We start from the raw sequence: 72,089 nt of genomic DNA on the forward strand, positions 1-72,089 counted from the left end.
ACGACTGAGCGAATTCACTTTCACTTTTCACTTTCATGCATTGGAGAAGGAAATGGCAACCTACTCCAGTGTTCTTGCCTGGAGAATCCCAGGGATGGGGAAGCCTGGTGGGCTGCCGTCTCTGGGGTCATACAGAGTCGGACACGACTGAAGCGACTTAGCAGTAGCAGTGATCTATCAATTTAAACATTTAAATAAATAGTATTTGGCTTCCATGTGTCCCTCTGCCCGGGCCTTGCAAATGTAAGGAGTAGTTCTTTAGAGAAGTGACATGATCTGATTCATGTTTTTAAAGGATGAGAAAAAAGCAGCAAAACTGTACTCATTTCTAAAGCTGTTATTGTTGATTTATGTTTTTAAAAGATTAAAAGATCAATGAAACTATATTCCTTTCTAGAACACAAAAACTAAAAAAGATCTTTTACTCATTGATTTTTTTTCTTGAATATTTAGCTTAGAGAAAATGTAGACATTTTTTTATAGTATGGGAAAGAAGACACAGGTATCTTGGATTAATCTTTGTCCCACAGCATGTCAAATATGAATTATTGGATGCTGAAAAGCCTATAACAACCCTCTTATGTTTCCTAGAGCAGTAGTTTTCTGTGCCGCATATTAGAAATACTGTACTTGGGATCTGTACTTGTAGAGTTTTTAAAGCATCCATTTACCTGGGCCCCCACTGTAGCAATAGGCATTAATTTGTGTGGCTCTTGAATTTATAAAAGCTTTAGGTGACTCTACTGAGAGATCAGGGTTGAGAATTATTTTTTCAAAGACTTCCTGCTGTCTTCTACTTTATTTGGTAAGTTCAGTGATTTCCTCCACCTTTTCTTTTATCAATTTTCTGGTAGGTACTATCTCTTTATTTCCCTGGCAATTTTCTTCCTTTTATTGGATACAGAGAAAATTAGTATCATTTTATTGGGCTGTGATTGCTTGGAAAAATAAAGTCACATGTGGGTTAAAATTACAATTGACTTAATTGGGAGGCAATGTCAGTGGGGTCTGAGCCCATAACCTTATGTACCAGCTTCAGGTAGATGGCATATGATATGATTAAAAATATTATTGGACAATATAAATATAGTGTGTGTATGTGTATATATATATCTCCACAAATCTGATTTCACTACTCAAGAAAGGCTGTTCACAGAATCCCAGGACTAAAATGTGGCCATCTGTGCCAAGGTTTCTCTGCATACCCTTCATACTGGACTCAGGGCTAAGTTCATTCCCAAGCCTTATAGCAGACTGCATAACGATGCTATGATGAAGGGCAGAGCATCTGAGTTCATAAACAAGGTGCAACATAGGGGATATGTGACTAGCTGGGAAGGACTTTCATGAGAGAGAATCATAAAACTGCTTGCAAGAGGCCTCTGCTAAAAAATATGGCTGTTACTAGCATGGTTTTTGAACAGATTTCAGGTGGAGCAGCAGCCTTTATGAGCTGAGGCAGTAAATTCCCTTTATTAACATAAACAAGTCTCCTGAAAGGACAGAGTCAAGGAAGCTTCAGAATACAAGAGGTCTCTAGGTTAAGGGTTCTCCCCTGGACCCCAGATCATTATTTCTGGGGTTGTGCTGACTTTTTGTTTATAGATCCTTCCTAGCAATTTACATTCTGCTTTATAATATAATTTTTTTCCATTTCACTGAACCCTTTCACCGTGTGTTGGCTCTTCAGGTATGTTATTTTGTTTTCTTTCTTTCCATCGCTAAGTCATGTCTGACTCTTGCGACCCCATGGATTGTAGCCTGCCAGGTTCCTCTGTCCATGGGATTCTTCAGGCAAGAACACTAGAGTGGGTTGCCATTTCCTTTTCCAGGGATCTTCCAGACCCAGGAATCAAACCCAGGTCTCCTGCATTGCAGGCAGATTCTTTACTGATTGAGCTATGAGGGAAGCCCTTTCCGTTCCTGCCACCACTATTGCAGTCCAAGCTACCAGCCCTGCCTGAATTACTATAAAAGCCTCCAACTGCTCTCCCTGCCTCTTGTCTTTGAACCCACTAGTTCATTCTCTACATTCCACATTCCAGATCTTTCTAAAGCTTAAATTGATTAGATTACTTCTCTGCTTAAAAGCTCAATTATTCCTCACTACTCTTAGGATAAAATTTAAATCCCCAAGGGGTCTTAGGAAGCATGTCCTCCCCATCCTCACCTGCCTCTGCCACTTCCTCTTCTCTCTCCTGATCCCTACCCTCTACCCTCTACCTACCAGTTGAGGGTGATCCACTAGCATCCTGCATCAGAACTACCTTAAGAGACTTGTTAAGAAATCCAGATCTCTGCATTCTAACTAGTACTGGTTGGACCAGAACTCCAGGGGACTCCCAAGGGGAGTCTTTTAAGTGCCATCTGGAGAAACATCAGCCAGGCCATTGAAATTCCTGAGAGAGATGAAATGCAAGGCACCTGGATTGCAGTGAGTGCACCTGTTCATTACCCAGCCATCAGAGGATGATTTCAGAGGTCAGAGGGGTCTGGTTGGACAGAGATATTGCTGACTGTCTGTGGCGATTGTGTCTAATATCACCACACTTAGAAATCTGAGAATCCTTTGAATACCCTTGAAAAGTCTCCTTTTAAAATGCAAGCCATCTTAGATATGTAACTTGCAAAAAGATCTTAAGTTAGACCTTCAGAGATCTAGGTACAGTACAATGCAGAGAATGTAACTTAGAGTCGGATAACCCAAGTAAGGCTTGAAGCTGTCTTCACTTTTATTTTGAACTTGGGCAAGTTGTTTTAATCTCCTGGTTAAGTTATAGTTTCCTCATCTGTGAAATGGCACTAATGGTTTTGAGAGGTTTAAATGAAGCGAAGAAATGTTTTATAAACTGCTGATTGCCATCACTCAAGTTTATAGTTATTCTTCCTCTGGTTTTGGGTTAAGAAGAAGGTGAGTAATAGACCCCAAAATGGGATACTTGGGATTCAGAAAGTATTCTGAAGTGGCTTTCAATGACATCACAGTATGTCAAAATTTGTGGAATACAGCTTTGAGAGAGATTTAAAAAACTAATATTGAAAATGTTTGTTCTTCAAAAGTAAACTCTTATGAAAATGAAAACACAAGGCACAGAATGGGAGATAATATCAGTTAAACATTTATCTGACAAAAACTTATATCTAGAATATATTAATAACTAAATAATAGGATGACAAATGACCTAGTTAAAATGGGGGAGAATATTTGAACATTTAACCAAGAAAATATATGGATGACTAGTAATCACATGAAAAGATGCTCAGCATAGGGTTATTATGGGAATGCCCCTGAAACCACAATGTGATACCACTACATGTACATGCAGAATCACTCGATTGTGACCCACTCTTTGTGACCGCATGGACTGTAGCCCACCAGGGATGTCCATGGGATTATCTCAGCAGATTACTGGGGTACGTTGCCATCTCCTTCTTTAGATACTACTGCATACTTAACCACTAGAATGGCAAAGTTTGATCATATCAAGTGTTGGCAAAGATATGGACTAACCAGAACTCTTATCCACTGCTGGTGGGAATGCAAAATATTAGTACAAACACTTAGAAAAAGAGCTTGGCGGTATGGGAACCCACTTGGAACCCCAGAGTTGGTATACAGATTATTTTAAACTGAAAACATTTGGGATTCAACAGATGCAGAAAGAAGCCTGCTTGGAACTTTCTTTATCTGACTAAAATGGACACTTCTGAGAAATGAAGATTGCCATAAATTTCCTCTTCAGGGCAGCTTCTATTTCCAGGAGGGAGCCCAAGAATAAACCTTTCACAAATCCTTCCCTGGAGGACAATTATGATAGCAACTGGGGACAAGTAATGTGGGCATGATTTAATCACTGAATAAAATAGGAATCCATAAAGCCACACTGATATAAATAAGTAAATAAAGAGATATAAATGGAAAGTTTGATTAAAATAGGATAGTTACATAGTTTCAAAGTACCTCCCCACAAAATGAATTACAGAGGGAAAGAGGATAACCTCAGGGTGGAAAAGTCTGGCACACAACCCTCATCAGACAATCTAAGTGAACATCACCAACATGAGGACAAATCAAAAGTATGGGACACTTGGTGTGATGGAAAGTATTTCTGTGATTTTCCTGCCAATGGTGAGTAATCTGAATCTAATCATGTGGAAACATTAGACAAAGCAAATAAAGGGATTTTCTTTAAAAAAGCAAAAAAATTTGTTGATAATATTTGAAAGTATCAAGGTCATGAAGTTAAAGAAAGACTGAAAAATCATGCCAGATTGCTAGAAACTAAAGGGACGTGAAAAATAAATGCAACACGTAACTCTGCATGGAATCTTTTCCTATAAATGACTTACTGGGAAAATGGTGGAACTTGAATGGGATGTATAGCTTTTGAACTGTGATGCTGGAGAAGACTCTTGAGAGTCCCTTGGACTGCAAGGAGATTCAACCAGTCCATTCTGAAGGAGATCAGCCCTGGGATTTCTTTGGAAGGAATGATGCTAAAGCTGAAACTTCAGTACTTTGGCCACCTCATGCGAAGAGTTGACTTATTGGACAAGACTCTGATGCTGGGAGGGATTGGAGGCAGGAGGAGAAGGGGATGACAGAGGATGAGATGGCTGGATGGCATCACTGACTCGATGGACGTGAGTCTGAATGAGCTCCGGGAGTTTGTGATGGACAGGGAGGCCTGGCGTGCTGTGATTCATGGGGTCGCAAAGAGTCAGACACGACTGAGCTACTGAACTGAACTGAACTGAATAGATTAGGAGGTAGCAATGTATCAATGTTAGTTTCCTGATTTTTTTTGCTGTCTATTCTTTTTATTTTATTTTTAATTAAGTATAGTTGATTTACTAGGTTGTTTTAGTTTCAGGTGTCCAACAAAATGACTCAGTAATACACAAATATACACATACTCTTTTTCAGATTCTTTTCCCTTATAGGTTATTACAAAATACTGAATATAGTTTCCTGTGCTGTACAGTAAATTTCCTTGTTGTTTATCTATTACATATATGGTAGTGTGTGTATATTAATCCCCAACTCCTAATTTCCTGGTTTTGATAGGTGTATTTTGGTTATATAGGCTAATTCTCTTGTTTGTAGGAAATGCGGTATTCAAGGATGATAAGCATCATATTGACAATTTACTTTAAAATGGTTCAGAAAAGTAAACTTCTTTGTACTACACTTACAACTTTTAAAAAAATAAATTTGGGGTTGTTCAAAACAAAAATTTGAAAAATTTTATACCAAAGAATCAAATTAAAAAAAAAAGAAAAATTTTATATGAAAGAAATCATCTTGTAGAGTGGATTAGTATAGGGCAAGAGAAGTCAGGACACCAGGTATGATGTTTTGCAGTAAACAATATACAAAGGAAAGTTGTTTCAAACAGGATAGTAGCAATAGAAATGGAAAAATGTGGGGACAGTTTTAATATGCTTAGGAGGAGCAACTGATGGCAGGTGGAACTTGAAAGAAAGAGATAATTCAAGTATGATTTCTAGGTTTGGGGACTAGACACCAGAGTGGTTAGTGATGCCATTTTCTGAGATGGGGAAGACTGGTTTGGGATTGAGTTTGGGAATGAAGCTAAGTTCTGATCTAGCTATGTTAAATTGGAGAGTTTCATAAGATATCCAAGCGAAGATGCTGAGTAAGCAGTTGGAAATACATGTATGGCACTTAGGGGAGAGGTGTAAACTTTGGAGTCACCAACACACACAGCTTCAGCCATAGAACTGAATGTAATCACTGTTTAAAATAAGGTTCTTGGCTGAAAACATCCTCCAGTATTGTGTTGGCATTTCTGGGTACTCCTTCTCATTTTATTCCTCCCCCTCCCTCTCTCCCCCTCCCCTCCTCTTCCCCTCTCTCCCTTCTTTTTCTTTCTGTCTTTAGAGCAGTAGTTTTTCCCTCAATGATACTCTTAACCTCAACATTTGAGATTTACTTTTTCAAACACATCTTTGCATTTTGACAGAAGGAAATGGGAGGCTATTTGTTCCTTACTTTTATGTTATTATTAAATCCACAAATACGAATTTCCTGTGACTTGTGATCCTGAGAACTTAGGACTCTTGAAAGGGGACCATGAAAAATCTGTTCTGTTGGTGACATTTCCACCCTTCTCTTGTTACTTAGAGGCTTCAGCATGAGAAGTATATTTTAGAAATTCATCTGGAAAGTAGTTTTTTTATTCTGCAATTTTGCCTTCAAATGAAGCTACAGTTCTCCTGGGCTGACATCATAACCATTTCCTCACCCTTGGTTGTAAAGGCCTCTAGGAGAAAATTATGTGATTGTATGTGTAAATCAGGCCAAGGGAAAAGATTTGCTATTTAGATTAAAAAACAATGTTTGCCCAGTGACTGTATTGCTTGTCCGTCATTCTAAAGTGCTTTTAAGAAAAGTGACTGTTAGATTTTTCTCATGTTGTATTTGCCTTTACTTATAGTATCTTGGTTTGACTTTTTGAATAAGAACTTCACCAATCTATCTATACCTAAAAGACTGCCAGTTCACCCTTGCAGTAAGGAAATGGTGAGAAACCCATTCTTACCCTCTTTTCCAGAAGAATCAGCATCTCAAATCTCAAGTATAAGTTTTGACTTTGGAGTCAGAGTGTTAAGGTTTAGACCTTGTGTGAACCCAGTTAAAAACCTGTGTGATCTTGGGTAATTCACCTGAGTCCAAGTTTCCTCACTTGTTAAAGGGTATATTGTGAGGATCAAATAAAGTAACTCTTGGAAAATTCTTACATAGAGCTGACTCATGGTAGGTACTGACTCGGAACTCTGTTATTATTATCCACCTTACTGTTCTAAAACCACCCTCTTTGAAGGGCCAGATTCTGACCATGTCATAGTTAGAACTTTTTCTAAGCTCCTGTAGCATCTTTTTAAAAAAAATTTAAATTGCTTATTTGGCCACACCAGGTCTTACTTGCAGCACAGGCAATCTTAGGTATGACATGCGGACTTTGTGGCCTGTGGGATCTAGTCCCCTGATCAGGGATCAAACTTGGACCCCCTGCAATGGGAGACCAGAGACTTAACCACTGAACCACCAGGGAAGTCCCTCCCATAGCATCTTCTCGAGACTTCTGCTATCATTCTTACCATGTGGTATTAGAGGCAGGGCTGGCCTGCAGCCAGGATGCCTGTGTATACTGGCCAACATCTCTCTGACTGGTTAGTGTCCATAGTATGAAGTCAGTTATGTATTTTGAATATTTCCCTGATTATAGATGTTACATTTCTGCCTTCCCTGTTGACTGAGAGCTCCCAAGGGCAAGGTTTGGGCCTTATTGACTCCCAGTGCCTAAGAACATGCTTGGATTCTATATAACTCTTTGTTAAATCAAAAGAACTTGTGGGACCTTGAGTTACCATAGTGGACTTGAGGTGTTATAGGAAAGCTAGGTACTCTTTGGGTGGGACCATCAAAACAAATAATGTGGAGGAGCCACATGTAGGGAAGAATATGGCCATGAGCCCCATTTCAAGTAGATCTGTTTGGAGTGCCCCCAACCATGTCGTGCTCCGGCCTGTGGCATGTTCCCATCAGCTTTAGCCACAATCAGGACATTCACTCTCAGACGATTGGAGGTTCATTTGGGAGGCATTTACTGCTTGTCTCCACTGAGGGGTTTAGCAGTGCCAACTGGCCTCCAGCTGCTGCTGAGCAACCTGTGCCCTGTTGTCACATGTTCTTTTCTTGCCTCTATTCCCACCTCCCTGCCTCTATCCACCTTCCACACGTCATGGCTAATTTAAGGGCTACAGACAGCATGCAGGCTCCTCTTCTAACGTGCCAGCATAGCTGGAGGAGAGTAGAGATTCTGAGATGGTTTTCAAAACATAAACGAGGGAGACTTCTCTGGTGGCCCAGTGGCAAAGCAACTGCCTCGCAATGTAGGGGACTTGGGTTCGATCCCTGGTCAGGGAACTAATATCCCATAAGCTGCAGGGCAACGAAGCCCACGTGCCTGAACTACTGAGCTCTTCTGCTCTGAAGCCCATGCACCACAACTGGAGCCTGTGTGCCACATGGAAAGATCTGGCATGATGCAACTAAGACCTGATGCAGCCAAAATCAATTAATGAATCAATCATAATTGAGGAAGGAATAAAAAATTTCCAACTTATTCAACCAGTTGAAAAAATGTTCCATACAGTCTTTAATACAGAGAGGCTCACACATATAATAAAATAATCTTTTCAATTCCATGGTCCTGTTGTTGTGGTTGTGTTGCATAGTTTCTAGGCCAGAAACATCTCAGCAGTGCTTTTCATTTTGGGGGTGGAGGTGGTGTCTAAGCCCAAATCCAGTCATAAGTTTGATGGGGGTAGCTGTAATTAGTAACCCCAAGAAGACACAGCAAAAACTGATTCATGTCTGAAATGAAAGTGAAGGCTCCACTGATCATATAAACTAATAACAGGAGCCTGAAGGTGGGCACAGTGCCAGGAGGAGCTTGGTGAGACTCCTCTGAACTATGGGACTCACTTCAGAAAACATCAACATTATCACTATGATAATGAAAACACCTAAGGCCACATAAATAAGGTGCAAAGCAAGACAAAATTTGTGTGTGTGTGTGTGTGTGTAAAATAAACAGAGAAATGGAGAGAGGAAGAGACAAAGAGAAAAACTGAAATACAAATCCTTAAAGTAATTTTTTCTTCCTGGGAAAGGAGACTGAATGAATGGAAGGAAGTTTGGACCAGAAATTAGGAGACTTGGGTCTGGGCCTGAGCCCACACTTATCTGCCTGAACCCTGGCCCCATCAGCTGGGAAGACTCCACGGGGTGACTGTGAGGTGATAACTAACAAAGGGTGATGTTGTAGACCTTGACACACTGTCTTAGGCTGGCTGTCTACTCAAAGCTATTTCTATCATGACTAAAGCACATGCCAAGTCTCCTGGCTGCTGGATCATAACAAAAAGGTATAATCATGTTGCTAAGATTATACACCAGTAATTATCTCTTAAAAGGAGATTGATAAGAGAATTAATTCAGCACTCTAAAAACAACCTGGGAACATATTAGAAAATAAACACTGTAAGATGCCCTGTGGCAAAAATTTAATTGCAGACGTTAAATTTTACCTTTCCACCCTCTCTCCCTTTTCCCCTTTCTTTCTTTCTCTTTCTTCCTTCCTCCCTCTAGTCCTTCCTCCGTCTAGTCCTTCCATCTCAGGTCACACTCTCTAACTCACCTCTTTAAAAAACAATCAAGTACCATCCCCATAAGATACATGCCAGGCTCTGGGAAGACTACCAAATAAATAGGGAATGATCCCTGTCCTCAAGGAGCTTACTGTCTACTCCAGGAATCACTGAAACTGTCCCATGGCAGTGTATTGGTAAGATCACATCAGAGCCAGGGCACAACATAATCAGGCTTAGTCTATACTGCTCTTTCCCTGATAAATGCCATGCCCTTTCCTTATTAGACTGTGGATTCCTTACAGGTCAGCTTAAGCAGTCAGTCAGTTCAGTCACTCAGTCATGTCCGACTCTTTGCGACCCCATGAATTGCAGCACGCCAGGTCTCCCTGTCCATCACCAACTCCCAGAGTTTACCCAAACTCATGTCCATCAAGTTGGTGATGCCATCCAGCCATCTTATCCTCTGTCATCCCCTTCTCCTCCTGTCCCCAATCCCTCCCAGCATCAGAGTCTTTTCCAATAAGTCAACTCTTCGCATGAGGTGGCCAAAGTATTGGAGTTTCAGCTTTAGCATCATTCCTTCCAAAGAAATCCCAGGGCTGATCTCCTTCAGAATGGACTGGTTGGATTTCCTTGCAATCCAAGGGACTCTCTAGAGTCTTCTCCAACACCATAGTTCAAAAGCATCAATTCTTCAGCACTCAGCTTTCTTCACAGTTCAACTCTCACATCCATACATGACCACTGGAAAAACCATAGCCTTGACTAGATGGACATTTGTTGGCAAAGTAACGTCTCTGCTTTTGAATATGCTATCTAGGTTGGTCATAACTTTCCTTCCAAGAAGTAAGTGTCTTTTAATTTCATGGCTGCAGTCACCATCTGCAGTGATTTTGGAGCCCGAAAAGTAAAGTCTGACACTATTTCCACTGTTTCCCCATCTATTTCCCATGAAGTGATGGGAACACATGCCATGATCTTTGTTTTCTGAATGTTGAGCTTTAAGCCAACTTTTTCACTCTCCTCTTTCACTTTCATCAAGAGGCTTTTTAGTTCCTCTTCACTTTCTGCCATAAGGGTGGTGTCATCTGCATATCTGAGGTTATTGATATTTCTCCCGGCAATCTTGATTCCAGCTTGTGTTTCTTCCAGTCCAGTGTTTCTCATGATGTACTCTGCATAGAAGTTAAATAAGCAGGGTGACAATATACAGCCTTGACGTACTCTTTTTCCTATTTGGAACCAGTCTGTTGTTCCATGTCCAGTTCTAACTGTTGCTTCCTGACCTGCATACAGGTTTCTCAAGAGACAGGTCAGGTGGTCTGGTATTCCCATCTCTTTCAGAATTGTCCACAGTTTATTGTGATCCATGCAGTCAAAGGCTTTGGCATAGTCAATAAAACAGAAATAGATGTTTTTCTGGAACTTTCTTGCTTTTTTGATGATCCAGCGGATGTTGGCAATTTGATCTCTGGTTCCTCTGCCTTTTCTAAAACCATCTTGAACATCTGGAAGTTCATGGTTCACGTATTGCTGAAGCCTGGCTTGGAGAATTTTGAGCATTACTTTACAGTGGTCCCTCTGAAATGTCTTCACTGCTCACCCAGAGTTAATTAGCAACCTCCTTCTCTTTATTTCTGTTTTACTTGGGGTCACAAAGATCCAGATTCAGATGTGGGCTTTGCCCTTTAGCAACTAATTTACCTGTGTTTTGACCTTACGTGTGTAAGTTACTTGGCCTCTTGATCATCAGTTACATTATCTATAAAATGAGGGTAATAATACTCCCCTCCAGGTGGTGGCACTGTGAAGGTTAAATGAACTGCTAAGTCACTTCAGTCGTGTCCGACTCTGTGTGACCCCATAGACGGCAGCTCACCAGGCTTCCCCGTCCCTGGGATTCTCCAGGCAAGAACACTGGAGTGGGTTGCCATTTCCTTCTCCAATGCATGAAAGTGAAAAGTGAAAGTGAAGTCGCTCAGTCATGTCCGACCCTCAGCGACCCCATGGACTGCAGCCTTCCAGGCTCCTCCATCCATGGGATTTTCCAGGCAAGCATACTGGAGTGGGGTGCCATTGCCTTCTCCGTAAATGAACTAATATAATGCAGATACCTAGAACCATTGGTCATCCTTAAAACATGGGTTCAATGAATAAATGATAACATGTATAATTCACTCTGTTAAAAATATTTGTAAGGCTTGACTCCCGCACTAGCTCAATGTCTTGCTTCCTACCTGCATCTCTGAAGCTTTGTGCATAGAACAGTCTTCATAAATATTTGAGGAATAAACTAACGAAAGAGTGGGTGAAAAGTGATCATGGTAGGCAAGTAAGAGATGACAGAGTTAGAGTAGCACCATGCTCATGATTAAATTATAATCTCGTGAACTCATTAACGAAGTGGGAGTGTAGTGGGAGCAAGTAATTGATTTTGTTGGAAAACATAAAGCAAGTGTCTATGACCCAGTAATGCTGCTGATAGAGCAGCCTGATGTTTTTGACAGCTGGAGCGAGTTAGCTTCAAGCTGGGTATCTCATGGGCCTGTGGAGCTGCCACAGTATTTGGGGGAAGAAGGTAGTTTTTCCAAAACACGACACCTTGTCATGTTGCCAGGTTGTTTTCTCTCCTAATGACAGAATATTTTAACATTTCAGGATGAAAGTACTCCTCCTGTTATAATGTGTTTATAATAGATTAAAATGATCTGTACAAATGTGCTCATCATAATTACAGTGACTTTGAGATTGTGATTTCCTCTATTAATTATTCTTCGGTGGTTTAGCAGGGCAAGAGTTCAAGACATCAAAGATTGCTTTGGTTTTATGTATTACCGCTCCTTCTTTTTACATCCTAAGAGTAACCATTTATTAAATGGATATATACCAAGGTGAAAATACCCTCATTTTCAGAGCTAGCATTATATTAATAATTTCTCCCAGGGAGGGAACAACCTTTGATTAGGAAAAAAATATCTTAATAAATCACTTGGGGGCAAAGTGAGATCATGTGAGTATGGGATGGCAGGAACTAAAGAAACAAAAGATTGAACAGGAATTGGAGAGACAGACAAGAAAGGGGGTGGGGAAGGATGGAGAGAGGAGGGCTGAGCAACAGGGCAGGAGGCTAGAGCCCAGGCTGTGGAAACTGCCCAGCGACTTACAGAAACAGAATTGTTTGAACTGCAAGCTGTTTCTACTACAGGGCTGTCAAGCCTATCTCTGGAAGCCTTCAAAAATTCTTGGGGTGGAAATCATGGGCAGTCGGAGTCCACTTCTGGGTTGATAGGCCCAAACAGGGAGATGGTGAGCAGGAAATGAGAGCCAAAGGGAACCTTGGCAGAGAAATGTCCCTGGCTCCCCCTGCCCTGTCCCACCCCCTGAGTTTTACAGGAGTCCTGGAGAGAGGTTCAGACTTTCCACATTTCTCTGAAAAGAAAATCTTATCTGGATTTTAAGGGGAGGGTAAGTAAATAAGCAGCTAAGAGTGTGAGTTCAAATCTCTGTAACAGTTCTATATTACCTGAAGAAAGTTACTTAGTTTTTATGTCTCATTTGTAAAATTAGGCAAGTCATAATAATAGCACCTACTTCTCAGGGAGAATTAAATTAGGTAAAACTAGTAAAGTGCTTAGAACACCCCCTGGCACATAGCAAGTATTTCATAAATGTTAAGTAGTAGTTTATTGTATATGTGAAAACGATCCATTTCTGTTGTGTTTCTGGTCAAAATTATCCTTTTGCTTAGAAGATTCAGGCAGTGAACCCTGCCAGGACTTATACCTTCCAGGGCAGTGATGGGTCTCAGTTCTCTCAGTTCTTGGCAGAGTCTTTTCAGTTTACTGTTTTCAGGGTGGCAACACACAGGCATTATATGCAGAAAATGTCTTCCTTCCTTAGGCTAGTGGGTATATGGCTTACCAACACATGGTTCCCAACATTTAAGAAAATATTTATTTGTTTATCTAGCTGCATTGAGTCTTCATTGAGGCGTGTGGGATATTTGTTGTGTCATGAGAGATCTTTCCTTCTGGAGCACCGACTTGCTAGCTGCAGATCACGTGCTCCAGAGGGCGCAGGCTCAGTTAGCTGCAGCACGCAGGCTTGTTTCTTTGTGGCACGTGGGATCTTAGTTCCTTGACCAGGGATTGAAGCTATGTCCTCTGCATTGCAAGGCGATTTTTTTTCCCCACTTTTTAGTCACATATACTTTAATTTTTTCCCCATACTTTAAACTTTTTATATTGGGGTATAGCTGATTAACAATATTGTGGTAGTTTCAGGTGAAGAGTAAAGAGACTCAGCCATACATACACATGTATCCATTCTCCCCCAACAACCCCTCCCATCCAGGCTGGCACATAACATTGAGTGGAGTTCCGTGTGCTGTACAATAGGTCCTTGTTGGCTATCCATTTTAAATAGAGCAGTTTGTACATGACCTTTCCAAAGTCTCTAACTGTCCATCCCCCCAGCAACCATAAGTTCATTTTCTAAGTCTGTGAGTCTCTTCCAGTTTTGTAAGTAAGTTCATTTGTATCATTTCTTTTTAGATTCCACATATAATGGATGTTATACAATATTTCTCCTTTTCTGTCTGACTTCACCTGTATGACACTCTCTAGGTCTCTCCATATTGCTGCAAATGGCATTATTTCATTCATTTTAATGGCTGAGTAATATTCCATTGTATATATGTACCACATCTTTATCCATTCCTCTGTCAATAGACATTTAGTTTGCTCCCATGTCTTGGCTATTGTAAACAGTGCTGCAATGAACACTGGGGTGCATATATCCTTTCAGATCATGTTTTTTCTAGATATATGCCCAGGAGTAGGATTGCAGGGTCATATGGTAGCTCTGTTTTTAGTTTTTTAAGGACCCTCCGTACTGTTCTCCATAGTGGCTGCACCAGCTTACATTCCCATCTGCAAGGCAAATTCTTAACCACTGGACCAGCAGAGAAGTTCCAGTTCCCCAATTTTTGATGGTGACAATAATGTTTTGGAAATGTGCCTGGACCATCATAGTAATTTTAGAGGTTACAAAAGGCTATGCACACCAACCCTGTGAAAAAAGATACCCTTATCCTCATTTTGCAAATGAGAAACTGTGACTCAGAAAGGCAGGTGATTCACATCACCAGATTCAAGGTGGCTGCAAATTGGAGTCCGGATTTTTGGACTCATTTTTCATTGATTTTGGGGAATATGAAAGGATATTATTTATCATCTAAAGTGGCTCTAGTATGTGCAAACTCCTTCCCAGAAAGAGAAAAACAGGAGGATAGTTTTGAACTTATTTTACATATCAAAGGAGTTAGTTCTCCCTGTTTAAGATCAGAAGTTTATGCCTGAGTTAAATGCAAACTTCCAGTGCTGATCTTATATATTTCCTTCATTTGAATTCTCTTTGGAATTTGTGATTTGCTATAGTCAGTCAACTAATTTAATGAAAAGAAAATCATAGACTCCATTCTTGAAGCAATTCTAGCAGGGTTTCCTTTATGTACCAAAATACACAGTTCCCTTGACCTTTCCAACTCCCCTCTTCTCAGAGCCCAAAATATTACCCCAACCCTTGTGCCAGAATGCATATTCTTTCCAATTTAAAAGAGAGATGCTGCTGGCTGCTTCAGTGACTCTATGTCCTCTGCCGTCTATTTTTATCTTGTTTATGGGATCATGAGATAACAGGCTATGATCTAAAATGCCTTAAAAGACAATATATTTGGGGAGGAAGGGCTGGTGTATGGTAGGAAAGAAGGGCAGGCAAGGGAGAAAAGGGGCCTCAGTGAGGACACTAACTTTAGCTGGGGAAGAAGCCTGATTGGAGAAGAAACTAGAAACTCACCTTGTAAAATCTCACTTTAAGTATCTGTTAAGAAAACTGAAGCTGAGACTTCAAAAACTCAAGTGGAGCTAGAAACCCAGGGCTAAAATAAGTGTCTGTTGGAATAATTGTCTAACATTTGTAGAGTGTAGAGGAGTATGCTATGCTAGGGAGGAAGGCTGTTCAGTAAATATAATGCCTTTTCCCTGCGGATCTGAATAGGTTAGAACAACTTTGTTTGATATGACTATGGATAACCCCAGCTGTATGTTTTTTGTTTCAGTTTTTATGGAAGTTTTTCCATCACTTCACTTTCAATCTGTGTGTGTCTTTAGATCTGAGTCTCTTGTAGGTGGCATATAGATGGGTCTCACTTTTTTGGTCCATTTAGCCCCTCTGTCTTTTCATTGTAACATGTATTTCATTTACAATAAAATTATTATTGATAGGTATTGACTGAATGATTTCTGCTATTTTGTCTTCCAGATTGCTGATCAGTTCTTCTGTATCATCTGATCTGCTGTTGATTCCCTCTAGTGTTCAGGTGATCTTAACAAGTCCTTAAGGTGGCATTTCCACACGCTGGAGAGTCTGGCAACATACAGGCTTAAAGATAGTGAGGGTGTGTGTGTGTGTGTGTGTATGTGTGTATGTGGTGGGCTGGTTCACAGAGGGAGTAGAGGTGGGAAAGTGTTAGAGAGGCCTGGTCAAGGGGAAGTTTTGGGAAGTGAACAATCCCAGAGAGCATTCAACTTCTATAAAGGCCAGGTTACTTAAAAAATACAGGTGTAAATTCACTTTGTGTTTTCATTTAACACCTTCCTTGGGTTCCCACATATTAATGTGGGGAAACCAGACACTAATGGATAAGTTTTCTTGTTGTTGTTGTGTAGCTATAAAAGATATATCTTCTACCTTTGACTTTGCAAACTGACTTGTATCACCCTGCTTTACTATCCCAACTGAAAGAGGGAGAAGAAAGAATGACCCCAGAACAGAATGCTATTCTCCCAACTCTCGATTTCAACAGTGCAGAAATGGTTTAATGAATTAGGGTTTTTAGATTAAACTGAATCTATTCCCATCACTCTGAATATGTAATTAATTACACCAAAGCCTTTTGAACAAAGAAAAATGGCAAAGCTAGTAATGTTAATTAATAATATATAGATTTGAAATGTGCTCTTCTAAAGCTTTCAAATCAAGTCTAAAAGATGCTAAGGGTCTTCAGGAGCAATTAGGGGAAAAACATATCAAGTTGACCTTCGCCATCTTCATTAATGAATACTTATTGGATATCTACATATCTTGCTTGGTGTTGAAAAAGGAAAAGAATCTGGAATTTTATTATAGTTGATGAAATACTTATGAGTTCAATGACAAGGTGAAAAAGGGATAAATGAAACATTTGAAAAATTTTAAAATTTATTGAGGAGATCTCATTAATAGCATCCTGAAAATATCTTCCTGGAACTATTGGATTATGCTTCTGAAATATCAGTTTATTCCTTTAAAAAGAAAGACAGTTAAACCATGGCAGAATCTTTGGTTAGTATTTGAATGTCAGCAACTATCTCTCTCTCTCACTACTTTCTACAACTCAATTCAATTCACTTTTATTATATGTATCATGGGCTAAAGTCCAGTGTTAGACTTTGCTGGGGAGATAGAAATTAATAAGATAAGGTCATTTACTCAAAAGATCTAGTGGTTAAGAGACTTGGATCCTGAGGAGTCTGACTCCTGGCCGGAAAAACCAATGTGTGTTTTTTGGTCCAATCTTAAGGCAATCACCAAGGCTCTACCTGACAGGTTTCACCTGTGCACAGCCCGTGCAAAACAGTTTCTCTGAAGGAAGATGCTGTCAAAGCTTCAGTTCCCTCTGGCTGGTCATGTTCTTTGCATCTGTGCATTCCTGACCCAGGTGCCTTCAGTCTGAGGTCTCTTTACGTGTGCACTTGGTCTGAGATCTTCTTCAGATGCCTCTACGAAGGTCTCTTTATGGGTTGGGTAGGAGGAGGGAGAAACCTTGAAGACACTTTTCCCTTACTCTGACTCAGTACTCATTACTTTCATACTCCCAGCTCTTCCCACCTCTGCCCAGGCCCCAGGAGTCTTTTGTTTGGGGTCCCCCAACAGTGAGACCACCTCCATATCTGCACTAATTCACCTGACTCTTGAGCAGTGTGCCTTTTCAGGGGAGGAGTAGGGGGCACTCGGTGCTTTCTCTGGCTTGAGCCTCTTGTACTATTTGTGGTAGTGAGTAAAGACTCACTGCCACTTCCACTTTTGCTTGATGGTTTAACTGGCCACTTTGACGCCAGAAAGCTTCGCTGAGCTCCTGACATGTCCTGGGCCAGGTTCCATCACTTCCTAGTTGTATAAGATTGGGCAAGTTACCAAACTTTCCCACTCCAGGGGATCTTCTTGGCCTAGGGTTGAACCTGAATCTCCTGCCTCTCCTGCATTGGCAGGCAAATTCTTTACCACTGTACCACCTGGGAAGCCTCCCAACTTTCATTATCCTGCTGTAAAATGAATGCAGTATTATAACAGTATACTCCAGAGCGTTTTGGGGAAGATTGCATGAGACGATGCATGTAGTTTGCATATAGTGAAGTTTTTAATAAATATTCTTGTAATATATGCTACTGTATAATAATATATAATACTATTGACAGAAACTTGACAACCTTCTGAAAAGATTGACTGGTGAACAGTCATTCGTTTCCATGCCTTGCACCCCTACTCTGTATCAAGCCCTGGTTCTAAGAGACATAATGCACTGTGTCCTCTTGGCTTTCAAAGAGGCTTGGAATCTGGAGGAAGATAGATGTTCAGCCAACGGCAGTTGAAAATGAGGCACATACAAGATGCTATAGGAGCTTGGGGATAAAGGTAGTTCATTGGTGAGGCTGGCTGTTTGGCTGAAAGAAATAGAAACTCAACTCAAATTGTCTTAAGTAATTTGAAAATTTATTATGGCACATGACTATGTTGGAAGACTGCTGCCCAAGGATGCCATCAGTGACCCAGATTCTATCTTTCTGCTCTAATAGTGGTGGCTTAATTCTCACAGTGTTTAGTAAGGAGACACAATATCCAAGCACATCCAAATATGACAATGTATAGAAGAACAAGGAAAAACATTTCTTTATTTTTCTTTTTTCAGGAGCAAAGAATTTTTTTCTGGAAGTCCACTAGCCGACTTCTCTCATCTCATTGCCCAGACATGGATTATGTGCCTATCCTCTATAAATCACTGCCAAGAAGAATGAAATACCCTTAGAATCTGGAGAAGGGATGCGATGAGCCTCTCTTGAAGTACGTGGATGCATGGAGAAGTGTTATGCTAAAATGAAGGTTATGTTAGAATTAGGGACAGGATGCATGTTTGCAGGAACCAGCCATGCTCAGTTTTGTTGTTGTTCAGTCACTCAGTCATGTCTGACTCTTTGGACTGCAGCACGCCAGGCTTCCCTGTCCTTCACTATCTCCTGGAATTTGCTCAAACTCATGTCCATTGAGTCAGCGATGCCATCCAACCATCTCATCCTTTGGTGCTCCCTTCTCTTCTATAGGCACCCAAATGTGCATGAAAGAGTCAAGGAAAACTTACATGTGAGCCAGTGCCCTGAGCTGAGACCGAAAGATGTAAATTTTGACAGATGTATGACAAGAATCGGAGAAGGCAATGGCACCCCACTCCAGTACTCTTGCCTGGCAAATCCCATGGACCGAGGAGCCTGGTAGGCTGCAGTCCATTGGTTGCTAAGAGTCGGACATGACTGAGCGACTTGACTTTCACTTTTCACTTTCATGCGTTGGAGAAGGAAATGGCAACCCACTCCAGTGTTCTTGCCTGGAGAATCCCAGGGACAGCGGAGCCTGGTGGGCTGCGGTCTATGGGGTTGCACAGAGTCAGACACGACTGAAGCGACTTAGCAGCATGACAAGAATAGGTGTTTTGGTGGTGGAGTGTATACCAAACAGAGGGAAGAGTAAGTACAAAGTCAAGGAACCATAAAACAGCATGGGTCTTTTACTCCCTTCCAAGACGGAATAACAGACACTAGATTTACTCTTCCACCTGGACCAACCAATAAAACTAAGGAAAATATATAGAACAACAGTTTTCAAGACACAGAACAGGGGGCAATAAAGGATAGTGATCCATGAGAGATGGGAAACTAACAAGTCAGTCACACAATTGTTTCGGTTTATTGATATAAAACTTTCCAGGTCAAGGTATAGGGAAGATGTGATTATAGAGAAAATATGTTTATGTTTCCACACAGTTAAGGATTTCTTAGCAAATTTTACTTAACTTGGAATATATTCTGAGAGCTAGTCTTAGAAGTTAATTTATAACTGTATAGAGAGTGAGAACTCCAGAGAGATTTACCTACTGCCAGAGATATGTGTTTACATTTCAAGAGGGGATGGAACTTAGAATTTGGATACATCTCTGAGTTGTAAATCTGGAGACATAGGGATTATTTTTCCCCTGGAGAGATTTATTTACATTCCAAAGGGTTAGAGCAAGACATTTCCAAGGAGATTCTCAGGTGTGGAAAGGGAGGCAGTTGCCTCTTTCTCTTGTATGCAAGAACAGGCAACTTGTTTTCTGTGTTCTTCACTTATGAGTTGAGCTTGTCATCCACATACCACAAATGTTTATATCTGGTTCTCATCAAGTTACTTTGGAGGCATGGGGGAGGGACATTGCACTATTACTCTACTGATTTTGTTGTGAATATAATAAGAAATCCATCTCTGATTCAAAAACATCAGTGTGCATTAAGGAAAAAATTAGTAAAAGTGAATATTAAAAACATCACTGACAGGGAACCCAGGCAGAGTTTGGCAGATTCCTAAATTGAAGAGATGGAGCTGTGAGCCTGGGGAGACCAAGGCAGCTAGAGTTTGCAAGACAAAATAATAGAAGGAATTGCTACACATAGGGAGAACCCTGGAGATTTGCAGAAGTTTTCTTTGAAAAATTAGCAGATGACTTATCAGTGCATGTGTGTAAGAAAACTACTCAAGGTGGGTAAATGAAGATGCTCAGTCGTGTCCGACTCTTTGTGATCCCATGGACTGTAGCCTACCAGGTTCCACCATCCGTGGGATTTTCCAGGCAAGAATACTGGAGTGGGTTGCCATTTCCTTCTCCAGGAGATCTTCCTGACCCAGGGATTGAACCCAGGTCTCCCGCATTGTAGGCAGACGCTTTACTGTCTGAGCCACCAGGGAAGTCTTAAGTCCTACTCAAGGTAGGTAGAGGGGGAAATTTTTTAAAAGGTTTAGGAAATAGTCCTTGGCATTAACACAGTTCCAGAAATGTTTTTTATTCCCATAAGCCAAACCGGCAAGTTTATAGTTTAGGGTGATTGTGTAGAAAACTCAGTAGCAGGGATTAATTAACCCTAGATGGGAATACCAATTGGGACCTGCATAGCAAATCATAAAAGCAACACTCAAGAAAGACAAACTATTTCTGAGTAATTAAACTGCATCCTGGGCATAATTCACAAATATTTATGTGAGTACAAAAATACTCAGCACCCAGCAAGTTAAAATTCACAATGTCTGTCATTAAAACAAAGATTACCAGGCATACAAAGAAGCAGGAAAACATGACCTGTAACAAGGAAAATAATTAATCAATCAAAACCAGCCTGCAACTGACACAGATGTTAGAATTAGCAAACAAGTACATTTAAACAGTTATAGTTATTCTGTATGTTCAAACAGTTAAACAGGGAAATGGAAGACATAAGAAAGACCCAAACTGAACTTCTAGAGATGAAAACTATAAAGCTTGGGGTAAAAATCACAATGTACTTAATGGCAAATTACACTTGGGAAAAGAGAAGTAAACTCGAGGACACAAAAATAGAAACTATCCAAAATGAAGCCAGATTAAAAAAAAAAGTTTTAAAAGCAAAGAGCATCAGTAGCTATGAGAGAACTTCAAGTGGTTAATATACATGAAGTTGGAGTCTCATAGGAGAGAAGGGATTGGGGGATGGGGACAAAAATACTCATATTTGAAGAGATAGTTGCTGAAAAGTTCCCAAATTTAGTAAAAACTTTAAATGAAATCTGAGTGCAAGAGATATGAAGAAAGCCACATGAAGGCACATCATCATCAAGTTGCTGGGGCTTCCCTTGTGGTTCAGTGATTAAGACTCCCCACTTCCACTGCAGAGGGCAGAGGTTCGATCCCTGGTTGGGGAACTAAGATCCCCCAAGCCAGGATGTCCAGGAAAAAAAAAAAAATCAGATTGCTCAAACCAGTGATAAAGGAAAAATCTTAAAAGCAGAGAAAAAGGACATGTTAAATACAGAGGAACAAAGATAAGAGTGGCAGCAGGTTGTTTGTCAGAAACATTGAAGGAACATGGTATTAGTGTACCTAGCGAATTACAACAATTGGTGTTGCTAACGCTTAAAGCATAGGAGGGCATGAGGAAATGAGGAGGAGACTGCGGCAAGAGATACGTCTGCTTTGGTTTGCTGAGATCAGATGATAAAAAGTGTTAGCATGCCCTGTTACAGCTGCTAGAATTTATCCTGGAGGTTATAGGGAGCCATTACAGAATTTTGGGCAGGAAAATGTCATCAGACTTGAATGCTAAATCACTCTTATGGCATTGATTGCATGGACGTATTAATAAATGGATGAATGAATGAAGGAAGATGGTTTGGAAGATTGAAAGACTGGAGGGAGTGCAACCACATGGCAGTTACTGTATTTGTTTCATTAATTCATTTGTTCAAGATGTATTTGTTAAGTCCTCCCATATCTCAGACTGTAAGCCAGCTGCTTAAGATACCATAGCAAGCAAAGTAACTATCTATATAAAAGGCATACTACACTGTATTAATATGTTGTAGACATCTTTTCATGTCAATAAAAGTACAGTTTCCCCCCTTATCTGTGGTTTCATTTTCCACAATTTCAATTACACTTGGCCAACGGCAGTACAAAATATTCAATAGCAGATTGTAGAAATAAGCAATGTATAAGTTTTAATTTGTGCGCTGCTGTAAGTAGTGTGATGAAATCTCTCATCATCCGGTTTTGTCCTGCCTGGGTCATGAGTCATCCCTTTGTCCAGTCTATCCCACACAGTAGTCACTTAGTGGGTTAGCAAGTCGACTGCCTTGGTATCAGAGTTCTTGTATTCAAGTCACTTTTATTTTACTTAGTAAAGATGGCAAAATGTAAGAGTAGTAACACTGGCAATTTATATGAGCCAAAGAGTAGCCTTAATGTGTTTCCTGTAAGTGAAAAGGTGAAAGTTCTTGACTTAAAAAGTAAAGAAAAAAAAATCATATGCTGAATTTGCTATCATAGGAACAAATCAACCTTTGAAATTGTGAAGGAAGAAAAAGAAATTTGTGCTAGTTTTGCCATAGCACCTCAATTGTGGCCGCAGTGCAGGATAAATGCTTAGTGAAGATGAAAAAGGCATTACATTTGTACAACAAGATATTTTGAGAGAGAAGGAGAGAGAGAAGGATCATATTCACGGAACTTTTATTACAATATATTTTGTTGTTCTATTTTATTAGTGTTGCTAATCTAGTGCTCTAACATAAATTAAACTTTATCATAGGTATGTGTATATAGAAAAATACATAGTATACATATGTGTATGTATATACACATATGTATATGTATAGGGTTTGGTTTGAGGCATTGACTGGGATTGGAATTTATCCCTTGTGGATAGCAGGGGACTGTCATAGACAGTTTTTGTTTTTTATAACAGCTGCATAGTATTCATTCATCCATTTGTCAAATTTTACTGAGTGTCTTCTATGTGTTTGGTTTTGGGCAAAGCACCTAAGATACAACAATGAATTTAAAAACTCCCTACATTCATGAAGCTAATATCCTGGGTAGGGGTGAGAACACACACGTATATAGGAATGTCACCGAGATCATCCTTTGGTGTGCAGCCAAGATCTTTTTATCTTGGACTCTGCCTTCAAAGCCAGATAGCTGGACCTGCTTCACTGTCATTCTTGGCATCTCTGAACTTTGTGTGGTCAATAACCTCGGGGTTACTGTCATGCATAGCCAGGAAAACTAAGTAATTCAGTTCAGTTCAGTTCAGTTCAGTTGCTCAGTTGTGTCTGACTCTTTGTGACCCCATGAATCGCGGCACACCAGGCCTCCCTGTCCATCACCAACTCCTGGAGTTCACTCAGACTCACATCCATCGAGTCAGTGATGCCATCCAGCCATCTCATCCTCTGTCGTCCCCTTCTCCTCCTGCCCCCAATCCCTCCCAGCATCAGTCTTTTCCAATGAGTCAACTCTTCGCATGAGGTGGCCAAAGTACTGGAGTTTCAGCTTTAGCATCATTCCTTCCAAAGAACACCCAGGGCCGATCTCCTTCAGAATGGACTGGTTGGATCTCCTTGCAGTCCAAGGGACTCTCAAGAGTCTTCTCCAACACCACAGTTCAAAAGCATCAATTCTTCGGCACTCAGCTTTCTTCACTATCAAATATCAGCAAGCACTTTTTTGGAGGGAAAAATGTCACTGTATGTTTTACATGCTAAAATTTTAACACTTGATTGAAGCATAAATGTATATATATTATAAGGGAAAAATAATTAGTGATGGTGGTCAAAGTTGTCAATTTTATGTAAAAAAGCAAACATTAAGTATTTTCAAATAGTTTAATAAGAAAACAGATTGACAACTAATAAAATTATGAGATAATGTGCTGTCTATATAATTTTAGGAAGAATATTATATATATTTCTACTAACATGTTTATAAAAATATTGACTATTACTAAGCTGCTAATAACAGTTAAGAGTAGTAGTAATAGTAATAATGATGAGAATACTTAGCTATATAATTATTATAATCTTTGTAGTTTATATGCTCATATTCATAACAATAAACAAATTAATTTTTGAGAACTGTATCTAAGTTTTAGTTATTTAATTTCGTTTAGTCCATGAGTGTTTCATAGAGATGGTTTATTTGGGATTTCTTCTCATCTTGTGAGGATGGATTAAAAGCAGAATGTTAATTTCAGCACCTCAAAATTTCATAGGGATGAAAGACTCTAATCATGCTCAACAACATCCATGAAAACTAATCTTTGATTAAGACATGCTAAAAACTAGGAAGAAAATGAGTTAGAGAAAAATGAGGTACCTAAAACACATTTTGTTTATATGACAAGTCTAGAAACACAGACTTTGTTAGAATCCTTTTAGAAGATGATTCCTTAGACTTAGGAACTTGTGAAGCCTAAGCTTTTAAATAAAAGGATTGTGAAAATGACTGTTATAGTCTGTTGACAATTATCCATAGTCTATTTCAATTTTCAATAGAAGGATTTTTAAGGTATGCACATGAATCTTAGATTAAAGTTTCTTCTATAAAACATGCTACTGAAAATCTCTTTTTCTGAATTATGTCTGCTTTGAACACAAAGGCAGTAACATCATCATTAAGTGTACTACTTTAGTAAACCATACATCAGACATTTCGGCATGCAGAGAGAGCCAGATGTCTTTTTCAAAGTTTGACAGCCTGGTGGATTAATGATAAATTCAACTCTGTTTCACTTTGGTAGTTTGCTGAAAGATGTTAAGTCTCTCAACAGCCAACAACATAGTGAGTCTCACTGAAGAAATAGTTATTGAATAGAAAATGAGAAGAGAAATTGTCATGTCACGTGACTAGAAGACTCTGAGAGTCCCTTGGACTGCAAGGAGATCAAACCAATCAATCCTAAAGGAAATTAGACCTGAATATACATTGGAAGGATTGAAGTTGAAGCTGAAGCTCCAGTACTTTGACCACCTGATGCAAAGAACTGACTCATTGGAAAAGACCCTAATGCTGGGAAAGATTGAAGGCGGGAGGAGAAGGGGATGACAGAGGATGAGATAGTTGGATGGCATCATGGGCTCAATGAACATGAGTTTGAGTAAACTCTGGGAAATAGTGATGGATAGGGAAGCCTGGTGTGCTGAAGTCCATGAGGTTGTGAAGAGTTGGATAGGACTTAGCAACTGAACAATAATGTGATTGTCACTGACAATGAAACTGACATGGTGAAGGCTGTGTGTGATCTGAGAATCACAACTGATATTTTGAATCACACCTTTTGGTGTGTGTTCAGAAAGTAATTACCACCTGGACAAATATAACAGGATTTCAACCCATCAGCAGACAGTAGGCACTGTCAAGATTTCTCTTCAGCCAAAGACAAGTTCCATGAGCTACAAGAAATCTTTGAACCTCATTGTCAAGAACTTAAGAAAAGTGTTCAAACAGGGTACTTAAGAGAAAGGTTTGATGATATTTGGCAGACAAAAATATCAACATGACAGGTTCACTCAGTCAAAGGGTTGCTTGAAGAGAAAGTAGTTTGTTTTTGGACCCCACTGAAGAAATGACCGATATGAAGTATATTGATCATGCAGATATCTTACATGCTAGGTTACATGATTCTTCTAGCATTTGACTACAGAGAAGGTACTAATATGGGTGCTCATGAAACAAAAATTGATATATAGATGGAAAGTCAGAGCTCATTTCGTTGTCTCAAAGGAAATTATTCTGTTGCCATCTTTTTAGATTCAAGGTTTAAGGACAGACTTTTTAAGTGATTGTGTGAAATGGCAAATACATGCAAAAATATTAGAAATACCAGATACCTGCAAGGGCGACAATCTTACAAAAAGCCTCTGAAGTTTGTCAGGAAGCATCTTTCTCAGGTAATGCCCAGAGTTTGTAGAATTTGTTGAGGGACAAGTGATCACTACCCTCAACCAAATCTTCAAATTCAGGAGTTAAGAAGGTAAGTCTTATGTGAGCTACTGTTAGAAAAGAAGGAAAGGACTTCCTTGATAGTGCCGTGGACAAGAATCTGCCTGTCAATGCAGGGGACATGGGTTCGATCTCTGGTCTGGGAAGATTCCACATGCTCTGGAGCAACTAAGCCTGTGTGCCACAATGACTGAGCCCGTGTGCTGCGAGTACTGAAGCCCAAGTGCCCTAGAGCCTGTGCTTTGCAACAAGAGAAGCCAACACAATGAGAATCCTGTGCAGAGCAATGAAGAGTAGCCCCCACTTACTACAACTAGAGAAAACCTGTGCAAAAGCAATGAAGACCCAGCACAGACTGCCGGGGTCCAGCCCCGGCTGATCCAGGGTATTCGAAGCGGGGATGGCGTCGGCGAGGATCAGGATACAATAGCTTCAATTAGATATTAATTAGAGATGTAAGGAGTAATAGAATGAGGATAGCTCAGTAGGAAAATTCAGTGGAGAAAAGAGGTTGAGTAGCTTGGTTTACGCGGGAGACCAATAAAACTTCAAGACAAGAAGCTTTCACCACTTACGTAGGCCGCAGCTGTCCTTCCGGTCTCCCAAAGGAGAGGAGACACTGAGGCCTCCCCGGTCGGATCTTAGAAGCCCAGGCAAAATTAGTAAGCTTGGTGGGTTCCGCACTCCAGATGTAGACTCAGCCAGAGTGAGAGAGAGAGAGACATGGGGAGACCAGTATTTCAAGAAACTGATCCCAATTCTTTATTTTCCATGGTCTACTTTTATACACTGAGATGTTATGCAAAAGTCACGTGGTGTCAGCAGTCCTGACATATCAAAGTCAGGTGCTTCATACAAATGTATACAGAGGTCTTAGGGGTGTTACATCATCTTCTGGCCAGGGGGGCCTGCTGACAATTTATGACCCTCTCCTTGTGACAGTGGTCAGTCAACCAGGACACTTATTTCTCCAGGGGTGATTATTCTTAAAACAGATGCCACCCAAATAAAGTTACATTCATATAGGGTGAGGGTATAGTGGGTTTTAGTTAAGGAAAGAATTTACTTAGCCTAAGGTCTAACGTGATTAATATCAAAGGTTAATACTTATTTCTTCTATATATTCATTAATGTGTGTAAGGGCAGGGGATGTGGAGTCTTAGCAACAAACATTGGCTCAACAAATGAAAAACCCTTCACCAATACAATTTCTAATCAGCCCATTATACTTATACTAATAATTTTCTAACTTCTCTAAGGAACCTGTTTTTAGAAGGTTTAAAGCATCTCGTGCCTCTCACAGTTGGGAGGCTGTGAGCAATCACATGTGGCCGGACAAGCCTGTCAGGCAGGCTAGAGAACCTTCAGAGGAGTTTGTAGGTTGAAACACTCTTGTCACGCCCAGGAGTTTTTATTAACCGGAGCTCTAGGTTAACTCCTTCTCCGAAAGAGGTGGTGGGGGACAGCCCCCCGTAAAGTCAGAGGTGTAGGTGAGAGCACAAAGTAGTAAAGTAGGCAGGCTCTGGTTATGGGGGTAGATGCTCGAGGATTTCCAGGGGGATTCCTGAGGCTCGATCCCGCCTTTGCGTATGTCGAGCCTCCTTCCTCATGACCTTTGCCACAGGTGGAGTACCTCACTCTGGCCCCCAACAACAGACAAAAATAAATAGATAAATAAAATTAAAAAAGGAAAGAAGATGTTACCTTGGTGATAGCATCACTATCAGCAGTATCCTAAAACAGAAGAGTTTGCCCTCACATACCACCCTCATTTAAAAGTGATTTCAGTTAAAATGTGTTCTATAGTAATAAAAATTATAATTCTTATACTATAATGTCAAGGTTTAAATATTTGAATGCTTTTAAATAACAGAAAAAATATTTTTGAGATTAAGTTTAATATTTACTTTTTAGCCTGGGAGTTCAGTTTATGTGGTTTAGCCATTACTTTCAATGGATAAAATTAGTGATTTGGATAGATATGGCAGCATTGGACAGAGTGAGAAATGATTAGAGTCTGAGTACATTTTGAGAACAATTGACAATGTTTGTTTATAATTAGGTGTGGGATATGACAGAAAGAGGGAGTCCAGGATGACTTCAAGGTTTTTGGCTTGAGTAAATGTCTATATTGAATAGAATGTCTATATACCCTGAGAAATAGAAGACTGCAAAGGGGTATTTTGGATTGGGTGTGAGAGGTGATGGGTGCAGGAGTAGGGTTCTCTTGGACATGTTAAGTTTGATATTTTGAGCAGCCTTCTCAGCATCTCTCCTTGCCCATCTTGACATCTGCAATCAACATGTCCCAATCATTCCCAAACGGAATGATTCATCTTCTCCTTAAACGTATCTTGTGTGCTGTGTGCTCAGTCGCTTCAGTCGTGTCTGACTCTTTGTGACCCTAAGGACTGTAGCCCATCAGACTCCTCTGTCCATGGAGTTTTCCAGGCAACAATACTGGATTGGGTTGCCATTGGCTACTCCAAGTGATTTTGTCTTACCTGCTGTCTTCTCTGTATCAGTTGATGGCAACTTCATCCTTTCAGTTGGCTCTGACCACAAACTTTGAGAGTCAACCTTGAATTCTCTCTTCCCTCTCCCATTCTCTCCTTCTCTCTTGCTCCCCTCTCTCCCTCTTGTTTTGTCTTCTTTCTTTCCTCTGTCCCTCTTTTTCCTTCTTTCCTTTTCCTCCTTGCTTTCTCTCACACATCCAATCTGTCAAGACATCTTGTGGCCTTTACCTTTGTTACCAAACTCAGGTCTGGCTGCTCATCGCTTGATAGCCAGTTCTCAGGAGACGAGGGAAAAGAAAGGTAACTTTATTTTGGAGGTTGGCAACCAGGGGAGAAGGTGGACTTGTGTCTGCGAACCAACTCCTGATTGCTGCTCAAGGAGCAGAAGTTTTTATAGTGGAGGTTCAAGGTTGTATGAGTGGAGGGAGGGAGCAGGATGGCACAGTCAGCTCTGACAGTCATCTCAGTATCAGTGATGTGACGGTCCTATGAGCATCGTCTTGGTTGTTTTGAGTACAGTTAATCTCTAGTTTCAGAGTTTGTTCCTGCTTCTTGGGGACAGTTCTCGGAATTGAGTGAAGTGGAATAGCTTATGCCACAGCTTTTCTCTGGTCATCATGTAGTCATCCTCTCTTCATAGAGTCATCTTCTTCTGCCTGGTGAGGGGGCTTCAGTACCTGCAAAACAGCTCACAGGATATGGCTCAGAATATTTATCTATGACTCTTAAGGAGTAAATAAAGGTCCTTGGCTCTGCTTAATGACTAAACTATTGTGTTTTGTCTTATGTAAAGACTTAGAGTGTGAGGCATAATTGAGTTTTAGGGTGAAGGTAGTGCTTATACCTTTAGGATTATATCCATAATTTAATCAATTCTCACTGCCTCAATTGTCAAAACCCTGCTTGCTAGCCAGGGCTTCCCTGATAGCCCAGTTGGTAAAGAATCCACCTGCAATGCAGGAGACCCTAGTTTGATTCCTGGGTTGGGAAGATCCGCTGGAGAAGGGGTAGACTACCCACTTCAGTATTCTTGGGCTACTCTTGCAGCTCAATTGGTAAAGAATCTGTCTGCAATGCGGGAGACCTGGGTTTGATCCCTGGATTGGGAAGATACCCTGGGGAAGGAAACCGCAACCCACTCCAGTACTCTGGCCTGGAGAATTCTATGGACAGTCCATGGGGTCACAAAGAATCAGACATGACTGAGCGATTTTCACTGCTTCCTAGCCACTAGCCATCTCTCTCTGGTTGCAAGGGACTCCTAACCAGCAGTGTCCTTGCTTCTTTCTTCCTCTTCTATAGCTTATTTTCAACATGACTAGTAGAATTATATTTTTAAAACATAAATCAGCCAGATCATATCAGTCATGTGCTTAAAATCCTCTAAGGCCTCCCTTATTCAGAGTAAAATTGAATTCTTCTGTTGGTCTATAAGAGCCTGTGTAGTCTGGCTCTTTGATCCTCTATCCCCCCTGGCCCTGTGCAGTCTGGCTCCTTGATCTCCGATCCCCCTGCCCCTGCCTCTCTGACTTCATCCCCTCTTTGTTCCCTCTTCCTCCTCACTGTTTCTTGAAGGTGCTGGGCACTTTCTCACCATGAGGTCCACCCCTAGCTGTTTCCTCTGCAGGAAAATCTTTCCCCTATCTTTGTCCAGGCTCATTCTTCACCTCTGGCGAGCCTTTGTTCAGCGGGCACCTTCTCAAGGAGGTCGATCCAGATTGGCCCATGGAAAGTGCCATCTTGCACACATACCTAGCCTGTTACACACCCCATCCTCCCCACTCTGTTCTTCTTTCTTTTCCTGTTATTGTAGCACTTTTTTCCTTCTTAACATACTTTATAATTTATTTTAACGTATTTTAAATTTATTGTGTCTCCTTCCACCAAACTATAGTATGATTGCTGAGGGTAAGAACTTTTGCCTGTTTGTTCACTGTGTTCCCTGGATCTGGGATAGTGCCCGGCATACAGTAGGTGCTGTATAAACACTCACTGAATATTAAAAGTTGAGCCTGACTCTCTTGAAGCACTCATGTCTTAAATCTGGATGACACTAACACAAGTGAGAAGCCCAGGCTGATGAGTAGTTTGGTTCCCCCTTAAATAGATATTAAAAAAAACTTATTCATTCTATGTTTGTTTAGAAGGGAGGCACAGTACAGTCGGGCTATTTGTGGGAAGGACTAAAACAAGAGTGGGGCTCAAACTTCCTTTTCTTATCCCAGGCAATTCAGCTCTGGCCCCAAATATATCTAGAACAATTAAAAAACAGAGCCCTGTAGTCACCCCACCCTCCTTACACAGGTCAGTCACTCAATCACCTTTTGGGGGTCTCACTGTACCCACTCCAAGTGGTATGCATATCTAGTACCCTTCCCAAGAGATCATCTGGCAGGTAGAGATTTTTCCATTTTGGAATAGTCTCCGTGGAATTTAACTTGATGGCCCAGGGAGCTGGCTGTTTTTCTGAACTTAGCCCCAGGGGATCTCATTTTGCAGTGCATTTTGTTCAGTCTGATCATTTGAAAAGCCCTAATTTGCTTTTTTTGACATCCTTCTCTGAGACCTCCTGCTTTGGTTCTCTACGGGTCTCAGCAGAAAAGTAGTAGTAGTTGCAAAAGGTGTCACTGTGTTTGAGAAAGATGGACACTCTCTACACCCTAGGTTTTCCTCGGTGACAGAATGCTCTTGTCAGCTTAACTCATCCTTTTGGAGATATAGAGTCTCCAAAGCTGGCAACTCCTTTTTCACTATTTTACATCAAATCTACTTTACTTCATTAATAACTTGTTGCTCCTAGCAAGGTCTGAGTAGAACCTAATGTTAACTAGAAGTTCTTAATTGTTTTTCCTTGTAAAAATGGGGCATTGTGAATAAAATTCAGGTCTGAACGGTGAAGCTGGTTTCATTTTCTTCATTTGAAAAAAGAGGGTGAAATCTCATTTCCTATAGCTCAGAATTATTTTGAAGCTCACATGAAATGAAATAGTATATGGGTCTAATTATAATCTTTTCCATTTTACTGAGGAGATCTACTGAGCTAGAAAGTAATTAGTATAGGGAATAGAATTAGAATTAACTTGTTTAGTCGCTAAGTCCTGTCTGACTCTTGTGACCCCATGGACTGTAGTCCACCAGGCTCCTCTGTCCATGGGGTTTTCCAAGCAAGAACACTGGGATGGGTTGACATTTCTTTCTCCAGGGGATCTTCTCTACCCAGGGATCGTACCTGCGGGTCTCGTGTCTCCTGCATTGGCAGGTGGATTCTTTACTATTGAGCCACCAGAAATGGCTCAAAGGTAAAGAATCTGCCCATCAATGCAGGAGAGTTGTGTTCGATCCCCGAGTGGGAAGTCCATGGGTTTGCAAAGAGTCTTACATGACTTAGCAACTAAAAAGCAACAACATAGAATTACTTATTCTAAACTGAGAAGTTGAGGAGAGAAATGGGGTGTGGTTTAAACTTCTTTTGTTTCTAGGGAAACGCCTGTTTTCTTTTTCACCAAGTGTGAAATGGGGGTGCATAGGCTAGGAAATCTGTGTAAGATTGGAGTGGGAGAGAGTCTCTCAGACACCCTGGGGTTCCCATGGAAACCCTGCCCCACTGCTTCTGGCCACCTGCCCAACCCCCACTCTTACCTCAGGCTGAGAAAGAGGGAAGCTGGTGAGGGGAGGCCAAGAAGGAAGCCCATAGGTTCCTCTGGAGTTTGAGTATCATTGTCAGCAGGAGAAAACATATATATATATATATGGCTTCAAAAAGCTTTATTGTTTCCATTTGGTCCAGGGCTTGAGAGTGGTCTCTCCAGGGTGTTAAAAAGCTGCCTAGTGGATGTAAAGAGGGGCTTCAGGCAGATGCTCTGATGTTAGGGGGCTCCTCAAAGGCCGCTGGGCTCCAGAGGCTCCTAGTCTTGCTTGAGGGTAAGACTTTCCAAGAGATACTCGCCCAACCCAGCCTGGGGGCCAGCCAGCCTGTGGAGGTGGGCCAGGTGGTCACCCATCTTCTTGACGAGTTTCACCTCCTCATCTAGGAAGTGGTTCTCTAGGAAGTCACGGATGTGGGGGTCTGTGCGGGCAGAACCCAGGCTCTGCAGACCCAAAAGGGCCTGGTTCAGATTCTTCTCCATGAGAAGGGTGGCTTCCATAGCATCCTTGGTTTTACCTCAGTCATCTAGAGACGCTTCTGCACTTCTAGGAAGAGCATGTGGCTCCCACATTGATTTTGCATTTTCAAGAGACGCTCTGGGCCGTTGTGCTTCTCCTTGGCCAATTCATGAAAAGTGGCCCACACCCTCCAGAGCCACATCGTTGAGGTCAAAATACAAGCCCAGAGAGAGGTAAGTGTAGGAGGCCTGCAGATGCATGTTGACCAGGCGGTGGAGAGAAGTCTCCACCTCGGTGGAATAATTCTGGCGAATCTGGGAGTTTATGGTTGACAGGTAATAAGGAGTTAAGCTCAAAAAATAGTGGTTATTGCCAGTGATTGTGGACAGCTGTGTGGCTGATTCTGAATGTTGTGACTGGAAAAAATGTTGGAGGGTGGTCGGAGGCTAGAGCAAGGGGCGTCCCTGGGTCTGTTCCCTCCAAGCACAGTTGAAGCAAGAGACGGATACGCGGGACTGCTGAGTGCACTTCCAGAAAAGAGATCCTTAACCCCTAACTATTTCTTCTCTCACCCCTCATATGTCTCCAACCTCTTTTTTCTAACCAGTCTTAAGGCTTGTGTGTCTCTCACTAGCTCTTTTCTCCTCATGAATCTTTGTGGGTGCATGCTAAGTCGCTTCAGTTGTGTCCAGCTGTTTATAGTCACACACCATAAACTGAAAGTAACAAAGGCTTGAGGCTGGTTAAAGCACTTCCAGTTACTTGTCTCTCAGGCAATGTCCTCCAGGGAAAATTCCAGTAAACTCCTGTTTAGCAACATTTTTCTGTCAATAATCACTCTACCTCCAACCAGTGGATTTTTTTTAGAATCCATACTTCACTGGCTTTGGATTCTATTAGTGCAGGTCATCGACCCCTGTGAATAAGGGAATCCATCACATGCCCTTTTGAGCTATAATCAACCACAGCTCATTGTCTGTCCTTTCTTTCCTCTTCCCTTTTGGCACCTTAGAGTTTAAGAACCCTATTCTTAAGGGTTCATCTGGAGAACAGAATTTAGAATATCCTGTTTCAACAAGAGCCATAGCCATCCCATGGGATGAACTTGAGATGAAGCCAGAATATGAGTTAGGGAAAGGAGAAAAGAAAGAGAAATTTAGACCTTGGAGTTATTAGAAGTCAGGTTTATGATATGGGGAAGTGTGTGAGTATGTGTGTGTGTGTGTGCACGCACACATGCACACAAAATGAACATCATCCCACTGGATTTAAGGTGTTAGAGGACAAACAAGAGAGAGAAAGGAGACCCTCCTTCCCTACTCACTGAGAGCAGATAGCCTGTGAGGAAGCAACAAGAGAAACATGGAAAATTTTCCTGGAACTCCATCTGGGCCTGCTTTGGGAGAACAAAGACCATGTGTCTTTCTCTTCCATGTTACAGAGTTGCTGGGGAAGAGGTGGCATGCTTTGTATTCTCTACCCCCTAAGCTGGGTAGGTCTTTCTCAAATGAGCTGAGGATGTTGCACTAAACCTGAGATCTGGGACTGAAAGGTTATTCTCCATTTTTCTTCTTTATGTTAAATTGACACAATCAGCTTGTGGGTGTTACAAGTCATCACTGATCCCACCCCAGGGCAGAGGAGTCAGCAGCAGAGCCATCTTGAAAACCAGATGCTTGAGAATAAGACCAAATAACACATCTGCTGGCTGAAGTTATGGAAAGGATTACATGATGTTAACTGCTGCATTTGGAAATTGTGGAATTTAGCACATTGCTTACATTTTTCACAAAATTATTTATTTAATAAGCAACTAATAAATTATTAGCTTTATGCCCATAAATATATGTATGTGGTACCAATTCCAACAGTACAAACGTGTTTCTGATAGAAGGCAGGTTTCCCTCCCATTCCTATCCCTGCAATAATCTAGTTTTCTCTTCTGATGCAACTATAGTTACCAAGAAAAGTAGTTTAAAAATATATATTTGTGTGTGTGTTAAGTTACTTCAGTCATGTCTGATTCTTTGAGAGCCTATGGACTAAGGCCTGTCAGGCTCCTTTGTCCATGGGATTCTCCAGGCAATAATATTGGAGTGGGTTGCCATGCCCTTCTCTAGGGGATCTTTCTGACCCAGGGACCGAACTTGCATTTCTTATGTCTTTTGCATTGGCGTGTGGGTTCTTTACCACTAGCGCCACCTGGGAAGCCCTTAAACTATATACGGGAGAAAATTATTCACTTTACAATAGCCAAGACACAGAAGCAACCTAAATGTCAGTTGACAATGGAAGTGAATAAAAATGTGGTAGTAATAGAATATTACTCAGTCATAAAAGGAGTGAAATAATATCATCTGCAGCAACGTGGATGGACCTAGAGATTGCCAAATGGAGTGAAGTAAGTCAGACAAAGAAAGACAAAGGCCATATGATATAACTTATATGTAAATCTAAAAAAGAATAATACAAATGAACTTATTTTAAAAACAGAAATAGAGTCACAGATGTAGAAAACAAACTTATGGTTACCAGGGGAGGAAGGGGGGAGAGAAATAAATTGAGAGATTGGGATTGACATATACATACAATTCTATATAAAATAGATAACTAATAAGGACCTACCGTATACCACAGGGAACTTATCCAATATTCTGTAGTAATCTATATGGGAAAAGAATCCCCCAAAGTGCATATATGTATATGTATAACTGACTCATTTTGCTGCACATCTGGAACTCACACAGCTTTGTAAATCAACTATACTCCAATAAAAATTACTCAAAAAAAGAGAAAATTAGTCACACCTTAGTTATTTGATTTAAAACTGGAAATAGCCTCTTCTCTCTTGAATGACAACTGCAGAAATGGTTTCTTGTTTGATTTAATCATTCCTTTGTGTTTGATATTCTCCACCCTATTTAATATAACTGTCTTTAACCCAATGTTCCTAAAGTTCAAAATTATCCCTATTCTGGGATAATCCCTAGAAATACTTTAAGGGTACTGAAAGTATCTCCTTCTAAAAAGTGAACCACAGGATTTTCTTTCAGACTTCAGACTCATGGACAAAAACTTGAACTTCCTAATTCAGCCCAAGTACAAAGCAATTAAAGGATTAAAATGGATTAGAGTTTTGAAAATCACAGGAACCCAAACTAACTTGCTTTTAGCTAAATATGTTTGAAATAGCTTCTTTCATTCTAATAGCAGTTCATAGGAATGTTTTCTCTCAGGTTAATTGGATGCTTTGCTGTCTTTTTTTCCTAGGGAAAGAGAGTGTGGTTACAGTATTTTATGAAGATTTTTTTTTTTTTAAATCACAAAACACTTGTCAGACTTCCTGGTCTGTTCCCTGTGTCCCTTGTACTGAGGCTGTTAAGGGAGGAAGTGATTACACTGAAGAGAGGAGACTAGATTTGCTGCCCTGGGACCTCTGTCTAACTTGTGTCTAGTCATTCCAATCCCAAAGAAGGGCAGTGCCAAAGAATGTTCACACTACCATACAATTGTGCTCATTTCACCTGCTAGTAAGGTTATGCTCAAAATCCTTCAAGGTAGGCTTCAGCAGTAATGTGAACTGAGAACTTCTAGATGTCCCAGCTGGGTTTTGAAATGGTAGAGGAACCAGAGATCAAGCTGCCAACATTCATGGATCATAGAGAAAGCAAGGGAATTCTGGAAATACATCTACTTCTGCTTCATTGACTATGCTAAAGCCTTTGACTGTGGATCGGCATACCAGACCACCTTACTTGCCTCCTGGGAAATCTGTATGCATGTCAAGAAGCAACAGTTAGAACTGGACATGGAACAACTGACTGGTTCAAAACCGGGAAAGAAGTACGTCAAGGCTGTATATCGCCATCCTGCTTATTTAACTTATATGCAGAGTAACTTATATGCGAAATGCTAGGCTGGATGAATCCTGAGCTGGAATCAAGATACCCAGGAGAAACAATCAGCAGCCTCATATATGCAGATGATACCACTTTAATGGCAGAAAGGGAAGAAGAACTAAAAAGCCTCTTGGTGAGGGTGAAAGAGGAGAGTGAAAAAGCTGGCTTAAAATACAACATTCAAAAGCCTAAGATTATGGCTTCCTGTCACATCACTTCATGACAAACAGAAGGAGGGGAAAGTGGAAGCAATGACAGATTTTATTTTCTTGGTCTCCAAAATGACTGCTGATGGTGACTGCAGCCCCTTGAAATTAAAAAAGACATTTACTCCTTGGAAGAAAAGCTATGACAAACTTAGACAGCATATTAAAAAGCAGAGACATCACTTTGCCAACAAAAGTGCATATAGTCAAAGCTATGGTTTTTCCAGTAGTCATGTATGGATGTGAGAGTTGAACTATAAAGAAGGTTGAGTGCCAGAGGATTGATGGTTTTGAATTGTGTTGCTGGAGAAGACCTTAAAAGTCCCTTGGACTGCAAGAGATCAAACCAGTCAATCCTAAAGGAAATCAACCCTGAATATTCATTGGAAGGACTGAAGCTGAAGCTCTTACACTTTGGCCACCTGATGTGAAGAGCCGACTCATTGGAGAAGAGTCTGAAGCTGGGAAACATTGAAGGCAAAAGGAGAAGCGGGTTGCAGAGGACGATATGTTTAGATGACATCTCTGACTCGGTGGACATGAGTTTGAGCACACTCCGAGAGATAGCGAAGGACAGAGGAGCCTGGTATGTTGCAGTCCACGGGGTTGCAAAGAACTCGATGTGACTTAGCAACTGAACAACAATAACTGCTTCCAGGGCACTGGAGTAGAGGATTAACATCCCTGGAACTGTGTGATTATGAGACAATAAAAAGTTTATGAAATTGGACTTCTGGTTTCCAATCCAGCATCAGGTGTGTAAGGAACTTGGAAGTTGTCACTCCCACTTTCACAACAACAACAAAAAAGTGTGTGACACAGTAAAAAATCAACAACTCATATCCTCCAGAGAATTGTGGTCACAGGGCAAACTGCTGCCCCCCAAATTGGAGAGAGGTGGATACACAGGATCATAATTTACCAGAGCAGAAATCCATGAGCAGAAACCTCTGCAGGAACAAGTGCAAGGGTAGAAAAACTGAAGGTGGCCTTAGTGAATTGCGGGAGGCTTGGTGTGGACAAGTTTGAGAGTAAAAAACTCCACAGGGTTTAGGCTTAGTGAGTTTTATGTCTAGGAATTCTGCTACTTTCTCACAGTGAATAACTGGAATAGCCATTCTGAAACATGCCTAGAGTACTCTGTTCTTCACAGTGCGTGCATCAGGGAAAACTATTTTATAAGAGCCCAACAGACTGAAGTTTTGTCAGAGTCTAACCCTTCTGGTGTTGGAGAAGACTCTTGAGAGTCCCTTGGACTGCAAGGAGAGCCAACCAGTCTATTCTGACGGAGATCAGTTCTGGGTGTTCTTTGGAAGGAATGATGCTAAAGCTGAAACTCCAGTCTTTGGCCACCTCATGCGAAGAGTTGACTCATTGGAAAAGACCCTGATGCTGGGAGGGATTGGGGGCAAGAGGAGAAAGGGACAACAGAGGATGAGATGGCTGGATGGCATCACCAACTCGATGGACGTGAGTTTGAGTGAACTCCAGGAGTTGGTGATGGACAGGGAGGCCTGGCGTGCTGCAATTCATGGGTTCTCAAAGAGTCGGACACAACTGAGCGACTGAACTGAACTGAACTGAACCCTTCTGGAAGAAAGGAAATAGCAATCCTGCCCTTTGTAACCTTATTGTATCACCTAAGGAGTAGAAAAACAAACTGAGAAGCCCTTGTGAAAGTCTTAACTGTGGGGCACAGGCCCACTAACAGGGTGAGACCTCTCTGTAGGACTACAGAATGCTTTTTCTCCCTACATACTTTACCACCATGTCAGTAGGACTCCTATAAAGTAACAGCGAGTTTCATCTCAGAGAACTGTATGTCTCAGATCTTATTTAAGAGGAAGTCTTTAGGGAAACCCAAGACAACAGGGGCTACAAAAACAAGCACAGAAAATTTTAGCCTCTGATACCTACTTTAGCTTCAGCAAACGCTAAACACACCTAATTCCTAGCCAGATAAAGCACACAAAAAATACCTATTTGCTACATTTCCTTTTATGCAGTAAAGTTTTAATTACAAGGCATACTAACAGGCCGGAAAAAACACCCCAAAACAACGCACACAGTATGACCAGATGGAGCAAGCATCAGAATCAGCCTCAGATTTTGAAATGATCAGACCTAGAATTTAAGACACCTACACTTCCCAGGCAGCCCTAGTGGTAAAGAATCCATCTGCCAATGCAGGAGACCCAAGTGACAAGGGTTTGATCCATCCTGGGGTAGGTAAGATCCCCTGGAGTAGGAAATGGCAATCGACTCCAGTGTTCTTGATGGGAAAATTCTATGGGCAGAGGAGCCTGGTGGGCTACAGTCCATGGAGCCACGAAGAGTCAGTCAGACATGACTGCGTGACTGAGCATAGGTTTAATATGCTAAGGGGTCTAATGGAGAATATGGACAATATGCAAGAATAGATGGGTACTAATAATGCCCAGGTCTTTTAGTCATACTTGGAGGAAGGGGTATGGAAAAGTATATCGGTTCCAGCTTCCTGAAAGTAGAACTCTTAACTATAACTTAAAAAAAAAAACAAAACTTCATCTTGTTTTTCTTCATTGTTTGTTTCCTCTGAGTTCCTATTTCTGTGTATTTCTTTCTTTCTTTCTTTTTTTAAAAAAATTCTAAAGACTTTGCTCAGAGGTATGGTGATCCCTGGCTGTCTGCTCTTATTTAAGATTGAGTCCTATAAAAATGAAGCAACCTAAATGTCCATCAATGGACAATTGATAAAGAAGATATGGTACATATATGGAGTGGAATATTACTCAGCCATTAAAAGGAATGAATTTGTAGAGATGCAGATGAATCTAGTCTGTTGTACAGAGTGAAGTAAATCAGAAAGAGAAAACAAATATTGCATATTAACACATATATGTGGAATCTAGAAAAATGGTACAGATGAACATATTAGCAGGCAGTAATAGAAATACAGACATACAATGGACATGTGGACACAGTGGGGAAATGAGAGGGTGGGATGAATTGGGAGAGTATCAGTGATATATATACCCTACCGTGTGTTACATAGATCTCCAGTGGGAAGCTGCTGCAGATCCTGGGGAGCTCAGCTTGGTGCTCTGTGATGACCTAGATTGGTGGGTTGGGGGTGGTGGTTGGGAGGAAGGCCCAAGAGGGAAGGGATATATGCATACATATAACATATGTATGATTATAGCATATGATTCACTTTGTTGTACAGCAGAAGCTAACACAACATTGAAAAGCAATTATACTTCAGTAAAAAAAAAAAAAAAAGAAAGAAAGAAAAACTACTAAGTTACATCAGAGAGGTGTGGGACCTGCCCCTCACTGTAAGGTTATTGGACAGGGATCCAGCCATTTCTTGAGAGAATGTGAAAACTTATTAAGTGCCAATTTCTAAAGGTTTTTTGTCTTAGGGTTGTCTGTTATTTCCAGCCAGTCATCCTCAAATATCCTGTCTGGGGTTGAGTCTGACATTCTAGTAGCTGAAGGAGGCAGAGAGTTAACTGCCCCATTACACAGAATTCAGACTTTTATTTAATCTGTTTGCTTGGAGTGTAGCTCCTCACTCCGTTCTCCTCTCCAGGGTTATGCTATAGTCCCCACGGCTCATGGAGTGTGAAGGTGATGCTGGTAGAGGCTTTTTCCGGTCTTCAATCATCAAAGCACACACGTCACAGCAGAGTCATCCCTTGTTCCTGTCTCCACAGTGTTGGGAGACAGTTCCCTACCAATCATGGTCTTATGTATTCTACTGTCTTAGGAGCAGAGGCATAGATAGTTTATTCTGGATAATCTTTGCAAGGCTGTTCATATACCAAGTAGCCTTGGACGATAGTGTCTGTCTCTGGAATAGAGAGGAGATTTGTTTGATTCTCAGTATAATAAAGATAATACCACTCTCCAGAATGAAGACCGGGCAGGTTTCCCTGTAGCCTCCTTAACGTATGAGGTTTGCTAAAACGGAGCAGCTCAGCTGTGTGCCACGGGCAACATCCATTCGTGCTGTTCCATGTAGTCCCTGTGGGACTGTGAAACAAGGTAAGTCAATGTGAGCATGGAGACAATGTTGCCTGCTGTGCTCGGAGTGATAACATCCTTAGCCTTTGTCTCTGGTGTCTCGTGTTTCTGCTGGCATGTGTGGAACTGTGGCCATTTAACTCATAAGCTCACAAGTACAGTAAAATCTCAGATGCTCAATTCTATGGTGTTTTCTTTTGCTACCATGCCATGTATGGGGCTCAGGAATCTTTACAAGCCTGTCTCTATTCTGTCTTCCTTGATACCCTTTTAGTTGTTGCAATTCTGGCCTTTCTGACTCTTTTATTGACAACTAGACAACTGGGTTGAATCCTGATGCTCTGGGACCCACAATCTCTCTTTCCATCTCCCAGCTTGGGAATATCTCTTTTCAATATAAGGGAAAGCCTTGTCCTTTCATGTTTATTTAAGCTGCTCCTTCTACTCTCACACATTCACATATCCTAAAGATTTAGGTTTTGCAAAACAAAAGCCAAAAACATCTTCTAATAATTTTCTTCTTCCAACCCTACCACTCATCTCTTTGAAGACAAAGAACAGCCTCTCTGATGTCTGGGTGTTGGACAAGAAAGGGAAATTCAGGGAAAAAAAAGGTTCCTGTGCATTACTATCTCAAAATGCCATTCAGTCACATTTATTCTGTGTTTAAAAAGTGTCTCCAGTTCTCATGAATGCTATTTCTCGTATTACTAGAATTCAAGAAATTGGATATTACACCCACCCTCCTGCTGACTTTTCCATGGGAATTCAGTAATTCTCTAATAACTTGCAGAGAGAGCAGAGTCCTTTGTGCATGCACATGTGCTCAGTTGTTCAGTTGTGTCTGACTGTTTACGACCCCATCGACTGTAGCCCACCAGGCTCCTCTGTCCCTGAGATTCTCCAGGCAAGAGTACTGGAGTGGGTTGCGATGCGCTCCTCCAAGTGATCTTCCTGACCCAGGGATGGAACCTCATCTCTCATGTCTCCTGTACCAGCAGGCGGGTTCTTTACCACCAGCACCACCTGGGAAGCTGAGGATAAGAGTCCTCTGAGGATAAGACAAATCTTGAAGAAGGAAGCAAGTGAAAGGCTCTATGTTTTTCTGGGAAAACAAAGAATAAAATGAGGAATGGATGGGGTAGAGATATTTAGTTTCATCTGAAAGACTGAGGAGGGGAAAGCTGGGGATGCCATCCACTGGGTTTGAGCAGTATGGGACCAGGAGGGTTAAAGAGAAAAGTCATTCATTTACCCCTTGAGGAGATGGCCTTTCACCCCAATTCAGGAAAAAAAATGGCAGTAGGGAGATCATACTTACAATTCGGCTAGAGCTAGAAAAATAAATGTGTAAATGAGAGTTGGGAGGAGGATGCTAAAGGGCTTATAACTATGTCATTTTGTGTCCTAGACTGGCCCAGTGACTTCTTTGAAGGAATTGTCCTGAGTTACCCTCTTTGACATTAGGTTTCAAAAAATAAGTTAATGTTTTCCCAATCATATTTCAAATTGAGACATTTAGTAAATTCACTAAATTTATACATTTAGTGAAGAATGTCTTTGGATCTATGTTTTGAGAAAAGTTATCATCTCAGTATTTTGACAGTTAAAATGAACACTTAATTCATCCGGAGCCATTTAATCTGCACTTCGATTTCCAGCTTGTCCTATGGCTGTTGGAGGATCATCTTCCCTTAGGGACTTCTGCGTGTGGGGCAATCAGATTTCACCATCTTGAGATACATGACCTCAGACCTCTAACTCATGGACAGAAAACTGGGCTCCTTAATTGAATACATTACCAACAGAGAAATGAAGGGACTGATACTCATACATGATTAAGCAGGAAAAATGAAATTCTTCCTGAGTATAATCTAAAGGCTTCTTTTTGAATAAAATAGTTGATTACTTCTCATCTTTTTGATAGATTGTAGGGATATTTTCCCAGAGAAGGCAATGGCACCCCATTCCAGTACTCTTGCCTGTAAAATCCCATGGACGGAGGAGCCTGGTGGGCTGCAATCCATGGGGTCGCTAAGAGTCAGACATGACTTCACTTTCACTTTTCACTTTCATGCATTGGAGAAGGAAATGGCAACCCACTCCAGTGTTCTTGCTTGGAGAATCCCAGGGATGGGGTAGCCTGGTGGGCTGCCGTCTATGGCTTCGCACAGAGTCGGACACGACTGAAGTGACTTAGCAGCAGCAGTAGCAGCAGGGATATTTTCCAGGTTTGGTTGATGTCTATTTGGTCTTTTATCAGTACAAGGGTTAGAAAGGAAAGAAGATGTAATTAAAATAGTAATCTTATTTCAGTTCCATCATTAAAATAAGGTTTCCTTGTGGCACCCCAACTTCTGTATCTCCTTGCGCCCACTCCTTACTCGCTTGGTGCTGAGTCTTCTGCATGTACTCAGGTCTATTGTTCTCTCTCTCTTGTAGCATAATTTTCATGCATGTTTATGTCAACAAAATATTTCCTTTCACTCTGTTTAAAAAATGCTGCTCCCCACTAGCAATACAGGAAAGAAGGAAATAAGTGATTGGGGGAGAAAAATCCTGTTTTGGCCCTCTAGAATATCTGGATTTCATTTATTTTTCTCCTGAGTCAGATCCAGAGAACCTAAGGGAGAACCACATGCTGGTAGGTGGGAGAGGTGATGGCAGAGGCAGAAAAAAGCAAAAAGGAATCTTGTTTTGGGGGAGCTGGATCCATTTGCTGAGCTTCATAACAAAACAGTAGAGAGTGGGTGGTTTAAAGAACAAAAATGTATTTCTTTTACAGTTCTGGAGGCTGGAAGTCCAAGATCAAAGAGTTGACTGGTTTCATTCTGAGGTCTTTCTTGCCTTGTAGATACCCATCTTCTCTCTCTGTCTTCACATAGTCTTTTCTCTGGGTGTCCACAGGTCTGTATCCTAACCCCTCCTTTATAAGGACACCAGTCTTATTAGGTTGGAACCCACCCGTACGACCCCATTTCCCCTTAACTATCTCTTTAAAAACCCTCTTTCCAAATACAGTCACATTTTGCAGTGCTAGGAGTTAGGAGTTCAATATATAATTTGGGGGAAACACAACTCTCAGCCTGTGGCCTTCTCTGGTGGCTCAGACAGTGAAAAATCTACCTGTAATTCAGGAGACCTGGGTTTGGTCCCTGGGTCAGGAAGATCCCCTGGAGAAGGGAATGGGAACCCACTTCAGTATTCTTGCCTGGAAAATTCCATTCCTGGCAGGCTCCCCTGCAAGGCTCCTGCAGAGGAGCCTTGCAGGGGTTGCAAAGGGTTGGACATGACTGAGTGACTAAGAACACACAAACACAGACACAACACACAACTCAGCCTGTGACAAGGACCTGGAGGTGGGGGAGGATGAGGAGCTGGGAAGGCCATGTGGCTTCTTTCATGTGTTGGTTGGAGGAGAGAAATTCACCTATCTGGGGCCTGAGGACATGATACAATCTCAAGTTTATGGTCTCAGCCCTTCTTCTAGTATAGTTTAAGAGTTTGGGGTTACAGATATTCTACTTATACCTTAAAAATTTACCAAAAATGATGGGAAGAAGTAAGGACGATTTGGGGTGAATTATTTTCTTACAGTGCTTTGAACATCTTTTTCTCTCCCATCCTTTAAAATGGAGATGTGATAGGAAAGCAAAATGACTTTCACATTTTGGAGATGAGAGGAATTGTCATTTCAATTGTTTTAAAATCAGTGATTCTTTCTACCATTAGGGAGTCTTACATTATTCCCTTGGGAATACCTGGCACTAGTGTTTTTAAAAATCTCCCCTGGTGATTCTCATGTGTAACTGTACTCAAAGGCCAACAAGTCATAGTCTCTCTGGTTTTCTACTTTCATCTCAGGAGAGCAACATGGAGACTTCTAGAATCTGGAAGGTGCAAATCCAGAATTCCTGCGGGGAGGGAGATCCATGTGTGCCCACAGATAGTCCACGTTTTCTTTCCTTTGCAATGCACAGAATACTCACCTTGTACTCAAGAAACACACATTTGGTCTTCAGACAGATCAAACACACTTTGGATTGGGCGAAAAATCATGGTAAGGATCATTGAGATTTGCAAACATAAAGCATGTTTTCTATTTCTCCAATTAAACATGTAAAATGGCCTTTCCCACTTTGTACAAGTTTGTAAACATGTTTCTGATGTCATTTTGCTCATCTTTTTGAGGTAGACATTCTCTCCTGGTTCATGTTTCCAGGCTGACGTCACCCTGGAGGAGAGAGAGATGGGTATGAGTACCCCAGTCCCATGGGGAGGGCCACAAGAGGAAGCTCTGGCTTCTCAACTATCATCCCTGGTTTCTCGCTTTACAGCAGCATGTAGACCTTTAGTTTTAAGATCTAGAGGGACTGTAGAACCTTCCTTGAGGAGTGAACCAGGACCACATCCCAAAGATCCCAAAGACTGAGCCAAAGGACAGGTTGCCATTAAATATCAATTTTGAAAGAGTGTAACATTTTCTATAAACAGGCATAACAAGATACTCACTGGTATATTGGTGGGGGTGGGATGGAATAAAAGACGATGTCTTCCTTCATCTTTCCTCTGCTGCTGCCGCTGCTAAATCTCTTCAGTCGTGTCCGACTCTGTGCAACCCCATAGATGGCAGCCCACCAGGCTTCCCCGTCCCTGATATTCTCCAGGCAAGAACATTGGAGTGGGTTGCCATTTCCTTCTCCAATGGTGAAAGTGAAAAGTGAAAGTGAAGTCGCTTAGTCGTGTCCGACTCCTAGCGACCCCATGGACTGCAGCCTACCAGGCTCCTCCGTCCATGGGATTTTCCAGGCAAAAGTACTGGAGTGGGTTGCCATTGCCTTCTCCTCTAGAACAGGAAATTTCATAAATGCAGAGTCAGATAAAGCTCTCTTTGGATCCCCCCTTCTTTTTTTGACTTTTAAAAATAATCTCACTTCTGCACTCATTTTCTTTCCTCCCTAGTGATTCTCAAGACCAAAATGTCTTCTGTAACTTCTTTAGTTTGAAAGGGCAGTTGTTTATAATTCCAGAAATTAATTTTCACTTTGAAATTAAAAGGCCTGATGTACTGAACTTGACACATCCCTGAGCATCTCCACCTGAGGCTCTGTAAGCCTGCCCAAGCATGGCCTGGAACAGGAAAAGGGCGGGGGAGGGCTCTGTCCTTGGGTCTGCGAGGTCTGTCTTTTCAGCCTGGACGGTCAGAGAATTGGAGAATTGGGATCTTCGAGAGAGTTTGAGTGTAAAATGGTGATGACATGAATGTAATTTTGAAATTTTAAAATATTCTATTAGGGACTTCTCTGGCAGTCCAGTAGTTAAGACTCCTGCAGGGGATGTGGGTTTGATCTCTGGTAGGGGGTCTAAGATCCCACATGCCTCAAGGTCAAAAGACCAGAACATGAAACAGAAGCAATATTGTAACAAATTCAATAAAGGCTTAAAACAAACAAACAATGTCTGTAGGAATCCAACTTTCATTCAGAATATTTGAAATGGTCCCTTCATCTCTGAGTATGAATGTTGGGATGTTTTGTAGGCAATCTTGTTGCCTGTTTTGGGTTTGATGTTGTCTTTTGTCTCTGCTATCTCTGCCTGAAGTGTTCTTAGGTTCTTAGGCTACCCACTTCCATTCTAGTAGGGCCTGAAGAATAGTATTTCCCCCTCATAGGGATTGGCCTGGAGATTTTTCCTCCAGGTTTATGATAAGGAAAAATGCAATAAAATTATACTGATGCTGCTGTCCCCTAATCTACAAAAGTAATCAGTCTTTTGTTTATATAGCCATTTGATAAAGCTATCATAGCCCATGAGACATTTTAATTTGGCCTAAAACTAACTGTTAAAAATTTAGCTATTTTTTTTTTTACCCCTTCTGATAATCGTATTCAAATCCTAGGCCTTTTATCCCTTCCTTTACTCTATCTTATTACTATGGGTATCATGAAGAAAAGTTTGCACATAATGCTGGTTAATTAAAAAAAAAAAAAAAGAAGTGTTTTAATAATTTGAGTTGGCTAATTGGCTAGTGCCAAATTATCTTCACTAAGTGTCCTGTTACACCCTTGCTATAAACTTCAGCCCCCACTAAGGTATGTGCAGAGACACCTACCTGTATAACTGTCACCAGCATTTGAGTCTGTCTGAGTCTCCATAACAGCTGAATAACAGCTGTTATCAGCTCATGGATAACAGCTCATCAGCTGTCGAATGAGCAAGGGATCCTCTGATACAGCGATGAACATTGTGGGGAAGGAGTGAATGAGAGGAATCTTGATTCTGAATGATTGAAAATGGAGTTTGTTAGTGGTGGTGGTAGGAGAGGTGGGGGTGATGATAAAGGAATTTGAAAGATTTATTTTCTCCATCCTCACCATTTTTAGGGATTTTGGTGAAAATGATATCTACTATGGGATAGAAAGTACACCTATTTCTTCATCGGAGAATCACCTCTGTTCTTGGACAGAAAAGTGGATCATTCTTAGACCATGTTTATGTTATGGATCTGGTTTTGAAAGACATGCACAGTATTGTAAACCTTTCCTTGCTGTTTTGGGAGGAGAATCAGGGAAGAAAAGACTGAAGGAAATCTCCACTTTCTCTACCTGGTGGGATCTCCAGGGAGGGTGGAGGCTGGGCAGTGACATTTTGATCTCAAAAATTACAGCTTGCTTTTTTGTTCTTCACATGAGGACACGAAATGAGTAAAAACAAATCAACAAAAGTGACTTTGGTTTTCACTGGGAGGAAATTTATTATTTCAAATGTTTTATAATGAAAAATCCAGCTTCACTCTTTTGTATTGTCTGCCCTAAATCTCTCCTTTCTAGACTTTCCAAGTAAAGGGTACAGCTTTTAGCCTTTCATCACCAGCCATGGAAGAGAATCCACCCTAAGGGACATGATTCCTATGGGGAGGAAAATGAATGACAGACAAGAGCTTCTGTACCCAGAGTAAATCCCATCTGTAACATATCCAAGCCTGACCCCTGACCCTTGAAAAGGGAAATGGGCTTTTAATAGAGCCCACACATAGAATAATGAGAGGGCTAATGTAAGCTCAAGACCAATGAAAGAAAATCAAAATTTAGGAAACCTAAGTTCTTCCCATTGCTTAAAACTTAAGAAAGAAACTTTTTCTCATCTTGAAGAGTAGAAAGACATTGACACCTTGTCTTTATGAATCACAGACAGAAGTCCTCATATTATAAAATGGTAATTTACAATCAGAACTTATCTTCGACGTTTCTATCTTTTCAGTTCAGTTCAGTTCAGTCGCTCAGTCGTGTCTGACTCCTTGCGACACCATGAATCGCAGCACGCCAGGCCTCCCTGTCCATCACAAACTCCAGGAGTTCACTGAGACTCACGTCCATCGAGTCAGTGATGCCATCCAGCCATCTCATCCTCTGTCACCCCCTTCTCCTCCTGCCCTCAATCCCTCCCAGCAACAGAGTCTTTTCCAATGAGTCAACTTTTTGCATGAGGTGGCCAAAGTACTGGAGTTTCAGCTTTAGTATCATTCCTTCCAAAGAAATCCCAGGGCTGATCTCCTTCAGAATGGACTGGTTGGATGTCCTTGCAGTCCAAGGGACTCTCAAGAGTCTTCTCCAGCACCACAGTTCAAAACCATCAATTCTTCAGCGCTCAGCCTTCTTCACAGTCCAACTCTAACATCCATACATGACCACAGGAAAAACCATAGCCTTTCTATCTTTTAGCTTTACCCTAAAACGGGAACAGTAGGATTCCCCTATCCATGTAGGGACTCTAACTTGGGTGAGGTTTAATATTAGACTAGTGGTGTATGCATAGAAGAACTTCAAGATCAAGAATAAAGTGTGCTGGTGACCTAAATGGAAAGGAAATCCAAAGAAGAAAGGATCCACATATACATATAGCAGTAAAGAGTCCATCTGCCATGCAGGAGACACAGGTTCAATCCTTGGGTTGGAGATATCTCCTGGAGAGGGAAATGACAGCCCACTCCAGTATTCTTGTGTGAGAAATCCCATGGACAGAGGAACCTGTCCTCTGTCCACCTGACTTACATTTCATGTGTTCACAAAGAGTTGGACATGACTTAGTGACTAAACAACAATAGCTGATTCACTTTGCTGAATGGTAGAAACTAACACAACATTGTAAACTAAATATACTCTAATAAAATTAATGAAAAAAAGAGTCAAGTGTGCTCTAGTCCTTTATTCTGGATTTTCATATTGACACATTTCTTTTCCTTAAAGCAACAGTTATTATGGTCTATAAAATTAAAGAACTAAAACATGCTCCACAACAATCATGACATTTGAAAAAATAGGACACAAAGAAAAAAAAATCTCTCCAAGGAAATCTTCCTGAGAGCTCATCTTGAATATAAAAGTGTTACAACCCAAGGTACCTACAGAGGGTAGAGTGCAGTGTGGAGGCAGAAGAAGCAGTGGGAGGGAACCATTCTGTTCTTGGCGCTGGAGTTGGTCAGGCAGACCCTGGGGTTTTTTTCGTCTTTGAATAGAGGACAGGGAATATCGTTTCCATGGTCCAGGAAGAGTTGTGACCCAGGGAATAAGAGAGAATATATTCCGTTTCCCACTTCCCTTCTATGTTGGCAAAACTGCACGAATTTCAGCAACACACTGGGTTTCTGAAGGTGAAAGTCATGTGGAACACTGATTGAACTGAACTCAGACCTGGAAAACTAGGAAGTACTATAGCTCCCTTGAGTATATAGACTTATTTCTGAAGTTATTACATTAATATGTAAATGATGTATAATATAAAAGATATCTTTTAGCCTAAAAGTGCAACATATACATTTATTTCTTTTTATTATCTTTCTAAAATGAAAGGATTTTCTGTGACAAAGATAAGATTGTTGTAAATATATAACTATATATACATATAACTAAAGATAGTTATATGTTATTTATATAGAGAGAGGAGAAATGTTTTGCCAATGAGATATTTAGTGAGGTTCAAGTTAACTCTCTGTGTACCATTCCTTCTAACTTTCCCTTGGCTTCTCTACTACCAGACGCATGAGATATCTCATGATTACATAGAAATCGTTTCCCTACAGTTCTTGCCTCACCATTCTCAGAATGATTCCCTAAAGTCTCCTGTGATGGACCAACATCTGGCCTCTGACCTGTGAACAGAAACCTGAACTCCTTAATGTGATTTCTGCTTACATTATTCATTGGGCAACCCTAATCCTTAAGTATTGCATTATCTGTGTAGGAGACCCACTTATATCCCTTGTTATGTTTAGTGCATTTTAAATAGTCTCTTTTCTTCATTTTGTCTTTTATTATATAGCTAATTTTACTTTGTTTTCTTTTGCAATTACTCTCTGTCCTAAATCATATGACTCTAATGGTCTTGAGGATTAAGTCTTACAACCTTCTATGGTCTGATGGGCTTCTCTCTACTTTCCCAGTTTCCTGAGATATGCATGATGCGTTTCACAAATGGAGAAGAGAGAAAGTCAATGTCTGTGTTAGTTACTTTTTTTTTTTTCCAGCCTCAAACTCCAGAATCTATAAAAAGAGCCCAGAAGAAAATTCTGTGCAAAGAGTCACTTCTAAGAATACCAGGATAAAAATTGGATGAAAGAAAGTTGTATGAAGAAGAGGATAAGTGAGAGGAGGAAGTGTTGAAGAAAATTTCAAGTCATGGGGGAGCTAGAAATTCTAGTTTGGACAGGTGGTGAGGAGATGGAAGTCCCTCCAGTGTATCTTGCCCTTAGGGTGGGGAAAAATGATACAACCCAGGAGGGAATGGCCCCTAAGAAGCCCAGTGACTGAGAAAAACCAATGGGACAGGTTGGTGTGGAGACCCACCTATTACCATGTTGATGAGACTGTTGGATGATTACTTATAGACTTTCCAAAGGCATCTGTCAGCTGAAATAGCTGTTGTTAGGAATGCTTGAAAGGTTCAGAGAACACTCCAGTAGCTATGAGAGCATGTAGGACCCAGATCTTGGCTTCTAAATATTATTCTCCACTGAAAGAATACAGGGCTCCTTTGAGACATGGCTAACTCAGAGTCTGGAACAGAAAAAGTGCAATGAGAACATGGAACATTTCTTGTGCCAAAATGCAGGGAAGTGCTCAGAGGAGGGGGGCAAGTGCAAAGGACATAGGAGGAAGCTTGAAGGGGCTTCCACTGGCCAAATCTGGGACATTTCAAGCATCATAGTGTATACTTCATAGTAATGGAGTATAGCCCAAAGAATAAAATAAAAATCCTTGAGTCTATACTAACATAAGTAAATGAATAAACAAATAAGAGGCGGAGAAGAAATTTTTCTTCCTTATAGTAGAATTCCAATTAACAAAGTCAAAAAGATGATGGAGTTAGAAAAATCACCTCTTGGCAGCCACTACAATGATAATTGTTTCAGGCAAAAATCAACAATGACTCCTAAAACCAGAGGGTATGATGAAGTATCTCCTCATGATACACTTACTAATTTCAAAGAAAGTAGTGTGTTCACAGTGGAGAAAACTGACATACACCATTTTTAAAAGGATGTTTTATTTATTTGTTTTATTTTTGGCTGTGCTGGGTCTCTTGCTGTGTAGGCTTTTCTCTAGTTTTGGCCAGTGGGGGCTACTCTCCAGTTGCAAATCACAGGCTTCTCGCTGTGGTGGCTTCTCTTGATGCGGAGTATAGGCTTTAGGGTAAGAGGGCTTCAGTAGTTATGGCTTGTGGTCTCAGCAGTTGCAGTTTCTGGGTTCTAGAGCACAGGCTCAGTAGTTGAGACACACAGGCTCAGTTGCCCTGAGGCATGTGTGATCTTCCTAACCCAAGGATCAAACCCGTGTCTCCAGGATTGGCAGGTGGATTCCTACCCACTGTGCTACCAGGGAAGCCCCTGCATAAATCATCTTAGACATGGGACACATCGACATTGTGTGCCACCTGAGGCCATAACATGTCTATAATGTTCTTGACAAAAGTACTTACTCTGAACCTAATCATCAGGGAATATCAGACAAACCCAATTAAGGAACAGTCTACAAAATAAGTAGCTTGAAATCTTCAAGCTATCAAAATTATGAACTACAAAAAAGAATGAATGGTTCTAGATTAAAGAAGATCGAAGAGATATGACAACCAACTGTAACTGGTGATCCTGGATTTACTTCTGGACTATTTAAAGTGAATTAATGGGACAATTGGCAAACTCTGTTCAAGATCTGTCTACAATCAGGTAACAACACTAGTATTATTAATAATGGTAATGGTATTGCATCCATGTCAATTTCTTGATTTTGATGATTGCACTGTGATTATGTATGAAAATGGCCTTCCTTGGTAGCTCAGATGGTAAAGAATGCCTGCAATTCAGGAAACCCAGTTTCGACCCCTGGGTTGGGAAGATCCTCTGGAGAAGGGAATGGCAACCCACTCCAGTTTTCTTGCCTGAAGAATTCCATGGACAGAGAAGCCTGGCAGGTTATACAGTCCCTGGCATTGCCAAAAGTCAGACATGACTGAAGTGATTAACACTTTATGCATGAAAATATCCTTATTTTTGGGAAATACAACTGAAGTATTTAAAGGTAAAGTGACATTTAAAACTTAGTTGCAAGTGTTTCAAAAGATAAATATTATATCAATGGATATAAGAGAATGTAAAGCAAATGTGATAAAATAATAATATTTGAGGAATCTTGGTGTTGTACAATGGGAAGTCTTTGTCTCGTTTTAAGAACTTCTCTCCCTGGAAGTATGAAATTATTTCAAAACTGTTACTCTGTAAAGGCCTTAGGGGCTTCCCTGGTAGCTCAGCTGATCAAGAATCTGCCTGCAATGCAGGAGACCCTGGTTTGATTCCTGGGTTAGGAAGATCCCCTGGAGAAAGGATAGGCTACCCACTCCAGTATTCTTGGGCTTCCCTGGTGGCTCAGATGGTAAAGAAACTGCCTGTGATTCAGGAGACCTGGGTTCGATCCCTGGGTTGGGAAGATCCCCTGGAGGAGGGCATGGCAACACACTCCAGTATTGTTGCCTGGAGAATCCCCATGGACAGAGGAGCCAGGTGGGCTACAGTCCTTGGGGTCGCAAACAGTCAGACACAACTGAGTGACTAAACACAGCACAGCACAACAATAAAGGCCTTAGAGAGGCATTTAAAAGTGTCAGTTCTGAAGTCATAGGTAATGTGGCTTTTTAAAAAATTTTATTTTTAATTAGAGGATACTTACAATATTGTGATGGTTTCTGTCATACATCAACATGATTTGGCCACAGGTATACATATGTTCTTCCCCTCTCGAACCCTCTTCCTACCTCCCTCTGTCCCCATCCCTCCAGGTTGTCATTGAGCATTGGCTTTGGGTTCCTTGTGTTATACATCCAACTCTCATGGCCATCTATTTTACATATGTTTATATATATGTTTCAATGCTATTCTCTTAAGTCATCCCACAGTCTTCTTTCCCTACTGTTTCCAAAAGTCTGTTCTCTGTGTCTGGATCTCCTTTGCTGCCCTGAAAGTAGGATCCTCATTACTATCTTTCTAGATTCCATATATATGCATTAATGTATATTTGTCTTTCTCTTTCTGACTTACTTCATTCTGTATAATAGCTTTATATAATGTTGGGCTAGAGATTCCAGGGAAAAAAGGAGACAAGTTTAGAATGTAAAGACAGGGTTTCTGGACTCTAGGGAAGATTACATTTCTTTTATAATAAAAAACTGAATGATTAAAAAAATAGGACAAAATATATTCTGCAAGCGTGAAGACAACAAAAATGTCAGGTTTAACAATGAGAATTGTGGATGAAACTGATTTAAAAATGCAAATACAGTTTGAAAGCATATATTTATTACAAATGTGCTCTAATAATAATGTTCAGAGGCACCCGTCTCCTTACTGTCATTAGTATGATGTCTGGGGTCTGTCAAATCAGAGAAAGATGAGAAATTTGAAGAATTCAATCAGATGCTACTTAAATATCTATAAGATTTCTGTGGGAGCCCACAGGAAAATATGAAAAGTGTTCAGAATGAAACCAGGCAGTAAATGGATTAGTGAAATCTAATCAAGTGCTGAAACAATTTTGGTGGGGATTTGCAGACTCAAATCAGATTGAAGAAATAGAAAATGTGTAACTTGAATTCAGGGGGCCATGGAGCTGACCTATTTGGAGGGCATGGGCTCAGAATTCCTCTTGGCAGAGAGGCTCTATGAAAGAGGTCCCTTTGTCCTTCAGTGGCCTGTGGAAATTCAGTTCTGGCCAAAGCCTTTGTCCAAAAAGCAACCTCAGTACACTCAGACTGTCACTGCAATTCACTTAAGATGACATACTCTAACTCCATTTCTTTGTGTGTATACAAAATTCATTTCACCCAAGGGAAACATAATCTTAGAGATAATGTGTGCATGTGTGGGCTTCCCTATGGCTCAGTAGGTAAAAAATCCGCCTGCAATGCTGGGATGCAGGAGACTCAGGTTTGATCTAAAATCATAATAGTAATATTTTTCTGCTAATTAAGCTAGACTAGGTGCACATTTAGATTTAAAGAAAATTGAATACATTATACACATCAGCCTTGTGATTCTTATTTAAAATATATAATTCAGTAGCTGATTTAAACTTATGATTTTAAGTTAAATGAATTAAATATTTTACTAAGTTTGTAAGTATTATTGACTAACAGAGCTTAGAATTCCCTGTATTTTAAATTTGACATATTGAATTTTGCTAAATTTTTAAGGGCTTTGAATGTTTTCCTTATGGTGGCATTCAAAAGGTGCTTTTAAAACATGCAATTATATAAAATATGTAAATGTAGTAAAATGTTTGTGTGTTAGTTGCTCAGTTGTGTCTGACTCTTTGCAACCCCATGGACTGAGCCCGCCAGGCTTCTCTACCATGGGATTCTCCAGGCGAGAATACTGGGGTGGGTAGCCATTTTCTTCTCCAGGGGATCTTTCTGATCTAGGGATTGAACACTGATCTCCCACATTGCAGGCAGATTCTTTACCATCTGAGCCACCAGGGAAGCCCAGTAAAATGTTTAAGAGATCTTAAATTTATGACAGAAACTAAACATACTGAGCTGATCAAAGATTAATCAAATATTTGATTTGACTTCTCGGGAGTGACTATTGAAATTAACAATTTCATTTTTTAAATTTATTTTTTCTAGTTTTATTGAGATATAATTGACACATTATACTAGTTTAAGATGTACACCGTATGGTTTGATGCATGTATATGTTGCAAAATGACTACCACAAACTGTTTACTAGCTGCCATCATCTCACATAGTCACATTTTTTTTTCTTGTAGTGAGAACTTTTAAGATCTATTCTGATGGCAATGTTCAAATACACAGTGAAGAATTGTTGGCTGTAGTCAGCATGCTGTTAATTTTATCCCCAGAATTAATTTATTGTATCGCTGGGAGTTTGCACCTTTTGGCCACCTTCACCCATTCATCTACCCTCCATCCCTGCCTCTGACAATCACCAATCTGATCTCTGTTTCTATGAATTTAGTTTTTTTAGATTCTGCATGTAAGTGAGGTCATGGAGTGTTTGTTTTTCTTTGAATTATTTCATTGAGCAAAATGTCTTCGAGGTCCATCCATTTATAAATAGAATAAAACATAAAAACTGAAATTAAAAGCTCAAAATTATGTTTCTGACTTGGTTACTTTAATAAACTGAATAATAATTAAGAAAAAAAAAATCCTGAGTTGTTGAAGTAGCAACTCAGAAAAACCACATTGACACCTATAATAAATCTCATGCATACAAATTTAAGGACATTTATCTTTGAAATGGAAAGTGAATTTATAAATAAAACATTAACAACAGTGAACTAAAATGCCCATTAAGATATTTAAAGATGTATAATGTATACCAAATGTTCAAATGAAATTTGTTATTGGTGAAATAAGCTATAAACACATGGAAAATGTACATAAATACCTCTTTGCTTCTCCAAACCTAGATTTTATCCCTAAGTTGTCATGTCATTGAAAATGAAAAGGAATAAATAAGACTAGAAACCAGATGTAATATGCTTCATTATCATTCATAAATGTGGAATTCTGGCATAGATAAACTATATGGAAATCAAGAAAATGGATGCCAGGTAAGTCCAAAGTCGATATCAAAATAATATAGAACATCTGGGGAAAAGTTATTTTTTTTCAATGAGGTCAGTACTTTTATATGAAGTAACAAAATGTAGGCTCAAGGTGAAACTTACATACTATTGAGGGTGCACTTTATTTATTTAGCCACAAGGCTTATGGAATTTCAGTTCCCTGACCTGATTGAACCCAGGCCACAGCAGTGAAAGCCCAAAATCTTAACCACTAGGCCATCAGGGAGAAGGAAATGGCAACCCACTCCAGTGTTCTTGCCTGGAGAATCCCAGGGACGGGGGAGCCTGGTGGGCTGCCGTCTATGGGGTTGCACAGAGTCGGACACGACTGAAGCGACTTAGCAGCAGCAGCAGGCCATCAGGGAACTCTCAAGTGTATACTTTAAAAAGGAAAACAAAAAAGGATTTAAATCAAAGGATTGTAGTAACAACAATTGCATAAGTCTTACTCTAAAATCAGGACAGAAATAAATTCCTTTAAAAAGAATACAAAATAGATGATTGTACTAGTTAGGAGGTTGTTCTCGTTCAGTTGCTCAGGCGTGTCCAACTCTGCAACACCATGGACTGCAGCACGCCAGGCTTCCCTGTCCTCCACTGTCTCACAGAGCTTGCTCATACTCATGTCCATTGAGTCAGTAATGCCATCCAACCATCTCATCCTCTGCCTCCCATTCTCCTCCTGCCCTCAATCTTTCCCAGCATCAGGTCTTTTCTAATGAGTTGGCTCTTTGCATCAGGGGGCTGAAGTATTGGAGCTTCAGCTTCAACATCAGTCCTTCCAATGAATATAGTTAGGAGGTAGATTAAGTTCATGTAAAAGAGACCCCAAGTTACAGTGGATTGAACCATTTATGCTATTTTTTGATTGATATACAATCCCAAGGGAGGGGGGCCAGGGCTGCTACAGGAGCGCTGCTCTGTGAGATTCTCCAGAGAACCAAGCTCCCTCTGCTGCTTCTCTGTCTGTGAACGTTGCTCTCAGCCACATGGTCTGAGTTATCTTGCCACCAAATCTATAGTCTAAGCTTCAGGTCAGAGGAGGACAGAAAGAGATGGTCCTCTTAAGGGTACAATCTAGAAGTGGTGTGGTGCACAGCACTTATATTCACATCCCATAGCCAGAACTCGGTGACATGGCGCTACCAAACTGGATGAGAGGCTGGGAAATGTCGTCTTTATTCTAGTGACCGAGTGAGCCCAGCTGGAATTCTATGGCCCTGGGAGAGGGGAAGAACGGATTGTTGTTGTTTAGTTGCCAAATCATGTCTGACTCTTTGCAACCCCGTGGACTGTAGCCTGCCAGACTCCTCTGTCCATGGGATTCTCCAGGCAAGAATACTGGAGTGGGTTGCCATTTCCTTCTCCAGGGGATCTTCCCAATCCAGGGATCAAACCCACGTCTCCTGCGTTGGCAAGTGGATTCTTTACCATTGAGCTACCGGGGAATAATGGATATTGGGGAACAATTAGCTGTATCTGTGACAGTGAACAACCTGAGATTGAAAAAGGAAGAACAAATACACCCAAAGAGAGAAAGTCCTTTGTCCGTTCGCATCACCACCGCTGGGCTTTGAGGTTCGTGTTGCCGCGTTTCCCTGATGGTGCCTGAGAGTGGGGATGGGGATGCAAAAGGGATTTCTCAAGATATTTTGATCATGCACAGATTCTTAGAGACAGATCTGGCTTGTGATTAGATTAACCAGTGTTACCAATATTGAGGGTTATTTATAGAAATTTAAAACCATTTCTGTCTAGGGGAAAGTCTGATTTTTTGAGAGGAAAACTGCCTGTATGTAAGATAGAGTTCAACTCTATGCTGTCAGATTGGAGGGTGGTTTGGAGGAAGGGAGGAGAGGAAGAAGTAGTGGATGGTGAATTTTATTTGATTAGGACCTTCTGAAGGAGAGTAATAGGGAATAAGAATGTTTCAGTACTAAAAGAATCTTTCCTCTGAGAGCGAGGGAAGAGGATTGTTTGGAACAGTAAAAACAGCAAACATTTAATGCGTTTTAGGAACTGTTTAGAAGCTTCGTGTGAATGCACTTGATTCTTACAATGACTGTGAATTAAGTACCATTATTATTAGCATTTTGCAAAGAGGATAAATGGGGCATCAAGTTATTAATCAAGGACATACACATGGTTGAAACTAAAATTTGAACCTAAGCATTTTGGTTTCAGTATCTGTGCACGTACCTGCTTTACTGCATTACTCAGCAACCTTTTTTATTTTTATCTGTTAATTTTATATTGGGGTATAGCTGATAAACAATGTTGTGACAGTTTCAGGTGAAGAGTGAAGGGACTCAGCTATACATATACATGGATTCATTCTCCCCCAAACTCCCCTCCCATCTGGGCTGCCAGAAAAACATTAAGCAGAACTCTCTGTGCTATATAGTAGGACCTTGTTCATTATCTATTTTAAATATAGCAGTATATGTATGTCCATCCCATGCTCCCTAACTAACCCTTCCCCCCACCCTTCCCTGCAGGCAACCATGAGTTCTATCTCTGTAAGTCTGTTTCTATTTTGTAAATAATTTCATGTGTATCATTTCTTTTTAGATTCTGCACATAAGGTTTGTCATATGATATTTCTCCTTTTCTGTCTGACTTACTTCACTCAGTACGATGATCTCTAAAACCATCCATGTTTCAGCAACCTTTTTTAAAGAAAGGAAATCGTCTCATGTTTGTCCCAGTCCAGACTGTGCATAGTTCAATGTTGGGAAACATGGCTGTCGTGCTGAAAGCCTAGGCTAGGATAAAAACTAGATTGTGAGTTAACAGGAGGTGGGGTGTGAGAGTGAAGGAGTTCAGGGAAAAACAACCTTCAAGAAGATAAATTGTCTTTCATGAAGCAAGGAGCATCACACCAGGGTTCACAGACCTGGCCAATATCCCTGGATATTCTGGTCATTTTCTATTTCGTTAACTCGGGCAGTGCACTTAGCCTAGTGCTAGAAAATTTTCCTTTTGTAAACTTCTCTGTGCCTCAGTCTTTGCATCTATGAACTGGAAATACTTCCTATCCCCACAGGCATATTGTAATAGAAATAATTGCTGGAAAGTCTTTGGAGATTTTGATCATAGCATTTAAAGCAGTCATTCCAAGTAGTCACAGTAGTTCTATAAAGAATGGATGACTCAAACAAGCACACAAGTGTCTGATAAATGCCAGAGGTCCTGGCAAAAGGATAGGGCAGTGAAGAAGAGATGAATGGAGAACTATAGAAAGATATAGTTTTAACTACAGGGACACCTGGTTGTTTAGTGATGGAGTAATAAGGCTTAGAATGTGAGTGCTGCCTTCAAACTTTTCAAACACATGATCAAGATGGGTGATAATTTACTGGCCTTCTTCATAAGAGAACAAACATGAAGCTACCACAACCCCTACCCAGGAGGACTCTGAATGTGATAGTACCAATCCAAATTCTCTGGATTTCTTGATTCTGTTAGCACAGAAATATTTGGGAGGTGCTGGGTTTTGGGGTTGAGGCTGTTGTCCATTTTTTAGGGCAGTTTTCCTCTGTGCATATCTAACTAATATGTGTAGAAGGTAACATCACCAAGCGGTGAGCAGGAATGTTTGGGATCATTCAGCTTTGACTTGATTTCTGGTCCCTCCCATCAGCTAAGTGACCTTGAATAAATGACTCATCCTGTCTACACTTCCCTGACTATAAAATGAAAATAAGAGGCCCTACCTCTTTAGATTGTTGGGAGGGTTATGAGTGTGCATGCTCAGTTGTGTCTGACTTTTTCCTACCCCATGGACTATAGCCTGCCAGGCTCCTCTGTCCATGGGGGATTCTCCAGGCAAGAATACTGGAGCGGGTTGCCATTTCCTCCTTCAGGAGATCTTCCCAACCCAGGAATCGAACCTATGTCCCCTGTGTTGGCAGGCAGATACTTTACCACTGAGCCACCTGGGACGTCCCTGAGAGGGTTACAGGAACATGTAAAGTGTTTAACATTGTGATGGAGTGCTAAAATCATGTTAGCTATTATTTTTAATACTATAACTTGCTGCAGAAGACTCTTGAGAGTCCTTTGGACAGCAAGGAGATCAAAACGGTCAATTCTAAAGAAAATCAACCCTGAATATTCATTGGAAGGACTGATATTGAAGCTCCAACACTTTGGCTACCTGATGTGAAGAGCCAACTCATTGGAAAACACCTTGATGCTGGGAAAGATTGAGGGCAAGAGGAGAAGGGGGTGACAGAGGATGAGATGGTTCGATGGCATCACTGACTCAATGGACATGAGCTGAGCAAACTCCAGGAGATAGTGAAGGACAGGGAAACCTGGTTTGATGCAGTTTATGGGGTCACAAAGAATCTGATATGACTAAACATGTGTCGTGAATGCTAACAACAACTCTTAGGAGAACAACACTCTTAAGAGACCACTCAGCAAGGGGCTACACAGAGCTTGTGGTAATACCAGCTGTACCCATGTGTCTTCCATGAGCATCTACAAAAGATATGATTGATTACCCAAACTGTGGCAAAGTCTCTGTGTCTACGGCAAGACCTGGGGATAGGAATGTGAATTAGCCAAAGCAATCTATAACAATTTTGAAGTTCCTGGCACATGTTGGAGCTACAGAGTATCTTGATGCTTATGAGAAAATCTTGCAACTGTTCTGCTATAATTATATGTAAATCCGAGACTTGGCACTGGCACAATTCCGTTTAGCAAATGTGTCTAAATAAATTGATCTGCCTTGTCTAAGACAGCATGGATATCTCCAACCATTAGTGTTTTTCTGCCACTGGGTTGATTTTTGTCTAGCCTGGTGTAATTCCAGGCAGCAGGCCATTGTCCCAAATGCATTTCTGATTGATTTTCTGCCTAACAACTGACAACTTAACTTTTCAGCAGGAGGTCTGAGCTCAGGCCTCCTTTTTAATGCTTCAGAATGTAATATGATCCTGATGGATGGTTCTGAAGAACAACTGGCTTTTGTGATGGAAAAGAAAGTATAAGACTTGGTTCCCAAACACACACTGACTTCTTCCATATGGACTACATTACTGTAAATTAGAGAAGAGTGGGGGTGGGGAAGAGGATGGTTGCTTTTATGGGAAAGGTCAAGATTTAATTCTATCATTATCTTCTTGCTTATAATTTAAAGTCCTGTGCTCCCACTTGAAGTCATTGATTTATGAAAGTGGTGGGTGAAGGTGTTTGTGTAATATACTTGACTCCTTATAACTTTGCAAAAGGCATTTAGAATCCCATTTTAAAAACCTGATTCTAAGTAGGTATCAACAGTCATAAATTGTTTAGTGGTTAGTTTTGGTGCTTTATGATACAGCTTGTATTTTGTCTGAAGTAGATGTGATTCTAGAGACTTGATTCTAATTAATCAGGCTACGGTTGGCTCTTGAGGGTTTCTCCAACCAGCAGTTGCATTTGATATTTGCATCCAAGTCATTCCTGCAGGATGGAAGCTTCTTGGACAAACCTCCAAGTCAATCAAAAGGATTACCGGGGTATTAATCCCAAATATTAAATCCCCAGCTGTTGGTAAACATATATGAGCTATGCTTCTAAATTATCACAGTCGAGTGACTCTTGAGTTTAAAGTTCCTTTTAAGTGGCAGATGGAATTCCAATTGGTTTAACTACTTTTAAGGCTACAGGAGTCTGGGTTCTATTTAGGTGGTCAACCTAGAAAACTCTAATGGTAAATTCATATTAATCAGTACCAATGGATATACAACGGGTTCAATCCCTGGGTTAGGAAGATATCCTGCAGAAGGAAGTGGCAACCCACTCCGCTATTCTTGCCTGTGAAATCCCGTGGACAGAAGAGCCTGGTGGGCTACAGTCTATGGGGTTGCAAAGGAGTCAGACATGACTTGGCGACTAAACAACAACAAAGGAGAAACATACCAAAACCCGACGTTCCGTTTTCCATGCCTTTGTTCATGCTGCTTCTCAGTCCAGACAGTTTTCCTCCATTCTCATCTCATATCTCAATCCTTCCAAATTCACTTCATAATTCACTGTGAAGTCCTGGTTACTTTGTCCCTATGACGTCTTCTGTTTTTCACCAGCTAATACATTTGTGGTCTGCACCATCCAACTCAGTTTATAATTATATTATGTTTCATGTGTCTCTCTTATTAATATTTGTACATTGGGTCTTCTCTCAACTGCAGTTCCTTGATGGCAGGGATGTTATTTCATACCATCCTTCTCTCCTTAAAAGTGTCCAGCTCAGTGACAAACATCCACAAACCAAGCATTTATATACAATTTAAAACATAACTATTGGGACTTCCTGGCACTCCAGTGGTTAGGACTCCATGCTTCCAATGCAAGAGGCATGGCTTCCATCAAGGGTCAGGGAACTAAGATCCTGCATGCCACTCAGTACAGCCAAAAAAGAACAAAAAAACACCTCCGAACTATAATTATTGAAAACTTCTGCAAAATGTCAAAAACTTGAGAGTTTTACATTTTAAGTGCTTATCAGTTGATGCCTTAATTGGAATTAACACTTCTGGGAGAAAGGATGGCACAAATAGGGCTATGCAGAAGGACAAGATGGGTTTCACCTGCCTTACATTGTTGTCTTTATTTCCCCGAATCTTTTAGAGCAGACACAGTAGATCAGTCAGAGAAAGCACCTCAGTAGATATTTCAACAGAGAGAATTTAACATAAGAAACTGTTTAAACAACTGTTGGACACTGGAAAAGCCAAAAGTGGATACTAGGGTATCACAGTAATGGCAGGAAGTACTTCCACCCACAGTCCTGGGTGAGCCAAGCAAAAAGATTATGGTGATGAGAACCTAGAAGCTAGGAGGAGAGTTCCCATAGAATTGCTAGCAGGGGCAAGGTGAGATGGTTCCGAGAATGACAAAAAGAGATACTGGAACCTGGGACCCACTGCCTTGCCAGGGCATAAAGCCTTTGCTGAGGGTGCTGACTAAATAGCAAGCAAACAGGGAAGAACAGGATCGGCTCCTCTTCCCTAGCCTTCCAGCCTCTGTTTAGTGCCCCCTCTTGATAAGAACCTATAGAAAGAGCTGGTAAAGGAAGAAAGTTTTCAGAACCCCAGCCACAGCAGAGGAACAGAGAAGACCGAGATGAGAGTTAATAGCTTTCTAACTGGCACAAACAGTAATAATACATATTTCTTTCCTATCTCATGGGAGGTTGAAGATAAAGGGCATAGAAACACACCTGAAGCACAGGTAGGAGACTGACAGGCTGTCCAGGTGTTTGCCAGAACTCAGAGGTGTGAGGAGGGGGCAGCAGTTCAGGGCCCTTTGCTGAGGGCCCAGCCTGCTCACACCCATCTTCAGAGGCAGGCCTGAGTGCCTTCCCTTCTGCCTTCTTTCTATCCCTCTAGTGACAGTGTCCTTCCATGGCTAATGTTTGGGGGTCTCATTGGCTTTAAGGGCTTCCCTGGTAGCTCAGATGGTAAAGAATCTGCCTACAATGCAGGATACCCAGGTTTGATCCCTAGGTCAGGAAGATACCCTGGAGAAGGGAATGGCTTACCCATTCCAGTATTCTTGCCTAGGAAATCCCATGGACAGAGGAACCTGGTGAGCTATAGTCCACTGGGTCACCAAAGAGTCAGACATGATTGAGTGACTAAGTACATTGGCTTTAAAGAGTACATGAGCGGTCACCTCACTAATCTCCATGTTTGTGGAGCCTCCCCCATCTTCCCTAGAGAGAATATGATGGAAAACAAAATAGTGTAAGAATATGTCTTACACTAATCTAGAGGAGCTCTGGTTGATTAAATCAAATGTTAGCGTTCCCTGAAATTCAGCTCTGAAAGAACCCTATTAATAGCTACTCAGAATTGATTCCAACAGGAAACACACTCCGAGAAGTGTGATTATTCCTTCGTTATGATTTACCTACTTCATACAGATGGTGGCACCTTTATTAGAGGGAGGAGCTAATTTCACATTAAAATAAGGTCACAGTAAAGAGAACATCTGCTGTATTGTAAATGGGACTTCCCTGGTAGGCTCAGATGGTAAAGAATCTGTCCCCAAGCCAGGACACCAAGGTTTGATCCCTGAGTTGGAAGATCTCCTGGAGAAGAGAATGGCTACCCACTCGAGTATTCTTGCAGGGAGAATCCCATGGACAGAGGAGCCTGGTGGGCTATAGTACATGGGGTCACAAAGAGTCAGACATGACTGAGTGACTAATACTTCAATAAGAACTTTAACTTCAAATTGTGACTACCCAAATAAGATCAAATGTGCATCCAGGAGTTTCTGGATGGGAATTCTTCAAATAAACCGAAGTCTGGAGCTTCCATACTGTCACAGGGCCTGACACATGTGGTTTAGTTACTAAGTTGTGTTCTACCCTTGGGACTCTGTGGGTTGTAGCCTGCCAGGATCTTTTGTCCATAATGGGCTCTAAAATTAATCCACATTCACAGGTGCATCTCATCTTCCTGAGCACACTGCTGAACTGTGGGCCCTCTTCCAGGCAACAAGCTGTAAACTAAGCCACTTTCTCAAGGAATCTTCATGCAAATTTCTTCATAGGAGAAGCGGACTTCACTGTGAAAAACCACTCTGAATTTCTCTGTTTTCCAGGGTTGGAATTTTGGAGTAACGGTCTTCGATTAAATGGTTGCTGTGTATAAAAGACATTACTTTGCCAACAAAGGTCTGTCTAGTCAAAGCTATGGCCTTTCCAGTAGTCATGTATGGTTGTGAGAGCTGGACTATAAACAAAGCTGAGTGCCAAAAACTTGATGGTTATGAACTGTGGTGTTGGATAAGACTCTTGAGAGTCCCTTGGACTGCAGGGAGATCAAACCAGTCCATCCTAAAGGAAATCAGTCCTGTATATTCCTTGGAAGGACTAATGCTGAAGCTGAAACTCCAATACTTTGGCCACCTGATGTGAAGAACTGACTTATTGGAAAAGACCCTGATACTGGGAAAGACTGAAGGCAGGAGGAGAAGGGGACAAGAGAGGATGAGATGGTTGGATGGCATCACTGACTCAATGGACATGAATTTGAGCAAGCTCCAGGAGTTGGTGATGGACAGGGAGACCTGCTGCAGTCCATGGGGTCCTAAAGAGTTGGACACAAATGAATGACTGAACTGAACTGAACTGTGTATAAAGAGCTGTTTTAAATTCCTTCCTGGATCAGGTCATTCAGTTCTCACAACTCTAAGAGAAAATGTTTTTATTAGCTTCCATTTGGCAGCTAAGAAAACTTAAGCAGAGAAGGATTAAGCCAGGGGTCCCCAACCTCCAGCATCTAATGCCTGATGATCTGGGTGGAGCTGATATAATAATAATAGAAATAAAGTGCACAATAAATTTAACACATTTGGATCACCTGGAAACCATCCTCCTGACCCACTCCATGGAAAAATTGTCTTCCAATAAACCAGTCCCTGGTGCATAAAAGATTGGAGATCTCTGGATTAAGCAACATTTCCTAGTTCAGGCAGCTGGTGGCAGTGGAGTCAGGATTCAAGCCCAGGTAGGATGGCCTGAGAGTCCAGAGTCTTCTACACTATGCCCTGTGCCACACTGCCTCCTGGGGCCACCAGGTTCCTATTGTTGGCAAAGAGGGAGCTATACCAATGGAGCTAGATGGGCAAAATTTACCTCTTAGTCATGGAGGAATGTCCAATGTGTCCACATTTCAGAACACACTGGTACTCTCCAAGGTTATTAGTGTCTCTAAGAAGGGAGAGGAGAAGGCAATGGCACCCCACTCCAGTACTCTTGCCTGGAAAATCCCATGGATGGAGGAGCCTGGTAGGCTGCAGTCCTTGGTGTCGCTAAGAGTCGGGGACGACTGAGAGACTTCATTTTCACTTTTCACTTTCATGCATTGGAGAAGTAAATGGCAACCCACTCCAGTATTCTTGCCTGGAGAATCCCAGAGACAGAGGAGCCTAGTGGGCTGCCGTCTATGGGGTCGCACAGAGTCGGACACGACTGAAGCGACTTAGCAGCAAGAAGGGAGAGGGGAAGAGAAATGGAACAATCAAGTACTTACTATGCAAGCAAGTCTGTGTTCAGCATTTTCACATATCCTACAAGTCAGATATTATCAGATGCATTTTTCAGATAACAGACTTGGGGGCTCAGAGACAGTAAGTAACTTGGCCAAATCACTGAGCCAGTAAGTGACAGAGCCGATGTGTGAGTCCATAGGTCTTGAACACTCATGTTCCAGCTGCTCTTAACACTTTGAGTTTCATTCAAGAATTGCTTAAACCTTCCACAGCAACCATACATCATATAATAAAGATCGTATAGAATAAGCAAGAGAAGGATCCTTTTTCTTCTTTCAGTTTTTAATTCAGCTTCTTATTCATATGAGCCCCACCACCTGTATCTGTCTCTGGCCTGAGCCCCCATCTCTCTGCCTGGATATGCTTCTTCTAATTGGAATCCACAGAGGTGATTCTTTTGCTGTACCTATTAACTTATGTTTAATTTACAACATTGCCCTATTAGAATTGTGAAGATTATTAACTTGGATTTTTAAATCAGATTTCCTGCAACTCTGCTCAAGGCAACCTTATTTTCCCAGTAGAACAATCATGTATTTTCAGTGAGTGGTCATAAATATCAAAGAGTTAGTTTCCAGCTAATTTAAAAGAATAAAGGATGAAACATCCTTCAAATTTCATTCTGATCTAATTTTGGTTGAATAAGCTGTTTGCAAAGGTCACATTTGAAAGCAATGTTATAAAGAGCCCTAAGGGGGATATTTACAGGTTTAGTTCTCTGTGTTTGTATGTGTGTGTATGTGTGTGTGTTTGTATGTGTGTGTTTGAATGCATTTCTGCATTTGTAAACAAAATGATAAAAAAGAAGAGCATTAAAATAACTGGAGAGAATAAAATGCCAAATTCATTTTTCATAGTAATAGATGGTGATCTTTGATTATCCCACCAATCACCTGAGGCCCTGGAAGCTTCTGAGGATTTCTGAATTACCAAAGAAAGAATAAAATCTCTCCACTTGGTTTTCTGTTCAGTTATGTTTTCTTATGTTTACAAGTTCTTCAAGTTAGAGATGATAGAAATTTTATAGATACAATTCAGTTCAGTTCAGTCACTCAGTCGTGTCCGACTCTTTGAGACCCCATGAGCCGCAGCACGCCAGGCCTCCCTGTCCATCACCAACTCCTGGAGTTTACCCAACTCATGTCCATTGAGTCAGTGGTGCCATCCAACCATCTCATCCTCTGTCAATCCCTTGTCCTCCTGATAACTTTCCTTCCAAGGGCTAAGCGTCTTTTAATTTCATGGCTGCAGTCACCATCTGCAGTGATTTTGGAGCCCCCCAAAATAAAGTCAGCCACTGTTTCCACTGTTTTCCCATCTATTTGCCATGAAGTGATGGGACCGGATGCTATGATCTTCGTTTTCTGAATGTTGAGAAACTTCAACTTTTTCACTCTCCTTTTTCACTTTCATCAAGAGGCTTTTTAGTTCTGCTTCACTTTCTGCCATAAGGGTCATCTGCATATCTGAGGTTAGTGATATTTCTCCTGGCAATCTTGATTCCAGCTTGTGCTTCTTCCAGCCCAGTGTTTCTCATGATGTACTCTGCATATGACAATATACAGCCTTGACATACCCTTTTTCCTATTTGGAACCTGTTGGTTGTTCCATGTCCAATTCTAACTGTTGCTTTCTGACCTGCATACAAATTTCTCAAGAGGCAGATCAGGTGGTCTGGTATTCCCATCTCTTGAAGAATTTTCCACAGTTTATTGTGATCCACACAGTCAAAGGTGTTGGCATAGTCAATAAAGCAGAATTTGATGTTTTTTTAGAACTCTCTTGCCTTTTCCATGATCCAATGCATGTTGGCAGTTTGATCTCTGGTTCCTCTGCCTTTTCTAAAATTAGCTTGGACATCTGGAAGTTCACGGTTCATGTATTGTTGAAGCCTGGCTTGGAGAATTTTGAGCATTACTTTACTAGCATGTGAGATGAGTGCAATTGTGCGGTAGTTTGAACATTCTTTGGCATTGCCCTTCTTTGGGATTGGAATGAAAATTGACCTTTTCCAGTCCTGTGGCCACTGCTGAGTTTTCCAAATTTGCTGGCATATTGAGTGCAGTACTTTCACAGCATCAGCTTTCAGAATTTGAAATAGCTCAACTGGAATTCTATCACATCCACTAGCTTTGTTCATAGTGATGCTTCCTATGGCCCACTTGACTTCACCTTTTAGGATGTCTGGCTCTAGGTGAGGGATCACACCATCATGATTATCTGGGTCATGAAGATCTTTTTTGTACAATTCTTCTGTGTATTCTTGCTACCTCTTCTTAAGATCTTCTGCTTCTGTTAGGTCCATACCATTTCTGTCCTTCATTGAGCTCATCTTTGCATGAAATGTTCCCTTGGTATCTCTAATTTTCTTGAAGAGATCTCTAGTCTTTCCCATTCTGTTGTTTTCCTCTATTTCTTTGCACTGATCACTAAGAAAGGCTTTCTTATCTCTCCTTGCTATTCTTTGGAACCCTGCATTCAAATGGATATATTTTTCCTTTTCTTTTCGCTTCTCTTCTTTTCACAGCTATTTGTAAGGCCTCCTCAGACAGCCACTTTGCTTTTTTGCATTTTGTTTTTCTTGGGGATGATCTTGATCTCTTCTCCTGTACAGTGTCATGAACCTCCATCCATAGTTCATCAGGCACTCTGTGATGAAGAATAGATTCAGAATATTATTAATAAGTATATTTTAAAATCCAGGTGACCCCCATCCTATAACTTTTTTTTAATTAAATGAAGTTTACTAAACCATGATTGAGATAGTGTAATCTATCTTATATTTTAATATTCTTACTTATGTGTCTTTACCATATTGCCATGGAGCAGCTGTTATTAAGGCCAGTTTAACTGTTTCTCCTATTTATCTTTTTCCCATTCCACTGCTGCCTACCTGGTGCAAACACTTCTCTGTGAATACAGGTTCATATGTGTGTGTTTTAATTGAAAGTAAGCTTCTTCTTTTCCTTCCAACAAATGTTTAAAAATGTTTAGTAAGCAGCTACAGTTCTGCAGGGAGCTTTGTTTACATGGATGAATAAGACATTTGTTCTCTGAAAAAACAGTTATATTCTTACAGTGAAATGTTACTTGACAATAAAAAATAATAAAGTACTAAAAAAAAAGAAAGAAAGAAGAAAGAAAACAAGCTTCCTGCTGGCATATGTAGTTTCTTAGCTGGCATTAGAAAAAGGTGCCCCCCTCTGGATAAATTAGAAAAAGTGGTTCTCCTTCACTTCGTCTCTCGGCTGGGTCCCTTTCTGTAACACCTGTGCAACTCCGTGCATTTGACTATAAATTGTGACATATTTATAAGCCCTTAAAATTTATGCCTGAGTTAGTAGATGACCTCATAATTGGTCTTCTTGCCTTCAGCCTTTGCTTTCCCATTTGTTTCATAACTGCTTCATTATCCTTTATCTTCAAAGAGCTTCTGCTATCTCGTCTCCTCATCCATTACTTCAGTGTCTCTTTATGCCTCATCTGATGCTCAGAACCCTCCAGAGTCTGGCTCCGTGACTTCCTTTTGTGACTTTAACTCGCATTCTTCCTTGGTGGGGACCCTACTCTCTTGTTCAGTTGAATTCAGTTCAGTCACTCAGTTGTGTCCGACTCTTTGTGACCCCATGAATCGCAGGACGCCAGGCCTCCCTGTCCATCACCAACTCCCAGAGTTCACTCAGACTCATGTCCATCGAGTCCGTGATGCCATCGAGTCAGTGATGCCACTCTCTTGTTAGACTGGTTTAATTAGCATTTACTGAGCATACTTTGTCATATCATATTATGCTGCTGCTAAGTCACTTCAGTCATGTCCGACTCTGTGCAACCCCATAGATGGCAGCCCACCAGGCTCTGCTGTCCCTGGGATTCTCCAGGCAAGAACACTGGAGTGGGTTGCCATTTCCTTCTCCAATGCATGAAAGTGAAAGTGAAGTTACTCAGTCGTGTCTGACTCTTCGAGACCCCATGGACTGCAGCCTACCAGGCTCCTCCTTCCATGGGATTTTCCAGGCAAGAGTACTGGAGTGGGTTGCCATTGCCTTCTCCATATCATATCTACCCCTAAAAACCCATTCCTCTCATCTGGAAGCTTCCCCCCATTTCTGATGTCTAGCTTATTTCAAGAACAAAAGATGGGGCATCCTTCAAACTTAGGCAGTGCCCTGCATCCTGGCACCAAGTTTTCATCAACTTACTAAATTAATTTTCCTTGCAGCTAAGTATATATGTGATTCTGACAGTGTAAAAAATTCTTCTGAAACCAGCACATCCCTAAGTCAGTATCAAGGAAAGATCAAGAAATTTGCTTCCTGAGAACATGGTCAGGATGGTAAACAAGTCTCCTTTGGGAGGGATACCATGCTGAGAGGTGAATGAGAAATAAGGAGATAATTGTAGAAGAACTTGGTGATTTAGAAAAATTGGCTTTAAGTAAAAAATGGTGTTAACTTTTTAGGACCTTCAGGTATGTTGGTGAAAAATGCCAGTTTTAGAAATGAAACAGTGAAGACAAGAGAGATTCACTACTTCTAATCTGGTGCAGACCTTTGCATCCTTAATGAACCAGATGATTCATGTCAATGTATGGCAAAAACCACTACAATATTGTAAAGTAATCAGCCTCCAATTAAAATTAATTAATTACTTAAAAAAAGAAAGCCTACCTTGATTTCTCTTGCCCATGATGATGTATCCTTCCCCCAAGCACCACCATCACAGATTGTCTTGCATCACTCTGTAGATGATGCCAGCATTCTGCCACACATCTCCACCTAACCCAGAAGTCGCCTCTCCTATGCACCTATGGCTTCCTGCACCTCCCTGCCTGATGGTGTCCTCCTGCCTTGGTGCATCTCTGGTCCCTGTGCAGTGTAGGTTAGAGTGTTGGGAAATTAACATCTCAGGAGCTACCCTCAAGAAGCAGGAGATGGAGTTGACAAATACTGCATTTGCTCACCCTGAAGTGGGTTACTCGTATCGCATACAGTCTCTCAGAAGGTCCGCGGTAGCACTGACCCTGTAACCCACAGCGCTCACCTGCTCAAACTGCACATCTTACTTGATTTCCCACCCCGTCTTGCTGTTCCACTTTCTCCCACCCCTTCCTGGAATCATCTTCCAAATAAATCCTTTACGCCCAGATTATTGTTCCCGATAACTTCATTACTATTATGTCTCATTTCCTTCCTTCTTTCCTCCTTCCATGTTTTGTGTCCTTGAGGATGATTTCAGTCCAAACCACAACATACACCCCTCATATAGCACTGATGGTCATAGTAGCTAATAATGCTGAATTTGTTGATCAAATCAACACTGGAACGAAGAAAGCCTTGGTGGGTTTTTCTGAGAATTGATTCTAATGGAATTTTGAATATACAGAAATTTTATTTCTGAAGTACAGAATTTCCTCTTATACTACTTTCTAACAAAGGTTTTAAATATCAAGTGATTTGATAGATCTTTTTTTCATACCTGACTGCATCCTTTGCAGCCTGTTATCTGTATCATTTGGATGCAAGGACTGTTATTAACTCTCTTGCTGTTTGTATATTTCAGCCTGTCTCGGCCTCAGGCAGAAGCTGACAGTCAGAATTAATAGGGCCAAGGCATGGCGGGGGCTCCAGGTGGCTGACAGCCTGGAGATCCCTCAGACAGGGAGCCAACTTGCTCTCTCTTCTAGAACAGCATTATGCACAACACTACCATGATTTCCTGGCAGCATCTAGAAGATCTGATTAGAGGCACATCCAAGGCAGGTATTTTTCCATCTTATTTCAAGTCTATCTTTTCTGTCATGGCAGAGACTTGTCTAGGAGAGGGGCAGGGAGGACAGTAGCTTAATTGCCATTTTAGAATGCAGGCGGGCACAATATCAAGGCAAAGACTGGCTTCGAGCTATTCTCAATCTGTTCTTTTATGACTATTAGACTTTCAGGGCAATTAAAAAATTTGCATTTATATATGTTGTGTTCTTGTCACGGACCCTGATAAAAGGGTGAAATACACAGGATTCTGTTATTATTCCTTGGGTGAAGCCATGCCAATTAGTACTAATCAGTCTCCCTGAGGCAATCTAATAGTGAGTTTCATATCTTGCATTAGTTCAGTCTTGCGTACACTACAGTGTCATGGCCATCTACCATTTTTAGTGTGCTGGCGGTTCAGAGGTCTCAGATACGACACTGTACCCAAAACAGTGCTCATCTGAGTGTGCATTTCCTTTTTCTCTTCCCTCCACTCCCTTCCTTCCTCTTTTCTTCCCCTCTGCCTCTTTTTTATTTTTAAGCTTCTTTAAGGGGTCAGCTTCCTTACAAGAG

At 41.0% G+C, this 72,089-nt stretch overlaps 1 long non-coding RNA gene and 1 pseudogene across 1 annotated transcript; one reads left to right on the forward strand and one right to left on the reverse strand.

The window, feature by feature from the left end:
* Positions 1–15,504: 15,504 nt before the first annotated feature.
* On the forward strand, positions 15,505–18,396 carry LOC147370464 (uncharacterized). Its single transcript, XR_015165302.1, has 2 exons — positions 15,505–15,562; positions 18,191–18,396. It is a non-coding gene; the product is annotated as an uncharacterized LOC147370464 (long non-coding RNA).
* Positions 18,397–31,900: 13,504 nt separating this feature from the next.
* On the reverse strand, positions 31,901–33,874 carry LOC147370465 (ferritin light chain pseudogene; annotated as a pseudogene).
* Positions 33,875–72,089: the final 38,215 nt, after the last annotated feature.

This window comes from Bos grunniens, chromosome 6 (assembly GCF_055505025.1).
Source record: "Bos grunniens cultivar Pamir isolate PY7600 chromosome 6, Bosgru_T2T1.0, whole genome shotgun sequence".
Lineage (NCBI taxonomy): Eukaryota > Metazoa > Chordata > Mammalia > Artiodactyla > Bovidae > Bos > Bos grunniens.